Below are 72,089 nucleotides of genomic sequence, written 5' to 3' on the forward strand. Positions count from 1 at the left end.
CTCTAATTAGGTCAATTGTCGAGTCAAATTTGATTATAAAAAGTCAACAGAAAGCTAATTTTCAAATAAATGCATAATTAGCAATGTAGAAGCTATGCAACCTGTTTTGACATTAATATGACTTGGTAATCAATGTAAGAACATGTCTAAACATGTTCAACTCGACAATTTTCAGTTTAGGCTCGGTTCGGGACCGAAAGTCGCATAGTTTGACTTATGCTTTGACTTTCAGTTCTGACCCGTTTGTGCATGATTTAGGAATGCCTTAGAGCTTTGCTAGGACCAAGTTACCTATAAGTATAACCCTCTGTGATTATACAACTTGGTTCATTAATTATCCAATTTATATGCATGTTTCCGTTAATCGCCTAAATGTTGACTATTATGCACATATGACCTTAAAACATGAATTTTGAAAATGTAAAAGAGTAGAAACCTTTGGTACTGATTTATAAACTTGTACCTAGAATTTGACATCAGTTTGAGGTCTAGATTAAGAGTTACGCTCAATAGCGTAATTAGAAAGCTTTTTACTAATTAGAAGGCGTAATTAGCATATAGCCTATCTAAACCCAATTTTTGATGCCAAACCTTATACCTACTGATGTAAAATAATATTTTGGGATTTTTGGAGATTTTTATTTATTTTTTAGGCTGATCATAACCTAGAGTTTTAAAGCTTAATTCGGTAGTTGTCGGTTTTGCCCTTTTAAGCTATAAATTGAGTTTTACCAAACCTTTTGACACCAAACCTTTTTCTACTGATCTAATATGATGGATAGAGTATTTTAAGCCTTCTGGAATAGTAAAAATATCAGCTTTCCTATAAGAACCCGGAAATAGCTCAAAATCGCCATTTTAAGCGTTTTTAAGCGTTTTAAACGCATAGTATGTATTAAAACCATATTAGACATGTAAGACTTGATACCTACTGATATTTTAAGTAAACTTTTATGTTCCAACAGTAAGTAGAAATTTTGAAGTCAGATTTCCAGATTTGACCTTTAAACCTTAAGTGAAATTACCAAAATGCCCTTAAGATGCATAGTTTTGTTTTAAGTGATAAATTTCACATATAGGTTATACCCTATTGATATAACTTAGTAAATTAAGTATTTTTACTGATTTCATCAGACCCGAAACTCAGAATTATATTTAAACTCTTTTGTAACATTTTAAATGACCAAAATACCCTTGCGGGGCATAAATTGGTTTTAAATTTGTTATGGGCATAATAGAAGATATCTTACTAATGTCACAACATATTTAAGGCATGTTAACTTAGGAAACTTGTATATGACTCGTATGGTTACTCGTTACGCACTTTTCGCGTTCGGGTCGGCTTATGTGACTAGTTTGCATATATTAGCCGAAACGGGTTAAACCATATCGTTTTCATCTCAAAATCCAGAATGTGTTTAAGTTATCCATATTAAACAAGTATGCAAGCTTGTCGGGTCAAAACCACATTCTAAACCGGTCTTCGCTCTATCATGCGTTTGAACCGTGTCTTCCTTTTGAAAACTAACCGGTCTAAGTCTAAGCTTAATTAAAGACCCGTTAGGATTCTAATAGGTTATTAAAAACCTTCGTTCCAGATTAGGAGCCCAGTAAAAGATACGTGCACTTGCTGTATTTGATTTATACATTGCTCAGGTAAATACTCTTAACTTATTTTCCCTATACGGGCTTGGGATACGATACTATAAAAGTACCGCTTGGTCGGGTGTATGTAGTCATTTAAATCGTATTGTGATTGATGTATTTACATAACCTGTTTGATATGTATTATTTGGTGTATGGCCCTTGGGGGTTAAATGACCATGTCCCGGATATCCTTGGCATCATTCATAGAAATGGCCACGACCTAAGCACGGGATGTAGGCGTACACCTGACAGTTGCATTATGTAAAAACTGGTATCCCACTGTAAGGAATCAACCTTGTGGGCATTATACCTGTGGCGTGTCAGTTAACTTAAGTCCGGCCTTGCAACCGGCCCTAATGGACGACAAATGAGTAAAACTGTATACAAGATTATTTTGAATAATTGTCCCAAGTTATAAAATATAATTTGCCTAAGTGCACTCAAATCAATTTTCTAAACATTTTCAAAATGAGTCAATTAAGTTGTATTTACCAGTGCAAACTGACGTATTTTCCAAAAAGGCTAAGTGCAGGTACTATACGTAATAGGCTGGCTACTCCAGGCATCGTTACACAAGTCTCGCAAGCTTTAGATGTCAAAGTCTGTTGAACAAGTTTCCTTTTTATTTGATCCGCCTATGGATCTGTTTCGACTGTTTTGTGATACTTAAACACTACAATTTATTCAGTTGAAATGAATCTATATCTTTTGCTTCCGCTGTGCATTTATATGTCGTGTTGTTTGACTATGATGATATCAACTACGTCACGATACTCCCCACCGGGCCCACCGGTGACACGTGGAAATTAGGGGTGTGACACGTGACTTATAGATGATTGTATGTTAGATATAGTCCCAATCACTGAAAGTAATTTGACTAGGAACTCTATCGTATTCGTATCATCGTCCATCGAAATCGAAACATCGAAAATCGTCGCGAAATACTCAAAGTGGGTCGCGGATCGAACATGAGGCATCCTGATCGAACAGGCCAGACGATCGGCTAGCATCTTCCTAGCCGATCGAGCAGCCCATTCGATCGGAGCTCCTGGCCGATCGGCTGCCACATTCCTCTTTTGGAGCCTATAAATAGGGCTGTCATTGTCACACTTTCCATTTTCGGAAAGCTCTGACCGAACCAGCCTTCTTCTTCACTTTTCCTCAGATTTCTCTCAACTCTGGTAAGTTTTCACTCTAATTCTTGTACGATTTTGATCATTGCATGATTCTACACCTTTCTATCTTTCAAAACTTGATTTTTAACCATGAAATCACCAAGATCTAAGTGTTCTTGGGTGATGTCATCATGGTGTTCTTGAAGAACACCAAACTTTGGCCTCATTCAACCATGAATAGCTTAGATCTGACCGGTTTCCACATAAACAAACTAAGATTCTTCCAAATCTTAACATTTTTAGGAATAAATTCCAACTTTCCTCAACCTTTTACACCCGAAACCTTAAAACCGGTAGAAACGGAGCTTGAACCGGCTAACTAGTCATTCTAACAGCTAAGAGGTTCAAGATTCGGATTCTATGCACAAGGTTCACCGATTCCGGGTTAAACTCTAACCGACGTTCCGAACCATTCACCGGCCGGACTTGGGTGATTCCTGTTTGAGCCGAAGAAACGAGTCGGGACGGAGGATATCATAGTTCAACTCGTTATCAAACTACCTCGATATGGCAACAAGTAATTAAACAGCCAAGAGTTAGACGAAAGGCCGACCAGGTCAGACTTGCTGGCCGAACGGCTAGGCTGTTCGAACAGCCCAGCCGATCGGACATACCAGCCGATCGACCGGGCCAGCCGATCGGCTAGCACATGGTCTCACTTTTCAAACTTCCTGAGGTATGGTATTGACGAAGTGATGTTCGATCGAGTATGCTACTCGATTGGTAAACATTACTCTTCGGATCATGAGATACTATGCTTCAACACTTGATTGATTTTACAATTCGTTTGTAGTAGGGAATGCCAGCCCATCGAACAGTCCGTTCGATCGAGCGACATCCTGTTGAGAGCCACTTCAAAAGTTCTCAGCCGATCGGTTAAGCCGGCCGATCGAACGGACCGTTCGGTCGATCGACCTGAAAGGTAAGAACATTTTAGTGTTCTCATATACTACAACGAAAACTTCAAAAGTTCAAATCCTCAAACACAAACACACCAGAGGAAGAAACAATCCACTCGAATGGCCCAGCTGATCGAGCCTACCGGCCAATCGAACAGGACTGTCCAAACAGACCTACCAGCCGATCGAACAGCCCGTTCGATCGAACCTGCCGTTCGATCGACCAGTCTATTCGATCCATTCACACTTGTCTATCTTTCCACGTTACTCATTGTTGTGCTATCAAACTATTCAGGCTAACCCTACTCTCAGCGCTCCCTTCAATCCATAATCAATCACTGTGAGTATACTCGATCCCTTTTTGCTTTTAGCACTTTTGGGTGTTACATACGTTGTTTATATCAAAACACAAACGATCACACTACTCAAACTATTTGAACGCTAACCAATATGCATGTATTACGTGACTTAATGAATGCTTGTTGATTGTGTTTACACGTGGAATGCTGTCTACCTGCCTTAACGACGTAGTACTATAGTTTGGACTCAGCACCCGTTCACACGGGGGTTGTTAAGGACAATTACTTGCATGGATTACGGTGGTAATCATGTATTGCGAACCGTCTCGGACGGTCAACCCGCAGTCATTGGTATCGATAGGTCCATGTCGATAATTAACATGCTTCGTTTTCCTCTGTGTACGTGATGGTTATGCGTAAACTATTCGAACTCTATATGCTATTATCAAACTTGTATGCTCACCTTTACATTTCATGTATTAACTTTATTTTAACGTATGTGGCAGGTAATTAGGATGCTTATTTGCTAGGAAAGCGAGGCTAGAATAAGTTTCTAGAAGCTCCCAACAAATAGTTGTCTGCCAAGAACAAGCGTCTGAGGCATAGTTGTCTGTAGATCTTGTCCTCTGGCATTACAGCCAGAAAGTCAACAGAATAGGGGTCTAGAAGCAGATAAACAATTGCTGTAATAATATTTAAATCTGAGTTGTCGGAACGGAATTTCTTGTTTGGATGATTATCTATAATGACATATTTGTTTATTCGGGATACGGTATGGGACGTATCTTTAACTGGATTATATAAATAGTTGTTATGGAAACTTCTGAACAATCTGTTTCGCTCAGTGCCGCGCCCCGATGATTCCGCCATCGGTCGGGGTGTGACAAGTCAAACCACAGGAACCTCGTCTTTACTTGGTTCTCCTGATTGGACAGGAATCACCCAAATCTGGTTAGCAAACGGTTCGAGACAGTGTTTAACGTTTAACTCGAAATCGGTGAACCTCATGGATAGAATCCGGATCTTAGGCCACGTAACCACTGGAATGATTAGCAAGTTGGCACAAGCTCCGTTTCTACCGATTTTGAAGACACTGAGTGTAAAAGAGTTGAAAGAAGGTTAGAAATCCATCTTCCAATCTATTTCACCGTGAATATGTTTAGATCTACTAGAGATCTTTGTTAGTTTATGTGGAAAAATCGGTTAGATCCAAGTTATTCTTGGTGGATTGAGGCCAAAACATGAAGTTCTTCAAGAACACCATGATGACATCATCCTAGAACACTTGAATCTTGATGATTTCACGGTTAAAAGTTAAGATTTAAAAGATAGAAAGGTGTAGGAGTGCGTGTAGATCAAGAAAGTACAAGATTTAGGACGAGATCTTACCGGAATCGCGAGAAATCTGAGAAAAGGTGGAGAGCACGAGCTGGTCGGTCAGAGGGTTTCCAAAAGTGGAAAGGATGATAATGACAGGGGTATTTATAGAGTTCCAAAAGAGGAAAGTGCTGGCCGATCGGCCAGGCAGCTCGATCAGACAGCCTGTCCGATCGGACAGCAATCCGATCGGCTGGTAGCCTGATTCGATCAGTCGCCTGATTCGAGTGTTCGGTGCGACGATTTTTGATATTTCGATTTCGATGGCGATTGATGCGAATGCGATAGAGTTTCCAATTCAAATTACTTTTAATCCCAACTACTATATCAACATACAAGTATCCTTATTTCGTATCCGGTTTGCGATCGCGATTCGATTGCGATTGAGTTTCGATTGCGATTCGATTGATTACCACACATAACATAAATAACATGCACAAGTAACACATAAGGCACACACACACGTATAACAATCACCAAAATGCGTAGTTCGAGTTGCGAGCGTGATGTTGATTAGATTAGATCGATTAGCGTTTAATTAACTTTATCGCATTGTTACTTCCTACTATTCATAGTCGAAATGCGGTTCGTATTGAGAAATATACTTCGATTACTTCGATTGCAATTAATTACTCCACATAATACAACTAACGTAAAAACATAAAATAGACTAACTACAGTCAAAGAAGTCAAAAACAGGGATTGAGCAAGGAGAGACAGATTGCTATTAGCGATCTTTTCCTCCTTTGACTTCAATCTTGACTTTGACTTTGACTTTCGAAAACACGGGGTGTTACAACACATACCACTAAAATATGTAAAACCATGCTTAATTTGGATTTTCTTTTCATTCTACTATCCATTCTTTCGAGATTAGATAAACCACACAAATTTCTTGTCCTCTGTTTTTCGGTTTTACGTTGGAGAAACAAAAAAAAAACAAAATAAGCAATTTGATTAAGATTATACTTAATTTAGTAAACGTGCTATGCAAATAAACCAAAAGTTTATCGCTATTTAAAAGCTTTATTATATGGGGAAAGTGAATCTGGGGTTGTTACGCATCTAAGGTTAGATGCGAAACCCATCAAAACTACTTAGTTTTGTTAAAATTCCTCAAAATTTATTCACTTTTAAAACAAACCTGTCCCCTGTACGTTCAAATTGTGTTTGTTCTTCCTCTTAAACACATCGACAGTAACCTTTCACTCTAATTCTAATTTTGTATCATTCTTTATGTAATATCGCATAATCCATGTCAATTTTATATCTCGGTTATTTCTCGTAGCCTTAGTGAATTTTACATTTATGATCCCATCGCCAAATCCATTCTGTTTTACCTCAGTTCAAAGTTCAAACCAATTAATTTTGATATGTGGATCATAGAGATATTAGCTTGAATATGTTTAACTGATTGATGTTATTGAAATTGCCAAATTCAATTGATTGATCGATCATGGAGATTAATTAGCTTGATCTTATTGAAATTTACTTCGTTGAGGTTATGTGATGTGGTCAGGAAATACCTTAAACAAATACAATGGATTTTGAAACACATGTAAATTAAGATATTTAATATAAGATAGGAATGAACTCGATACCGGTACAGAAAGAGTTCGGACGGTTCGGTATTTGAAGTTAAAATAACGAACCGGTATCGAAACGAAAGTACCGATCCCGAAAAGCGCCAAAAATGGGTACTGAGTTTGTACCATAATTCGATTGATACTGTATGTTTCGGTATCGGTATTTTCTAGTTACCAGAATCGATTGGTCATCCCTAATTTAAGGTATAGATGCAAAGGGGTATTTGGTTATAATAGCGATTTAGATGTCTGTTGAGATAGAAAAAAAGAAATGGCATGGAGATATTGGAGCTCGCATGAAATGTTTGCAGTTTGTGGTTGTTTGAGTAGGGCATGGTTTTATTAAAGGTCAAGTAGATACTAAGATTTTTCGATTTTCTCCTAGTGAATTCAATGGGTCTATTTTTTTTTATATTTTTAAAGCAGAAATGTTACAGTAAGTTAACTAACAAAACAGATCAAACATGACAAACCGGAAAAGGGCGTTGGATAGCAGGGCAAGGTGGTAAGCAAGAACAGGATTGCAAAATTGATGTCGGATTAGGTGATATTGTCGAATGAAATATGCAGAATTGGGAAATGTTTTTTTGGAAGTAAAGTGAATAAATTTTGGGGAACTTTAACAAAACTACGTAGTTTTGATGGGTTTCGCATCTAACCTTAGAAGCGTAACAGCCCCATATTCACTTTCCCTTTATTATATATGCTCTTTTATAACGATTTATGAAATATTTTAAACAAATAATTATGCAAAGTACAATCTTAACCAAAATTGAGATTATAAATATTGTTTGATAATATTGTGTTATATAAAGAAAAAAAATTGTTTCAATAAATATATTGGTTCTCTTACTTGTTATTTTATTAAAGAAATATATATTACGAAACTTGATAAGTGATAATGTGAAAAATATTAATAGTATAAAACAACAACAAATGATTTGAATATTTGTTTTTGGAATTAGTATCATCAAATTTTATAACATTAATTGCAGATGAATACTAGAGGGTTATCATTCGAACTATAAGAACTAAAGTCATAAATTAAAAGATCTCTCATCCAGAATGTGATGTGATTATGTGATATAATTTTGAGAATTGCATATATATGTCTTCTTGGTGCGATATATTATTCTTATACTCTTACAAATGGCATTATATAAGGCAAATAAAATATCAAACTTATGTTTTACTATTATTCACACAAAAAAATTATATACTAGTTTATATCATGTAAAAGATAGATTTATTTATTTATTTATTTATGTATAATAATATGACGAAAAAATTGTTTTCGAAATAATCCATTACACAAGGAAGATAAACGCCTGTTAGATTTTTATCTAGTCACATTTAACTAGAACTTAAAATTAACTCAATTCATTACACTTGTGTTTCTTTATCAAAAGGTTGTGCTTATTTGAGAATGCTAATATGAACCCTCTCGTGAATGATGAAGTAAATATATGGTGATAGTACCAAGTATATTTTTGCATAAACTATACTTCAAACGAATCATGGAGTTCCTACACATACTATTTTGGGTATAATATATGGGTATGATTGATTAAACCATGAAAAGATAATATATAAGTAATATATAGTTTATAATTAATGAAAAAAGAAAAATAAATATCTTATTCGAGTTCTATATGGTGACATGTATAATGTTGTGTATGGAACTATACAACTAATGCAGAAAACACCATTCAAAACTAAAGATGTGCAAAAAAGACACTTCAACATAATATCTACAACATAACACCATGCGCAACTAATCAACCTGTAGAAAAGAAACAACTGGTATAAAAAACACCCTTCAACTTCAATAGTATACATCAAAACACCATGTAAATATAAAACACCCTGGAAGGATCACACATGGTGTCATTAAACAAACTCGTGTACTAAAAAAATCACCCATGCAAAAAACACCATACACTGTAACATCAAAGGGTCAAAAACACATATTCATCAGAAAGCTACTTAGATTGTAAAAAAAGCAAAAATATGAACACAATCAACAAAACAGATGATTGAAAACTGAAGCTTTGCTTTAACGAATATTAAGTACCATTAGCAGAAATTCACATAATAAACGAAAAAACACCATAAGATATTACCTTGTTCGTCGTTCTCTATGAAGAATTACGACCTGATGTTCTGGAAAAGCAGATGATGGGGAAGATAGACTTATTGTTCTTAATGATTTAAACTTTTCGTACAATCAATCCGTATAATCATATAAGATTCAAAATTCGAATTCCTAAAATAACTAACAAATTAGAATTATTAGTACAATTACCATTATATCCTTGATCTAATGAAATGGATCAGGAGAAAACGGCAAAAAGTGTGAGAACGGTGAGAACGCATCCTGACCGAACACGTGGCGTGGGGCTTGATCAGGGACCGAGGGGTTTTTTTGTCTTTTTAGTATTCTTCTCCTTTCACGGTTTTCCCGTTTGACATGCTTCTTTATTTTTTGCGTGCAAAATAATTTTGGCGTTTTGTAGATTTATTAATTATTTGGCGTTTATTGTTTTTTTCTCAAATTTCTTCTCTTTGAGTTAATTCTTTTTGTGTCACATGGTTAATATTTTGGCGTTATGGCTTTTTCCATGTTTTTTTTTTGGCGTTTTGTATCTTTTTATTAATAATTCATTACCATAGATTAATATTTCAAAAAATTACAATAACTCGAAAATCAAAATAATCTAATAGTCTTCCGTAGGTGGGATTACATCGGAGATGTACCCATCGCTTTGTTCTTCACTTTCTTCAGATTCTTCATCATCAAATTTCATTTTTGCGTATAACGCCATTAGCTCGTCTCTTCTTTGCTGCAGCCTATTCAAGAATATGACTGCATCCTTGGATTTTGGATCGTTTGAAGGTGTTAAATCACAGAGTTGTTCAATGATAGATAGCAACCCTGTCTTCAACATTTCTTCCATTGATTTTGAATATTGCACCTCGTTTTTATAAGTTACTTCAAGTGTTCCTTCTTTCTCATGCAATACCCAACTGTTAAGTTTTGGTATTTGTGTATCTTCAATATCATCATCATCATCTTCATTATCTTCTACTAGAAACTTTCTCTCTAGTCTTCTTATTACAGTTCCTATTCTTTCACAATCGTTGTCTCTTGGAACCCCAAGGGCCAGGATATCCTTTTGAATATTTTTATTCATTCCCATCATGGCTTTTATTGTTCTTACCTTAACCCTTCTCCTGTCAGCGAACTTTATGATGAATCTTTTTTCTTTCCTTTCAAACCTCCATGCAATAACCTTAGCCATTTTTTAAATTTTTTTGGCGTTTTGGAGAATATGTGGCGTTTTAGTTTTTTTGGCGTGTTTGAACTTGGGTTCTGGGTTCTGATGGTCTTCTTTTATATTGACTTTTTTTCCCGCGTATGTCAGGTAATTATGGCGTTTTGAAAAAGATAAATAAATATAATATAATAAATGTTAGTAATTATGTTTTCCATCGTTTCATTTTAATGTTTTTTGCAGTTTACCGTGTTTTGTTTTCAGACTCAATTGTTTTAATGGTGTAACACGTCAAATCTTTTGACGGCTATAATTATGGCGTTTTGTTTTCCAATGGCGGTTAGATAACTGTTGGACTTCTTTTGTTTTATATTCTTCTGCACATTTTTTCACTCTTTTTTTTTTATAATATTAGTTGTTCAAATTAATTTTATTATAGTTTGGTAGTTTATTGGGGGGCTTTTGTATGGCATTATGGCGTTTTACACGTATTTGCTAATTTTGGCGTTTTATTATATTTTTCGTTATAGCATTAATATTATTTTTTGTTTATTAACTGACATTACAAAACAAACAATAGACAAAGAAAATTAAAAAAAAAGTAAAAAAAAAAAACAAAGTAGAAGCAATTTATTATTTTAAATCTTCAGTGTCATCAGTATTTTTTCTTTTGAAACTACAAGAAATGTGGCAAATAAATGGCGTTTTGGGTTTGGCATTGTTTATTTTCTTTGTTCTTGTGTTGAATTGTCTTTGTTGATGTTTAAGTCATAGAGCGACCCTCTGTGGGTGGATGCTATCTGTCACTGGTATAGGTCTCTTCTTATCATCCAAACCTTCTTCAGCAACAAAGATGACAGTATGACATATAGGTGTCATCAGTCCCTCTTTTTTTAATTTTGTCCATCTCATGCAGCAAAATCTTTTCTTCACTGTAAAAAATCATTAAATGAAGCTTTATGTAGAACTTTACTGAGGATTAAAAAAAAGATGTTTGCTGTCGTTGTATTTTTTTGGCGTTTTACATTGAGTTATAAATTTTTTTAGCAACCACTGTGTGTTTTTTTGGTGTGATAAACGGAATGTGGTGAGGCGTTTCTATTTTATAGAATTTTTTTGGCGCGTAGGTTAGGCGAGATGTTATTTTTATAACACAAAATGTAAGTAACATTTATTCGGATGTAAAGTTTGGCGTTATATATAATGGCGTTTCATATTTTATGGCGTTTTTGTAGCCAGTGAGCTTAAATAAAAACACAGAAAAAAGTACCCAGTGATAAAATCGGCATTTGTATTTATTTGGCGTTTTATTTTCAATGGCGTTTTATGTGAGGAATAGTTTTTTTTTTTTTACTTTTTTTACCCTTAATGACGTGCGTCCACGTAATAAAATTGGTGTTATTTACTAAAATGCCACCGCGCCAATCTAGTCCATAGATTGTTTTGATCGGACGATCCATAAGCGTTCTCTCCGTTCTCACACTTTTGAGCGTTTTCTCTAAATCCTGACCCTATATATATATATATATATATATATATATATATATATATATATATATATAGGTATATATATATAGGTATATATATATATATATAGGTAGAGGATCCTGTAAAAAGTGCTCAAAGTGTGAGAAGTGTATTATAACACTATATATAATACTATATAACACCATATAAACACCGTATAACAATATGTAACACCATATAATACCATATAACACTATGTAACACTATATATCATTATATAACACTATAGGTTGTCTAATAGCATGTCTATGATAGATGTATAGTGTTATATTTGTTATATAATGTTATATAGTGTTACATAGTGTTATATGGTATTATATGGTGTTACATATTGTTATACGGTGTTTATATGGTGTTATATAGTATTATATATAGTGTTATAATACACTTCTCACACTTTAGGCCCTTTTTACACTATCCTTACCCTATATATATAGGGCTGAGTTCATTTCAGAACTCTAAATAATTACAGAACTTTCAAAACTCCTTATAAAAAATCATTATATATATATATATATATATATTTTGCATTTATGATCTTTTTATCATCTCTTATATGTATTTCTTTAATTACTTACATCTTAAAAGTAGTTTACATATGTAAAATAGCCAAATTATATATATGTGTCATAACTAATTACATATATGTAAAAAAAACTAGTTTACATATGTGTAATTATAAAATTACATATAAAAAATGATTAAAATACTCTTAACATGTATATAAGCATAAAGATACACATAATAAATGATAAAATTATCCTAAACATAAAAATATATAAATAAAAAGATTTTTTTATTAGGAGTTCTACGAGTTCTGTAAATATTTATGGTTCTGAAATGATCTTTACCCTATATATATATATATATATATATATATATATATATATATAGTGGAGATCCTACGAAAAGTGTGTTTTTCTTAGAAAGTCTAGAAAGCAATCTGGGCCATCCAATGGGTGTGTTTAATGGCTGAGATCATCTTGGTGGCATTTTGGTAATATGTGTTTCTTAAAATAGGATGATTTAATTAATCAGGGGTAGATATGTCATTTAACTTGATTTAAATACGGAAATAATTGTCATTCCATAACCACCCCACATTTCTTGCGATTTTTTTCTCTCTCTCTCTCTCTCTCCCTTTCTCTCTCTCTCTCTCTCTCTCTCTTCTTTCTATCCTTCATGAAGAAACACATCGTATTAATCTGCTTGCTAATCTGCTTGCTGTTAAAACACAGCGTCAAGAAATCCTCCAGCATTACCAGCATGGATGGTAAAACACAGCGTATGAATCTACTTGCTGTTAAAACACAATTGTATGAATCTGAATGCTAAAACACAACTATATGAATCTGCTTGCTGTTAAAACACAACTGTATGAATCTGCTTGCTGTTAAAACACAACTGTATGAATCTAAATGCTAAAACACAACTGTATGAATCTGTTTGATGTTAAAACACAATTGTATGAATCTGAATGCTAAAACACAATTGTATGAATCTGCTTGCTGTTAAAACACAAAGTCAAGAACATTCTCGTGGTTTCCAGACATAATTAAAAATCGATACAGACCAGATAATAGTAAACAGAAAAAGAAGTGTATTTGTCATATCCGTAATCAAGAATTGTGTTTGAAGCCATGACTATCTCTCACGTAAAAAATGATTTACGAATAAAGTTGATCAAGATTGTGAAAGGAACGAATGAGAATTTGATTGATATTTACATCTGGTAGTAATTCGCAAATCATGGAGAATCAGTTACCATAAAATCGTGCATAGTTAGTTAATGAGATATAAATTCCAAAACTAAAATAAAATGTCAAATTACACAATTGCCCTTTTAGTTAAAATCCTTCAATGCCACATGTCACATTCTGATTGCTTCCTAGACTTTCTAGGAAAATAAGGCTTTCTACCCAACTCCTAGTCTCTCTCTCTCTCTCTCTCTATATATATATATATATATATATTAGAGGTTTCAAAAATGAGAAGAAACTTTTTGTAAGAATGAAAAAGAAGAAATTTCAATCAATAAGAATCATTAATTTTACTTTATTTACTTTTTGTATTTAATATTAGTGTAACGGTATATTGGTAAACTTAGATACATCATTGGTAGTCTTCCTTTTTAATAGCTAACTACATTAAATTTGTAACTTATTTTCAAAAAAAAATATTTTTTTTTCAAAGAAGAAAAAAATTAATTTAAAGTGTCGGATAAATTACGAGATGTGTGGGATGAATTACGAGCTATGTAGGATAAATTTCAAAACGTGTAGGATAAATTTTGATGTGTGTAGACAAAAAAATTAGTGTGGAGAATGATAATATTTATGACTAATTAATTAGTCAAAGATAATAATAAATAAGATAAGAGAAAAAACTATTTAATATTTTACAATTGTACCCTTTATTCTTTTTCTTTTCAATTTAATTTTCTTCTCAAATTAAACAACCCATATCTATATATATAAACTAAGATAAATTGAGCCCAACTCACGAGTAAGCCATCTCGACTTGGTTACAAACCGAGCTAGTTTAGCTCGATTTTAAATTCGAACCACTTCGAGCGGACTTTTTCTTGATGAAAACACATGGAATTCCAAAACCATTGAAACCCATAATAACATCAATTAACTAAAAGAATTAATGAAGTTAGAAGTATTCACTGGAATTCCATGTTAGTCTTATTCATCTATGTAATTTCTAAACATGAGGTTGATTTGAAATTGTTTTACAAAAATCGTATTCTTCTTTTAATTTATTAAATATCTATAATCAATACAAACATTAAATAGATATTGGAAATAATTAATTTTGTATTAATGTTTTTTATTTAAATACTAGCATTTATGCACTTACTAATATTATAGTATTTAATTTTTATCAATAAAAGCGACATACATAACACATATTTATTATTCTATTAACGTAATTGAACACTAAACGACGACGTATATCATATCATATCTCGTGAGTAATCAGTTAAATGCGTATGTACGTCTATAAATACGAAGATAACTACCGATTAGTTGTATGCACGCCTCATTTACAAGCGATATCAGCATCAACAACACAAGAAAAAAAAACTATTTTCACGTAAGTTTGTGAATCATTGCTATACTAGTACCATATATGTTTTTTTTGTTGCAATAGAATTCTTAATGTTCTTCTAGTAAGTAGAAGCATTTTTGCTTGAAGAAATGATCTTTTTGGTTTTCAAAGAAATTCATTGAAATTTATGTCCTCATTCATCGTCCATGCATAAAGCTGAAAGTTGTTTTCGAAAATCACATTTTTTTAATGCAAAATAAGTAATATTTATATGTCTCTCTTCTTTTGCTTTCATACATTGATTATATGTTATTTAATTTATGAAATATTGAATTTTATATCTGATAGTTATCATTGCACTTGTTGTTTTAATGGTATAGACGTGTGTTTTTCACACCATATAAGGTTAGCATGTTAGAATAGTTAAAATCCATTTCGCATTTCATGAGAAAAACACAAAATAAATGCGATTTATTTATGTAAGTTTATATTGTTTTTGTCATTGTATAAATGCGATTTATTTATGTAAGTTTATATTGTTTATAAATGCGATTTATTTATGTAAGTTTATATTGTTTTTCCGGGTTGAGATCCTGTACAAACAGTGCTAATTATAAGAACCGTAAGAACAGATCTGAACCATTGTTAATTTAAATCAAGGGTTGATATTGATTATAAATAAAACTCTTATAATTAAAAATTACTACTAACAAATTAGGGGTAATTTTGTAAAATTGCTAGTCATTTGACCATTTTCTATTAAATACAAATTCCACCAAGGTTTTTTAAACTAAAATAACTTTTATATACTTCATTATTTTTTTTAAAAATATATACCATAAAATCAAGTATTTTTTTTATCTTTAATATGAGTACCATATTGCTATACCTTTTTGTATTTATAAAAGTGTTTTTTAAAAAAAGTTAACAAAAGGTGTTTTATATTTGTGCTAATAAGGTGCTGATTATGTGTTAATTACAAAATAATACAAACAAACACCAAAAGTAGATATAATCAGCACATCTGGTGTGCTGATAATGGAGAACGATTGAAGATGTTGTGCTAATGTCGTTTATGTTGATAATGGAGAACGATTCGAGGACGATGTGCTGATAATGAAGAACGATTAATGATGTTGTGCTAATTATATAGTGTTGTGCTGATTATATTTTTTGTAATTATTTTTAATTAGTTATAAATAAATATGGTCAAAAAGTCTAAATTACCCCTAAACTAATTTTTTATTGATGGACACTTGTCAATTATGTATTGGTTCTTATGGTTCTTACAAACTTAAGTGTTTGTATTTGATCCCATTCCTTGTTTTTCCCTCTCCTGAGATTTTTACGAGATTTTGCTTTTACTCTCTTTTGCTAAGCTCTAATTACACATTTATTTATTAAATTCTCAATCTTATAATTATTACAACAATTATATAACTATTGAGGTTATTATATATATTTTAATAATTATTATTACTACTATTAGTAATTGCTTAAAATACAATTTACCATAATGGCCAGCTTTTCAAAAAAAAAAAAATCTAAAATACATTTTTACTTTACACACACATTATTATTTTATATATATTTAAAGTTCTAAATTACTTATGTACGCAAAAAAATAAAAAGACAGATTCTCTTAATTAATAAATGTAATTAGCATGTATAATGCATACACATTATAATATAAGACGTAATATTTGTAAGTAACATTATATCGTTAACAACTATATATAATTTATGATTAATAACAAATAACTTACCTTTATTTTTATCTCATTATATTTTTTAATTAAACTTGTGGTTTAAAATTTTGTGTGTAGAGAAATGGGAAAACCTGCTGGCCATACTCTAAAAGATGTAACCATCAACCAGACCAATGGAAATCTTATGCGTCATTTAGATTTGAACAAGAATCTTGTTGAGGACAAATCACCAGAGGTTCTTGATAAGAAAGACTCAAAAAAGAAGGGCAAGCTCCCCAAGGTACGTGTTCTAACGAGCTTTTGTGTAGGGCAGACTCAACCTTTTCAAGGACATAAAACAGATTACTAAACGCTTGTTACGTGAAAAAAAGAATTTTTTTTTTTTTTTTTTTTTTGCTTTTGATCCCAACACATAGGAATACGAATACACATATTTTTTTGTATATGATATGATTTTGAAAAAGCACACAATCAGTTGAGTCTTAAACCTTTTTTTTTAATCAAAACTTAAAAATTAAACAAAGTTAAACTTAAAAAATGAGGGCCCTTAAATCTTAAACCTTTTTTTATTAAAACCTAAAAATTAAACAAAGTTAAACTTAAAAAATGGGGCCCTTAAATACAGGGCCTAAGCTTCAGCTTATTTTATTTTTATTTTTTAAGTTTAGCCGTCTTGATTTCTATGTAAATAAACCCGGCTCTTATACTCTTGTTCTTCTGTAGATTGAGACGGCGAACACGTTAAAAAGCAGTGGCCGTGCCAGATCTGCACGGCCACGTTTCAGGAGAAACTCTACGGCTCAAGAGCCGGCTTCGAGACAGTCTCCTCCGTGTAGTAGCAAGATAAAGATTGAAAATTGCAAACTCGAAGATTCGCCGTTGTTGCAACCTAAACAGGAACCAGCCCAGAGTTCTGCTCCTGAAACTAAAAGGGTTCGTGAGCCAGAGTTGATTGTGATGAGTTGTCTAAACTGTTACTTGCATGTGATGGTGTGTGATGATAACCCAAAGTGCCCCAAGTGTCGCAGGGGAGATGGTTTGCTTGACATGTACCGTTGATGAGACTTTTGTGAAGAAAGTCAGGATTAGTTTTCTCATTTTCATGTTTTTTTTTAAGTTGTTGTTTCCTTAGGGATGAGTTGTTGTTTTCTTGATTGAACTAGTTCTTTATTATGGTTTTGAATTGAATGAGATCTATTTTCACATTATGGATGAAATGTTGTTGAATGAAATTATTGTGTGAAAGTAGATTAGAAAGGAGTGAAAAATATAGAGGGGAAATGAAAGAGTATGATTACAACCAGGGTTGTATTCGAGGATTCAGGTGCCCTGTTTAAGTAGAAAAATGTACGATAGAATATGAATGGGCCAAACTAAATAGGTTATTGGATTTATTTGTTTGGGTTAGTTTTTTTTTTAAAGGCTAGTTGTTTTAATATATTATTGGGTTTAAATTTGTAGATTTTGTATTACAATAATTATTGATTTTAAATTAATACTAGTTTTTTTGATGTCGCGCGTTAACCGGACAAATGATAATGTAAAACAAACGTGATTTGAAAATAAAGCATGTTGTTTAGAAAGTCAAACGATTAAAATGATTTAGTTTATTATCGTACCGTTTTATGATACCAAATAAATACTTTATTTTGAGTACAACTTTGTTTTTAACAAAACTTTTAACGGAATGTTAGAGAAAATATTAAACACAACTACGTACTTAAGTTTTTAGAAAAAAAAATTATAAATGTAAATTATTAAAGAATTATCAAATTAATCGATAAATTAATATATGTTTAAAAAAAGGATAAAAGAATTATTAATAAATCTTCTAAAAAGAAAAAAAAAATATATTAAAAAATGGTAAAGAAAATATATGGTTTTAAAAAGGAAAAAAATTAAAAAATATGTTATCAAAAGTAAATATAATAATAAACTATTATAATATATTAAATAAAAATAATAATAAAAAACTATATATTTAAAAAAAGTTATAAACATAAATTACTAAAGAAGTATCAGATTAATCGATAAATTAATATATGTGCTGAGAAAAGAGAAAAAATAATTAATAAAAAATTGTAAAGGAAATATATGGTTTTAAAAAGGGAAAAAAAATAAAAATATGTCATTAAAAGTAAATATAATAAAAAACTGTTATAATATATTAAATAAAATAATAATAATAAAAACTATATATTATTATAAAAATAAAGTTACTATTCATCATTCTTCATCAACAATATATATAAATAATGTTTGGGCTCTAAAGGGACTGGGGGTGGTCCGTGATGGCCACCCCATCACTCGTTAAAAAATAACGTACACCGCCGCCGCCTAATGTATCACGCGTTGAATTTCTAACGCGTTCTTTGTGTCACGCGTTGAAAACAAGTTTGATGAAAGTTTGAATTAATAGCAAGTTTGTCGTTTATGCAATTGAATTAATATCAAGTTTGATGAAAAGTGCAATTTAGCCCCTCAACTTTTGTTAGCTATTTTTAAATAGCTTTCCTTTAATTGCAATTCAGGTCCCTCATCTTTATATAAATTTTAATTGCCTATCTCGACGAACCGTTTAAGTCGGTTGTAATTCAACAAAAGCGCGAGATTTGCGAAAGGTGGGGTTGGGAGATGCCACCCGTTTAAGTCGGTTGCAATATCCCCGGATTGGGTGCCGGATCCTCCTACACAAGTTCAAGTTCCACAAAATATTCAACAAGAATTGCGTAATGAAGAAACTCACTTTCGGTTGAGATACAATTTAATCGAACTATTAGGTTCTCTAGGTTTGGAGTTTCATGAGTCGGATGAGGAGTAAGTTTTTTTTTTTTTTTAAATTGTAGCCTAAAATATTTCTAGTATGTTAAATTGAACTAGTATGTTTTAATTTTAATGAAATTTATAATTTTAGTGTTTTATTGTAAATTTCTAATTTAAAATTAAAAAAAAAAATTGTGAGTGATGGAATTCTATCACTAGTGATGACCACCGCAACTACAATTCTATCACTAGTGAAAGAATAGTGGGTGATGACATAGCATGAGTTGATTGGATATTGGGAGTGATAGAATTCTATCACTCCCAAGAAAAATAGGTCTTGTACGATCACACTACTTGCACTCCCTAAAATCCGGCCCCAATTCCATCTTTGCTTCAAATATTGTTGACAAACTAGTAAATTACCCCGCGCTTTGCAGCGGGAATTCGTCGGGTAGCGGGAAATCGTCGGGTGGATGCTACGATGAAGGCGCGGGTATCGTATTTCGGTGCATTCAATGTAGCAGACGGAAAGGCAAACCTAAAAATTATAGTCATACCTAAAAGCGAATCGATATGCAAACCTAAAGAATATGGTCGTAGGTAAAGCGAATCTGACATGTTTTTAGTTCTTTTGTTTTTTTTTTTAATTGTAGCTAGACAATTATTCTTGACATCTGAGCTAATGGGTTGCATAAAGATGCATTAATCGAATAGTCAGATATATAAGTATCTTACAAACTCTAGTTATTTACAAAGTAAGGATAACAATGATAAGAGGGTGCATGTTGGATTATGAAAGGGAAAATAATTAAAATCCAAGCAGATACAGAACAGCAGACACAAAACCAATTGTATAATATCAAAATTTATAGCTAAAATGGAGTTGGTGAAATGGGGCATACATGTTAAAAGTTGCTCATAACCTCCTAAACTCGGCGTTCTCAAATATGATATTTTCAGCAATGAAGTCCTTTTCTTCAACAATAACACATCCAAACGATTCAGTTACAATCAATCGTGATGGCTGTAAATACATCAATCACATGGACACGTTATACTGATGCAAACTGGGGAATTATGACCAAACCAACAAATGATCTAAAACTATGGACAAATATCAGGTTAGAAGCAACATGATGTTATACACAAGAATACTAAGTCAAAAGCAATAGTATGACCGTCAAAACTATGAAGACCAACAATATCAAAATTCAAATAATCAATCAATAAATACAACAAATGACATGTACACTAATACAAATCAAACTGATAATTTAGAAATAATAAGTAACATTTACCAATTCAAACGCCAATCTCTGACTCATCCTGATTGAGAGTGTAACAAACACCGGTGTCGCTGCTGCTGAAGGCAAGAATCGCTGGCAAAGTGAAGAAATGATTAGCGTGTAGCGACACATTACACAACAGTATGGTGTACTCCAGTTTGTCACCGGCGTCCTTGTATGGTCGCCAGAGATGGTCGGAGAAGCCTTCCTGGACATCGTTAAATTGGTATGTGTATTATTTCCTTGTGAATTGTAGAATCAGGTTACCTTAAACGGAAAACTAAATTTACCTTTCGTTCACCAAGAGCAAACAAATTCTCTTCGACCTTCGAATTTACCATGACTTACATCAAGCAAGATGATTGTTCTTCAACTTCAAATAGCCTGAGATGATGAATGATTAACATTCAAGATAATTTGCAGTTCTACTTTCTTGTTTATTCAGTTCATCATAAGATCATTTAACCATTAGAAATCAATACATCAGTAAAAGGAATAAGTAATTAGTATCAATCCATTTGTGGTAACATCAAGCAAAATGAGAACTTTTGATCAACTACTTGCCAGACACAAATACTAAAAACATAACATGAATCTCACATCAATAGAGATGCAGTAGCTGACTTCTTCCTGTCACTCGTACAGATCTGATTGAAGATATTGCATTTTTCTTCTCACACAGCCAAGTTATGATTTTGCCCTCAACCCCATTGGTCCATGGAATATACGATTTTATCCCTGTAACAAAATTATGATTTCCCCCTCAGTTCAAAGTTACGTTTTCCCCATCGTTTTAATTTTTCTAGCAAAACTATAAAAGTTTTTTTTTAATTGGTTGACTCGATTTATTTTTTTTTTTTTCGTCTAAAGGAGCTGCCTAACACTCGCTCATTAGTCCTGAAAAATTACAGTTTTGCCATGAGCTCAAAATTACGGTCTTATCATCGTTTTAGTTTTTTTCTAGCAAAAATATAATAGTGTTTCTTTAATTGATTAAGAAGTATTCGGCCATCGCCCCGCAATGCGTGCGGGACACCAACTAATACTCAAAGAACCATTGCCAAAGAGATCATAGTTCTTGAACGGCAGAGGCGCAGTGAATGCTCGAAGCGCCATCTTCATCTGTTAAAGATGATTCTGTAACGCTAGACTGCTTGAGTAAGTTCAAGCTGCATATTAATGTAGAAACTCAAGCTAAGTTACTAAGTCGAAAATAAGGCTTGTGATGAGCTCATTTGTGCCAACGTGTTCATTGGGACATTTCGTCTTGTGATGAGCTCATTTGTGCCAACGTGTTCATTGGGACATTTCGTCGAACAGGTTAAGGGTTATATCCATTGATGAACATCTGCTGCATTATATTAGCTCATGGAGAATTATCATCTTGTTTTATTGAATAAAAATTGGTGGGTTTGTTGCAGCTGTGGATATAGTGAACATCTGCGCAAAAAAAAATTAGAAATTACTGATAAATATCTAAGAGCATTCACATCCAACCCCCTAAAATTATACATACATTCCACTAAAAAACAACTCCTATATCAATATATTTCCACTAAAAACAAATACTTTTTCTCTCTCATTTTCAATTAAATAATATTTTTATACCTTTATCATTACATTTTTCTCTCTCTTTCACTCACAACCACTTTCAATATATATTAAAAAATTATAGTGGGTGAACAGTGTCCCCCCAAATATACAGATGAACAGTAACATTTTCTCTCTCCTCCACTCACAACCACTTTTTATACTTTTTATATTTTAAAAACACCACACTGAGAATATGATGTCTTGGATGTGAATGCTCTAACCAAACCAATGTTACCCCCAAATCTGTGTCCACGGTGGTTTTCCCTAAAACCATCTCTGCAAACCATTCCCCTTTTTCGCGATGAATTTCTAGATTTTCCAGGTCAGGGCTGATGGCTTGATGCGTCTTTTGGTAGTTACGGGAACGGAGAGACGGTTCACAAATGATAGCAAATTGGTCCGTGTGACAAATTTCGTGTTGCATACTCCGATTGAAGGCGATTCCGAAGCCCTAGTGTTGAATTAGGTGGTTTTTCAGGTGGCAATCAATGGTGATTGTGGTGACGACGGAGGTTAGCCGATGTGCGGGACGAAGTTGATGCCGGAATTTGGCGAAGGTTGTGTTGCCGACCTCAATTTGGGGCGGAGCAGTGGTGATCGGTGGAATGGATCAGGGTCTAGACCACGTGGTTTACTCTTTTGTAAACGACGTTAAGAAACGGCGTTACTACTGTAGCTAAGGAGCTACATGAATTGTTATTATAGATAATTGACTATTTCATGGAGGGAATTTAAGCACATTCTTAAGCACAAGAAACAGGAACTTTCTCATGTGCAACTAGAGAGCCACCCACAATAAGAGGAGGAAAGTAGCTAACCCAAGAATATGTTCCTCACTTCATTTCTATCAAGAATTATGGTGTACCATTCATCAATGAAGCATGTTATGTGTAGTGAGATGATCTTGCATGGTGGGTAGAGTTTTACACAATTAGTCATGGATGCTGATTACAAAATTGATTCAATACCAGGGGTGGCTCGACTACATAAAAAAATAAGTTCTCGCTTAGGACCCCCACATATAAGGGGCCCAATTTTGTTGATTGTGTTAAAACCGGACATTAGTGTTTTATTATTTGAATATGGTTCTGCAAGTTTTGGTCTTGTTAACATATTAGAAAGTGTTGGGAAAAAATATATTTACCATTTATCTTTGTGATTATAACTTCTTTTTTTTTTTTTTTTTAGTTTTTTGCATTTCACAAATTGGATTTGAATATGTGATGTACGATTTAACTTCGTTTAACTTTCTTTTCACAAAAACACACTCTTAACACTATAAGGGTATTAGAAGGTGAAACTCATGTTTACCGATCTACACTCAAGAAAACATCATATATTAGAATGTACACAACCACTACACGATAAAAAGAAAAAGTTTAAAAGCGTAAGAGTTGACTAGAAAGGATGTGAAGCAAGCATTTGGTGTCCTCCAAGCTCATTGGCCAATGGCACAAGTTCTAACAAGATGTCGGAGTTTAGATTGCATAATATGATTGTAGAAGACGAAGGATATGCAATAAGTGCTTTGGTCAGAATGTCATATGACGTAACTCCATTATGGTGTAACGATGCCAACAAATGTCAACAACACATTCAAAGTAACGTAGCAATACAGAATAATGAAACATATCATGGCCGTCGAGTTGACTTAGTGAAGCATATTTGATGACTCAAACGCATTCAAAACTAAGGGGATGGAGGGTTTGAAAAGGAACTGTATACAGAAACTATGTGACAGTGAGGTGTATTCGCCAAGATCTTATTATTTTTTAATTCATTTCCCCTTAACCACAACTTCGGGCCCAGATTTTTATGTCGCCCAGGGCCTAGTTTTTTTTTAGAGTTCTCGGGGACGGCCCTGGGTGTATTAATACTATTATCGTAGATGCTCTTACGGTTATCATTTCTGCACTGCACATCAAACACACAGACAAAATTTTCCCATGTGTAAAGTGAATGAACATGTTTGCATTGACCTTTTCTTATCTATAACAAAAAATTTGATGAAACATTACATGCCTGCAATCCTTCCTGTGATTCTTGCAAGCATACTCTTTGAATCATGAGTTGCGTTCTCGACCATCCACATCGCCAAAACTTTCTTGATTGACAATCATTTTGGGTCTGCTTGCATGCTAAAGCACTAAGCACTCGAATAATGATCATACAAGTTATATTCCCTTACCAAAACTCTCCACACGAACAAAACCCATTTTTAAAATGATGAAACCGATTCGTATCCCTCACAACAATCTCCCTTCCGGTAATCTTGGAAGCCAGCTTCATAAACGCATGGCAATCGCCACAGATTCTGAGGTTCTTCATGATTCTTATAGGAGCAGAAGACGGTAAGCACATTAATCCAAAAACAAGCGCAAGTTTCTCACTGTGATGCCGTAAAAGTTCCTCTTTTTTATCATCTTCGACATTGTGCAAGTCATGTTGCGTCTCGCATCTATAACCATACTTTCTCATTTCTTCGATTATATCCTCCAGTTCCGAATAAATCTCACCGATTCTATCATGGTTTCTCTCTCCAACCATAAACGCGTGAACTTTATCTTTAATCTCGATCCAACTTTTGCCCCTTTCTTTCTTTACTTCCGTATCTTTAATCAGCTTTCGCGTTTGTATAACTTCGTCCCACTGTCGATTTGCTGCGTAAATGTTCGAAAGCAAGACGTGGTTTCCCGCATTATCGGGTTCGAGCTTGAACAGATGTTTAGCAGCGATCTCGGCTAATTCGACATTGTTATAAACTCTGCATGAACTCAAAAGTGATCCCCAAATGGAAGCCGTGGCTTCGAATGGCATTTTGTCGATCAACGTCTTCGCTTCGTTAATCAAACCCGTTCGACCGAGAATATCGACCATACAAGAATAATGGTACACGTTAGGTGACAAATTATGTTCTTTCACCATCATGTCAAAGTATTTCTTACCCTCTTTGACCAATCCCATATGACCACATGCGGACAATACGGAAACGTATGTAACCTCGTTGGGTTGTAATCCGATTTGCTGCATTTTCTCGAATAATATCATTGCCTCCATGGACCGTCCATGTCTCGAAAATCCGGAAATCATCGCGTTAAGTAACACAACGTTTTTATCTTGAGCGTGTGCGAACACCGAATAAGCTTCGTTAATGCTTCCACATTTGGAATACATGTCTACTAGTGAAGAACACACGAAGAAGTTTACGATAAAACCCGTCTTAAACAACACCGCGTGTGCCTGAACCCCTTCGATTTTAGCAGCTATAGCAGCACAAGCAGCAAGAACCGACGAAATAATAAACTGATTAAACTCAACTCCAGTTACTTGCACTTTCCTAAACATCAACAACGCCTCCTCAAAAAGCTCGTTTTTCACGTACCCCGCCACCATCGAACTCCACGTCACCGCACTCCTTTCCGGCATATACTCAAACACCCGAATCGCATCTTCAAGCAAACCACACTTAGCATACACATCAAGCAAAGCAGTACCCACAAAAATGTTCGTGAGCATCGACGCTTTAAGCGCAAAAGCATGCAACTGCCGACACTCAAACACTGCAAACTCGGCAGCACACGCGCACAAAACGCCTGAAACCGTGAACTCGCTGAACTCCGTCCCTTCTCTTTGCATCATGACAAAAAGATCAAGAGCCTCTTTTTCATTTCCATTCTGGGTATATGACCCAATCATGGTGTTCCAAGAAACTAAGCTTCTTTCAGGCATTTCATCGAACACTTTGCGTGCGTATTTTAAAAACCCGCATTTAGAGTACATGTTTATGAGTATATTTGAGGTTAATGTGTTGTTCCACAATCTGTATTGAATTATGTGGGTATGGCAAGCCATACCCTCCTTTGGAAGCCTTTGTTTGGCGCATTTTTGCAAGATTTGGTGTAAATTGGATAGAGGAGGTGGGTATAAAGAAGGTGTTTCATGTTGGTGTAGGGTTATGGGTGTAGCGACTGATGAGAGATTTCTTGTATACGTATGTAAGGTTTGAATGGGTCGAGTGAATCTACTGCTTACGGGTTTCATGTCATTGTTTTATTGGAATCAACATACGGGTTATCCAGTTTCAAACAATCCGAATTAGAGTTTTGTTTTCGTTTCAATTATTCCGACTCAGAAACTATATTGCTTTTGTAACATGTGTTAAACTGACGGCTAAAATAAATGAAATCATCAATTTACTTTTTTCATTAAAAACATGACATAAATAAATGACACCTCCCTCCTTAAACCAAACCTCCACAAACCCGTCCTACCTCCTTTCGACAGAAAAGCTTTCTATCACAAAAGACCATCCTCCTGGAAGGAGGTCGGTACCGACCGGTACCGGTACCGAATATACCTGGTTCGGTACCATACCGGACCGGTACTGAACTGGTACCGAACATATACCCAGTTCGGTAAATTCGGTACCGATACCGGGTACCATTTGCTCATCCCTAAGTCCTGGTGGCCCGTCTTTTCTTTTTATTCTCTTTTGCTTTTCTTATTTCAGAAAACATAACTTTTATCTGTAATATGTTTTCTTGACCGTTTTGCGACATTAAATGTTTATACCGTGCTAAGTCAAGCTAACCCAAGGCCGAAGCAAACCCCACACAAGCCGAGATTGGTGTACTCCACACAACCACAAGCAATATAATTTGTATATTTTTTATACATAAAATAAAAATGGGTTGTGAGCCACAAGCTTGTGCAGGTTTGGTATTGTAGGAAAACTTAGGGTTTTTAAAAGTTTTAAAATCTAATATGACATGTTGAGGTGGAAGTTTGTAGCTCGTAGCGTTAAGGCCATGTGTTTCAAAGCGGTAGCGATTGTAATGATTCCCAACACTCTAGCAATGATCCTTTGTGGATTGGGATTGAGTTTTCAACCAAAGACTTAACATTTTCTTTTTTTTCTTTATTGAAACAATATTTTTTTTCTTTAATGAAACAACCACACCCGATAATTATTCTGTTTATTTCACCCAATAATTATTCTGTTTGTTTCACCTAATTCCAGTGTCCATGTTAAGAGCCAAAACTGCTACCAAATACCAAATGACTACCAACGGGGTGGTGATGGTCTATTGACAAAGGGAAAAACTTTGAACATCATAAAAGAGGAAAGTCTTGGATTCAAGTTCCACAGATGAAAAGAAATTTACCGTTCATAAAATGTGCGAGTAAATGTGTGACAAAAATCGTGTAACTTAGTCATAAAATTAACCAAAAGATTACATTGCCAACATTGCCACTGCCAATGCAGCCCAAAATCAAAAGTGACCAAGTTCCCTTTTTAAACACGAAAATATATCACCCTTTTTAACAGTGTGAAGTTTATTGGTGGTATCAACGATGAACGAACCCAACTCCCCAATAAAGTTCAACACTTCATATGCTCGAGGGTGCGTGTGATATTCAAAAACTTATATATGACACACTATGAGCATTTAGAGCCGGGAATTAAGCCATGCCCCCTTTTAAAACCTTATTAAATTTTAGCATGTGGTGCCCCATGTAACACCCGCTTACCTGCTAAAACTGTTAAAAAACAAAACAAAACGAACAAAATAGAAAGAACGAGGCACGCAACCAACGTGGTGCTAAAACCATTTAGAAGAGAACAGCAAACAACATTACAGTCCATACATCCAGAAGTACTGTCACACTGTACAGAGACAAAGTCACAAGAAAACATTTTGAAAACCACATACATTTATTACTCCGAACTAGTTTCAAGTAACGGATTAGCAGCAGCAGCATGAATATCAAACTGTCAGCAGTATGCGAGCATCCCCCTGGTCCTTAAGGTTTCTGGAAGAAAAAGGGTCATTGATAAAATGAATTGATCCGGGACAAAAAAAAAAAACATATACAAACAAGTGTCCAAATTAAGTAAGCATAATCCCATTTATTTACTTTTTTTACATCATTAACATGTTCTCTCTGTTGAAGAGGAATTTCCTTATTCTCTTTCAAATAGGTACTTCACGAGTTCACGCGGGGTGAGCAAATTAACCACCATAACCGATAACCGAACCATAACCGACATAACCGAACCACTAATAACCGATAACCAATATAACCAATGGTTATGGTTATGAAACTTTGTATAACCGCTCAATCGGTTATGGTTATGGTTATGAAGCTTTGGTTAACCGAATATAACCGAAACCGAACCGAAGTTGTGATGTTAACTTTATATAATAGATTTATGTTTTACAAAACCATATAAAGGGTTTTTACTAAGATAAAAGTATGTTAGTAACAAAATGATCTTGATATAGATGTCATTTATTTTGATAAAGAACTAAGGTGTTTATGGCCATGATTATTTTTGTTTGAGAATTACCTTATTAAAAAGAACTCTAAATTGTTAGTTTAACTAAAAAGTTTAGTCTTCGTTATCTTATAAAATAGGCTCAAGCTAAGTTCAAATCGTGCACAGCCCTATTTATTTCAAACCTTGCTTGGTTACTTAACCGAAATGAACCAAAACCGAACCATAACCGACTTCATAACCGATTAACCATAACCGAAGTTTGGTTATGGTTATGGTTACCAAAACTCCATAACCGAACTAGCGGTTATGGTTATGGATAATAGTAAAAACCGACCCAAACCGACCCATGCACACCCAACCGATTGCGACACTTTGTTTTCCATTGTTTTATAATTAATTCCTATGTAAGGTATTTGAATGTGTCTTCAAAGTAACTACTGTCTTGAAGAATCAAAACTAAACCAGATAATCGAAGTTTATCGAAAACATCATAACTCTACCTCAAACACCTTACATGCTCAATGTTTTGTCCCTAAATAATTAAAATATCATAATCATACTTAATTTTTTCACCATACGCTGAACTGATTATTGCAACTTCAAGTCTAAAAGCTTATATTAAACACACATCCAGGCACCCCCTAGCATCCAAAGACTTGGAAGTTTATCCCCATATTCATTTTCCCAGAATAGTTATAAACTCATAATTATAATCAACTCTTTTAACACACTTTAAACTGATTATTGCATCTTCAAGCCTGAAGGCCCAGAATAATTTTTTTAAACCTTAACACACATCCAGACACCTCCCTTATCACCCATCTATCAATTCATCAAGCTACCTCTATTTAACAAATAGCATCTACAACATGAGATATTCTAACCCTATCATATCATGATTGACGAATATATAACAATCTGAACTAGAGATTTGAGTCATTATCTGACCTTTTCAGCATTCTCTTTCTCCGCTTTCGCTTTCTCCTTCTCCGCTTTCAGCTTTTGCTTCTCCAACCTCTCCTTCTCCATTTTCTTCAACACACATCAATAACAATTAATAACAGTATAATACCAAAAGTCCATCAATCATCATCAAACTCTACATAACTTCAATCGATAAGCAACAAATACACACATATGTATCCAAATCACAACCGAACACTGTAATCACTAATTTATAACCACACAATTCCTCTCATCCAGTAATACCCCACAAAGTCGATCAATCATCATCCAACTCTACATAACTTCACTCAATAAGCAACAAACACAAACATATGCATTCAAATCACAACCGAACTCTGTAATCACCAATTTATAACCACACAGTTTCTCTCTCTCCCTCTCTCTCTCTCTCTCTCATTATATAGCACTAAACTAAAAATAGTTATCATACACAAAGTCAATCAATCATCATCCAACTCTACATAACTTCGATCAATAAGCAACGAACACCTACACACGTATTCAAATCACAGGCGAACACTGTAATCACTAACTTATCACCACACAGTTTCACTCTCTCCATTATATAGCACTAATAACACACAAAGTTAATCAATCATCATCCAACTCTACATAACTTCAATCAATCATCAAACACAGACATGCATACTCAAATCACAATCGAACACTGTAATCACTAACTTATAACCGCACAGTTCCTCTCTACACAAAGTCAACCAATTATCATCCAGCTCTACATAACTTCAATCAATTAGCAACAAACACAAACATACGCATCCGCATCACAACATGAATCTGTAATCACTAACTTATAACCTCACATATGACAGATATAGAGATAGATTCATGTATTCATACACAAATAGTCAAATACCTTGATGTAAACATTCTCAGCAGCACGTTCTTCCTCGCTTAATACGCGACCTTGATCGCTGAAAAAGCGATAGGATGAACGAGAGCTTGAAGAATCCATTGCACGAAGAAGTAGAGAAGCTCGTGAAGTCATGGTGGATCTCATCGCCATTGTTGATTTTGAAAATTAGGGTTTTGGTAGTTGCTGAGTCAACACTGGTGAATGGTAAGCGTGGCAGTGACTTTATATAGATGGTGAAAGACTGGGCCCGGTGGGGCCAGTTTTGATCTCCTGGTCCTGCCACGTATGCCTATCTTTCCATTTTAAGTCTATCTTTCTATGCTTTTGTTTGAAAAACTATTTTATCTTTAGAAATTAGAAGTTTATCTTTAGATGTCTCAATCTGTGTTAAAGAGTATTTTCACAACACTTTTTTTTTTCAATTTACAAACTAATCTAATGATTAGTTTGTGTTTAGTGTCTCGACAAATAAGGTTAATCTTTTTTATTTTGTTTAAACTGTGATGTGATGATCCTGTAAAATACTAAATGCACCGTTAAACTCGTTACGAGGAGGGGAATAAGGAGGTTCTCCTCGTAACCACCATCCAGCGTGAGCAAGGTTGGAGAACTCGCTAGTCGGCTGGTGAGGTGGGGACTAGCGACTACTCGGGATTAATCGGATTGGAAATTTTATATGTAAATTTTATTATTTTTTATAAGGGTTATTGGATTTAATCACCTCTAACTTTTGGCTATTAGCCGCTGCCACCCCCAACTATCACTTTGACGTCCACCACCCCCAACTTAACACTTACTTTGTTCTATCACCACGTCATTAACTGATCCCTAATTTTTGAGCTTGTTACTATACTTTTGGAGGTGTCCAAAGATTCCTAAAACCTTCCTAGGATCCCTATGACACCCCCAAAAATATAAAAACAACATCAAAAGTTAGTGATCAGTTAACGACGTGGTGACATAACACACTAAATGTTAAGTTGGGGGTGACGAGCATCAAAATGATAGTTGAGGGTGGTAGCGGCCAATAGCCAATAGTTGGGGGTGATTAAATCCAATAACCCTTTTTATAAATATGTATATATATACTCACACATCCATATCAATATAATACTTAAAAAGGTAAAAGTAGTTTAAAAAATACAAACTAAACTTACATATAAGTCATAACATAACAAGTCTCAGTACTTCAAATTCAAACATTAACAAATAGCTCAAATGTAATCGTCATCCCCGTAGTGTTCAATGATTTCGACACCATCCGACTCGTATTCAATCTCCTCGTCTACTTCATCCTCTTTCTCCGACTCAAATTCTTCGTCATATTAGGGTAAGGGATAAGGAAAATGGGCTAAAGTTGTAATCTTGGGCCTGTTTTGTAAGGATTTCAAATGGGCCGACTAGGGCGGCTTGGACCGGCTTTGACTGAGTAGCGATTTTTTGACTGATTAGTGGAAAATTACTTAGTATGAGGCCGACTAGCGACTAGTCGGCGATTAATTGCCGAGTAATCGCGATTTTTGCAACACTGAGCGTGAGAATAAGTATATGCTTTGAGGATATAAGTCCTATAAGTAGCTTTGCTATTTGTGAGATTTACTGGGTATGGTTGTTGTTGTTGTTTAAGGATATAAGTGTGTGATTAAGAGTGAGAGAGCAAGGAAGTTGGGTCCTTAAACCTAGAGATGAAGGTCACTATTTATAGCCGGAGTGGTGTGGAAGGAGATGGGCTGATGGGCCTTGGGCCTGCAGTCAACACCAATGAATATCCGTTTTGTCTTCTCTGCCACGGCTGTTGGTGCTTTTGGGCGAGAGGGAAGCTGGCGCAAGCTGTATGGGTCCACGTGGCCTGACTGTTGTCCTTGTTGTCTCATCTGTCATCAACGGCTAAGTGGAGATCGTGGAGCAGATGTCGGCGCATGCTGATTGGTACCACGTATGCGTTCTTGTGTATCTTCTTGTCTCCTGTACGATTGTTAATCGTGGAGCACGATTGGATACAGCCTGTTGGATGCTCATTGGTCCACTGCTCTGTCACTTGCACCTTTAGTACTTGTCCTTGGATTACCTACGCTTTTGTCCTCTGCGCGGCCATCGGGGTATCCCGTGTAGCCTGTGCAAGGTCCTGGAAGTGAAGGTTTTCATCCAAGGAGCCATGTGTGAAATCAGGTCTTGTGTTTATCCTAACCCCGCACGCGACCTAGGTTACACCTGATTGGCTAGCGCGAGGTTGGAAACGATACCAAATTAGTCTGCTAAGGGTATGGTCCCGCGCGCGAGCTGATTGGTCGGCGCAATATTTGGGACCATACCCCTTCATATACAATTATAAATTTTTATGTTCTTATTAAAGTCAAAGAAAACAATATTCAATTTAGAACCGTTGGATGAGGATGAGATTAAATCTCAACCGTTTAAAACAGAAAAAACCTTCTAGAAGCAGATTATAAAGTGGTTTTAGGAGACTACATGTCATAAGAGTTCCATTGGAGCCCAAAATTGTCGTTCGCGTTTTTTTGAGCATAATGATTGATTATGTGGGTATCATATTTGATTAAACTTTGCCCGAATTTTGTATTTTACTTGCATCCAAAAAGAAATTCATACAGTTATCCACCTGTTTGGATGCTATATGATGTATTATGTTTGTTTTGGCAGTTGGCATCTTTGCACTACGTTTAATAAGTAGCTTGAATGTTAGAATAGTGCTTGACTATGAATTGAAATACGATCGATTGTGCTCATCATCATATTATAAATAATTATCCAAATTATAAGTACTACTCGCTTTAATCTATGCTATATTATAATGCATGAGGTAGGGATTCCCAAAAGTTAAGAATTTCTTTCCCCCTTATTTATAAATAAACCCCTAAAATGAGGATAAAGTGGTCTTTTAAATCATAATTATTTTTTAGTCCCTTAATCTATTACATTTAGATCCTTGATATTTAACATAATTATAGGTAATTAGTTAGACTTCCTCCCTCTTTAATCCAAAAATAAGAACTTTTCCCCCTCTTTATTTATAGATTGACCCCCTAAAATGAAGGTAATTTAGTCTTTTAAACATTATTTATTTTTTAGCCCCTAACCTTTTAACCCCTCAAATCTTCCAAACACGTGCGTATGTGAGAAAGCTAATTCAAAATTTGAAAACCCTAATGCTTCTTCAGCACTCTCTCCCTCTCTATAATTTTCGGCGAAGATGGAAGTGACGACTCACCCATCTTCTCCCCTTTTCTCTTTTTCTCCGGTAATACCAAACATTATTTTCTACTCTTTCTCGCTCGGCATTCCAGCAGCGGTAGTGAAACCGACGACAATATAAGCGATCACGATAGCGGCAGAGTTAGGTGGAAAAAGCGGCCACTACGGCAAAACTTCGGTGAGCACATATCTTCTTGCTTCCAGTCTTATTTGTGTTCGACACACAATTTTAAGAATCCTATTCATTGATTTTAATCGATTATTTAGCTTACCTTTATTTAGCACGTCATTAGTTCATTGATTTACATCAATTCGTTTCTAACAGTTATTATTTTTGTAATTTCAACATATCTGATAATTGAAGTTCTTTATTGCAATACTGGTGAATTTTGTATGGTCTACGCTTTATTTGTTTCATGATATATTTAATGAATGATGAATACGGAAGGAATTTTGACTTTTGGGAATTTAAATTTATATAGATTGTGCAATGGCTGGATTTAAGGAGAATTATTCAGATGTAATTTGCCCCCTACAAAAACCCATGGTAAGTAAGTTCAATGAAGGATACGAGTTAGATTAAGTTTGGTTATCTAAACTTATAACTTGATGTTGATTTACAGGTTATTGATCAATCATTCGGGTCAAGCTGCAAACAAGCAGGGAGTTGTTTTGGTGAAGGGATGTTTAGACTTTCGGTTCCCAGCATGAACCAGGTAAGCAACTCATTTTATGGGTTTAGAACTGCTGATCTTGATCTAATTTGCTGCATGTGTGCGTAATGGGTAAACCCTAACAAATGGAGACGATTTTGGGAGTGTTGTGAGTCAAGATGAAGTTGAAGTTGATTCTAACCCGTTAGGGGCTGCTCACGAAGGTGCTGATTGGAGTCACAATTTTCAGCAGTTACAAGGTGAGTTTTGAATGTATTTGACTCGGTTTTGATTAATTACAACCGGTTTAGTCTTAGGCAACGAATGTGGTGTGCCTTTGTTTCCTTGAAACAAGTTGTGAGGTTGTTTTGAACTAATTCGAGACTACTATAATATGAAGGTTGCAAGCTCTTGGTTTGGTGGAGGAATCGACCCCTAAGCGATGATGGTACGTGGTTTGGTTATGCTTAATAAAGGATCAGTATTATCTCCGTTTTCGATTTCCATTTTACATATCTTTTGGATCTGATGAGTCGATGTGGCTATGTTGATCCGTGTTTGTTAATAATTGCATTTTATTGTAGACCATTTTGAGTTGGATGTGTTTGAAACCAATAAATTTATGTCAAAGAGTTCAAGCAAGAGCTTGTTGCTTTAATTTGTCCCAGTCTTCTAGAGGTTCAGTTGTTATTGCTGCTGCTGTAGTGAGCTTGTTGGTTTGCTATTGGTATTGCTCTATATCCAGGTACATCTTTGAATTTTGTTTTTTTTATAGTTATTGCTTAGATGTATTCCTGCTACTTTAAATGGTTTGATTGGTCGCTGGTTTGTTTTATAGGTTCTTATTCCATCAACAGTAAATCAAATCAAATTGAAATCTATTATGCATTCTACATGAGAAATACCAATCTTGTTTAGTTTTTTACAACTCAGTTACTAAGAAGCATGAATCCTTTTATGTACAGTAATTTTTCAGATAACTTAATAAATGGATCGATGCCTGAAGGTTAGTCCAATCTTCTTTTTCTTCGAAAGCTGTGAAGACCTTTTTCACTTTCCGTTATTTGTAAAATAATTCTATTGGAAGTTAACAAGTAAATTTTTATATTGTGAAAATTGCAGGTTCTTGGAGAACAATTTTCTAAATGGTATTATCTTAGCTGATGTATGTCGGAACAATTTGTTTAATGCAACCTATAAACTTCTACTGTAAATACATTGATGGTAAAGGCTTATTGGGGACAAAGCGTTGTTTAGGTGACAATCGAGTTGCGGTTCCAATTCTCTCCCTTTCTCAAATGCAAATGGTTTTGCATCAAAAAGCCATAACATTGGTTCTCAATCTCATCGTCTGGTAAGGTTTTTTCTTATTGTTTTATGTTTTCATTTGGCAAACTGCAGGAGATAGAAATACTACATGTTCTTGTTATTTATTTTAGCAACCAACTTTAAAATGCGAGCAAAATAGAAGCTAACTTGCAATATATTATTCTTTCTGGAAACCAATCTCAAAAAATGATATAAGTTTTAGAAGTTATTTATATCATGTGGCATATACATGTATGCTAACATTGACATATAAGATGCCATGTAAGTAGTACTGAAAAGAGCAAAAGAAATGTCATGCTATTGGTTGAGTGTGTCATTTTTTGCTACAACCGGTCACGTATTTTACTTATAATAATTGGTAATAAATGTAAGTTGGTTCGATTTTGTGCTTAATTTTAAGTTGGTTGCAAAAGTTAAGAAAAAGTGTAAAGTTTATTTCTTCTTCTTCATCCAGTTTGCTTTGCTCTTTTATTAATGTTTTCGATTTTGATAATTTATTTATTTGGTCTGTAGAGCCCAAGATCATTTTCGGCCATAAATACAAGTGGATATATAAATGAAGTGTACTCAAACAAGTTATACGGGCAGTACAAAGGAGCATGCGGGTCACAAAACCAGCAGGGGTGGCACGTCTATGCTATTACCCACCACGTATGGATGATCTTTCATGATGGCTTCCTTATGCAGCGGCCCTACCCACTTAATGCTCTGATCGCTTAAGGGTGCGGGAGGTCATCTATCGAGATAGCGAATCATGTGCAGAAAGTGGTGGGTGATGTTTTATGTTTAGAATGCACCAATTTGACTAGGAATGTATCTATCTGTTACTTGGTCTACATGATGGAAAGGTGGAGTCTATACGTATGGCAAGAAGTCAATGTAGGTTGTTAATTTGGTGGCATGTCATGGTTGCTGATTAAGTTTTTGTGAATTACCTAGACAAAGAGTCAAAACTATTTGAAAATGATAACAAAAGTAGCTTTTGATGCCTTGTTGCATGTTTTTTCTACATTTTTTATTTATAAGTTATAATAATAAAAGAAAGATGCACCAAATTTTTTTCCATGTTCTGTTTACTATTCTAATTAGTACAAATATTTCTAAATGAACGTGTGTTCATTTACTATTCTTATATTCATTAGTACAAATATATTTGTAAGAAATAGTATCTTCTCTTTTTTTAAATTTTAATGGAGGTAAGAAATAAAACTATTATTATTATTATTATTATTATTATTATTATTATTATTATCTAAAACTACTAATTAAAAGTTATGTAAAGTAATTAAGAAAATTCTATAGTAAGATTTTTTTCTCATGCGAAGCATATCTCTTAGTTGCGAAATGTGTATTTTAGGCGAGTGATATACTTGTGTGTGTAATAATTATCTACCATGCATGTAATTGAGCAAAATATGTAAATAGTTATGAGCTTTTGTGTATAATTATGCACGGTTAAGCATATAGTTACTCGTTGTACATCAATCTCTTTTTGTACATATATTTTAAACACATAAGGATATGAGGGTCAAATTATAACGAATAAATACTCGACTTTATATTGCGTGTATATATATATATATATCAAATAATAAAGTGTATAATAGTTTATGTTTAAAAGCTTTAAGAAACTAGATAAAAAGCCAATAATTGTAACTATTTCTTTTTGCCCCTGTTAATCATATACGAGTAATTTCAAAGCATACTACAAGATGGTGATGTTGTAGCATAGTGTCAGTCTACGACATATACTATTTTAGTTTGATTTTCAACGTTAATGGAGTGTTTTACAACGCATCCATCATGTTGTCGGGTCGGGTCGGGTCGAGTCTGGTTGGGTTGGGTTGGGTTGATGGATATACTGTTAGGCTCATGGTATATATAGACCAACGATACTATCAATAAGAAACTAACAGATGTAGTATACAATATATCACCAAAGGGTTAATAAATTACGAAAAACGGGTGTCACAATGCAAAGTGTTACTCCCGCCGCATCGTGCGGGCACCCTACTAGTATCATAAATACATATCTAAAACAGTAAATTATTTTCATTAAGTTGTTACTCTAAAATAATTCCACATTATATTGCTATCCTTCCCCCCCCCCCCCGAATTTTTCGCTCGATAGTGTTATATATGTAGTTTTCGTATAAATTTTTTTGGGTATATACGTTTTCGACCCCCCGTCATTCGGGTCAAGATTCGCCACTAACTCCAAAATACACCTTAAAAAGGTTTATTTGTACTTGAGATACTGCTTACTTTAGGTTTCCATATAATGAAGCTAAAGTATCATCAACCATGTCACCGCTGATGCCCTAAAACATCTATCCTACAACAATAAAATAGATATGCTAAAGGTAAAGAGTTTTTTTCCATATAATTTATCTAATAGAATGAAGGCATAGGCCCATAGTAGACAAGGGTTAATACAAAAACAAAAATGTAAAAAAAAAAAAAAAAACCAGTATATGATTCAGGTATATGGTTTGGGTAAACGAGTATATAACTTGAGATAATCGGGTCGTTATCACCTAATCTCATACCAACCCATGAAATATTTTATTTCAAATTCCATACCCATCGGTTTACAAGTATATCAGTTCCGATTGTTTTGGGTATCCCATCAGGCCCGAGCTTTTTGTCATGCCTAAACATATACGGTACAGTATTCGGTTTTGAATTTAGTTAAATTTTGGCATCCATACTATGCAGTACAATATTGGTTCATTGTAATGCCAATATTGATCTCATCCCTAACTCTAAGAACATAGACATTTAAAGACCTTTGGTTAGATATTTAGAGTTTTGTTTGTTTGAATTGTTATTATTATGATTTTTTTAACGAAATAAATACTGAAATTTTCATTAAAATGCCAAAGTAACAAATTACAAAAAAGTAGCAGGTAAACGGGCAACAAGCTGCGCCGCAACCCCCTTTTGAATTGCAAAACCAATCCTGCTAAAGACGAAACGACCCTTAAAGGTTGAGAGATTACTATTCACAACCCGTTGAACCCTGTTTAAGAATTCCACAGCCTCAGGGGCTAGGGAACCAAATGTATCAAAGGCGAATGGGATAAACACATGTTGATTCTCTAAACAAGCCTTCTCATGTTTAGCGACCTTGCTTGATTCCGCCTTCAATGCAGCCTGGCCAGCAACAAACCCATTATCCCTGAGCCCAACAAGAGGGGACACTCCTGTAAGGTCCACACAAGCGTGTTTTCCCCTGGCCCACCCAAACACAAGAATATCGGTTGGTCGAAGAGTAGACCTCCCATCGAGCGGATTCGTCAGAAAGTTCACCGGAGCCTCCTTTTTTGCTGAAATCCCTGCCCGCTTTAAAATATCAAACAGAATATCCCTTACCAAATCATGCATGTATTTAAAACCAGGCAACTCCTTACAATGAACCGCATGCTCGCCAAAAGTATCTAAACAAACCTTGCGGCAAACGGGGCAGGGCTCATCAACCGGAAACAGAGGGATCATTAGCCGGTACTTAAGGATTGCCCGGTATTCCACTTCCGACATGTGTTGGCCTAGTCCTTCAATGGGGATGACTGTCAGGAAATCTTGAACATGAGGAGCCCGTAGACAATCGAACACGGCTTTCTGACGAGGGGATAGACTAAACTTCTCTCCCAAACTCTGGACAATTCTACTAAATAGGGCACTCGCCAAAGCATTCTGGGCTTTAGGGGGGGCGGTGTCCTTATTAGAGCCGCCAATATCAAAATCCGGAAGGGACATGTGCATGCAATCCAACGCACACACATAATCGGAATCTAACCCGGCAATACCACTGTCCCGAAGAATGTGGTCCTGCAAACTCCAAGATTGCGCCCTCGATGCCACGAAAGCATACGTAGATACATCCTCAGCCGAACATAAACCCAAACCCCCAAAACGGGTCGGAAGGGATGCAAGCCTCCATTGAAGATCCCCAAAAAACGGACCCCCGCATACCACAATATCCTCGATAGCTCTCCGAAGGCCTTTGTTAAAAACTGAAACAGCCTCCCCAACAAACGTGGGTTGGCACGTTCTGAGGCCGAACAACAACTTAGCAACACCCATGCAAGAACGCAGCAAGAGAAGCTCGCTTTGAGGGTCCCGCAGATGTGGAAGATAGCTCATCAGATCCACTGCACAAGATGCCCTTTTCACGGCCAACCTACTAATAAAACCCGCATCCCGACTAACAGCGCCCCCGAGGAGTTTGACACCCAACACCGGCCTTCCAATCCCACTAGGAAACAAACCCTTTTGCACCTTAACTCCATTGCACGATGGCCAAAAAACTTATGTTTTCTTGACATTAAGTTGAAGCCCCAAACAGGGCCCCTTAGTCCTGATGATTTCTAAAGCTTTAGCCACCTCTTTAGCATCTCCTATAATCGTACCATCATCCAAGTACCAAGCATGGAAGAGTAACTTGCATGTATCTCGTATCTGATGAATGAGGGGATGCAAAACTAAGGCAAAGAGAAGAGGCCCCAAGGGGTCTCCCTGCTGAACCCCAGTGGTGGACCAAATATGATCGTCTCCGACATATAATCTGGTCGGCTGTCCATATAGAAAATCCACCCATAAGGAAATGGATGGGCATCTGGTCCGAACTTCTGACAAAATGGCGGTTCTATCCACCAGGTTGAAAGCATTAGAGAAATCAATAGTAATCATGGCCAACGACCCATCTGAGTGGAACACGTTTAAGAACCTGTTCGCACTATGGAGCACAGCCTCAGCCCCGCTAGGAATACCCACCCCAAATTGAAAATCACCGAGATATTTAGCCATCTCCTTCCCGACCCCCCTCATAGCCGCCTTAGAAACTAACCTCCTCCAAATTGCACCCACAACAATAGGCCTTATCCCGTTGTCCGGTTTTAGTAAGGGCGTGAGGGGCGCGGATGTCACAGCCCCCGATCCCTAACTCCCGGGAACGGGCAACCGTGAGCCAGTTTAGGTGGTATCACATTTATTTATCCAATTTGGCAGCGGAAATTTTCATCAGGACCGTAGTTAGGAAATATTTTAATCAGAGTAAACCACCATGTTTTATAATATTAAACATATGGGTAAAACCCAAGTTTTCAATACACACGTTTCATAGGAATAAATCCTATTAATTTATTAAAAAGCATCTCTTTTATTCTTAGGTAACTTTATTGCCACTTTTCCAAGCCTTCAGTGTTGTCCAGCTGGCTTCTATTTGGCTTTCACATATTGTTACCTGAAACGCGTTTTAAAAACATTTTGTCAGTGGGAAATACTGGTGAGTGAATCCCAGTTTAATCAAGTTTAAATAAAAATTCACAGTGAACAGTATTGAGGGCGCATCCGCAATTACATTTGTTTCCAAGTTATATCAATTACCACCACACGGTAATGTCGTTCCGACTTATGGTCATGTTACTCCTTTACCAGGTGGTAACAAATTTTGTATACAAAACCCCAAATTTATCGACTGTAATTGTATTCTTACAAATACTCAATAACTGTTATTCGCATGGAAATTTAAGGTTTTGTAAAAACAGTTAACAAAAAGATTTACAAAAAGTGGATCAACTCACAAAAATGAGTACATAAAAAGAGGATTAACTCACATTGCTGTCTTAGGTGATTCTTTAGGGTTTCCTGGTGAATATCTATAATTTACACAAATGCACGTGTGTTAGTATAATAACCCATTTTGACATTAGTAATACCCTCCCCGAGACGGCATTCCAACGACTACGTCGGGCAGAACCACGACAGCCGTTACGGAACCCTAGATCAATCGGGCAGCGTATCTAATACGTCTCCAGGGGTTATAATACTTACATCGTAGCAGAACCTCGCTATTTTAGGGGGTATAATGCCCGGGTATAGTGTATACTACTCGGAAATTTAGTAAGAAAGAAAGAAATTGAGCGATCGTCGAATGAAGCCGATGCGTGCTATTTATAGGATCTGATATGGGGTTTCTCGCGGCCCGCGTGACATATGGGCTAAGCTTACGCGGCCCGCGTCAAGGCTGGGTCAACGCATAGCTTGGCCCAGTCATCGTATAGCTTCGACGGGTGTTGGGCCAGGTGGCGGCCCAGGGCGTTGCCAGATCTCCAGGTGCTCGCGGCCCGCATGAACTTGGGCTACCTTGCACGCGGCCCGCCTTAACTTATAGTTTTGGCGAAGTCTGGTTTCATACTCGCGCGGCCCGCATAAGCTTGAGGTGAGGCCCTACGCGGCCCGCCTCAGCTTAATAATTATTGTTTTTATTTATTTTATATAGTATAATCTATTTTGGGGCTCGGTTTTCACATACGGGGTGCATATAAAGTCAAGTTGATATATTTAAAGATATATTAGGGTGACATAATTATCATGCGAGGTGTCGGTTTTACCGAGGGTTGTTATATCCTCCCCACCTTGTTTTAGAGCTCGTCCTCGAGATCTACTGGAACAAGTGTGGATATTTCTTTTGCATTTCGGATTCAAGCTCCCATGTGTACTCGGGTCCTCTTTTGGAGTCCCATTTTACTTTGACTAGAACTAGTCTTTTGTGCTTGAGATTCTTAATTTTCCTATCTTCAATTTGCAGAGGCTTCTCCACAAACTTGAGTTGTTCATTAACTTCTATATCCTTAAGAGGTACTACGAGTGATTCATCAGCTAAACACTTTTTGAGATTAGATACATGAAACACATCATGTATTCCTGCCATTTCCTCTGGCAGTTGTAGCTGATAGGCTACCGGTCCTATTCTTTCAAGAATTTTGAAAGGTCCAATATACCTGGGACTAAGCTTTCCTCTCTTGATGAATCTTACCACTCCTTTCCAGGGAGAGACTTTCAATAATACTTTATCTCCCACTTGAAATTCTAATGGTTTGCGTCTGTTGTCGGCATAACTCTTTTGTCGATCACGTGCTGTTTTCAGTCGTTCCTTGACTTGAATGATTTTATCAGTTGTTTCCTGTACTATCTCGGGTCCAGATAATTGTTTTTCCCCAATTTCTGCCCAACAGACTGGGGTTCTGCACTTTCGTCCATAAAGTGCTTCGAATGGTGCAGCATTGATACTTGTGTGATAACTGTTATTATAAGAAAATTCTATTAAAGGTAAGTGTTCGTCCCAATTACCTCCGAAATCAATTACACAAGCTCTAAGCATGTCTTCCATTGTCTGAATCGTTCTTTCGCTTTGTCCGTCCGTTTGAGGATGATGAACTGTGCTTAGATTTATCCTGGTTCCCATTGCTTTTTGGAAACTTGACCAAAAATGAGAGGTAAAACGGCTATCCCTATCAGACACAATTGATAAAGGTATGCCATGTAAAGAAACGATTTCATTTACATACAATTTAGCTAATTGTTCCATGCTAAAGGTTTCCTTCATTGATAAGAAATGGGCTGATTTGGTTAGCCTATCTACAATCACCCAGATTGTATCATTACCTTTTCTTGTTTTGGGTAATTTGGTAACAAAATCCATTGTTATCAATTCCCATTTCCAGACTGGCATTTCTAATTGCTGTAACAAACCTGAGGGTTTCTGATGTTCAGCTTTAACTTGTGAGCAAGTTAAACATTTAGAAACATAAGCTGCTACATCCTTTTTCATTCCTATCCACCAGAAATTTTTCCTTAAATCCTGGTACATTTTATCATTTCCTGGATGCATCGTATATTTAGACTTATGAGCTTCTTCTAATATACGGTGACGTAAATTTCCTAATTTAGGTATCCACATTCTCTTTTTATGGAATCTCCAAATTCCATCTGTTCCTTATTCTAATTCCTTAATCATTCCTTTTAATTTAAGAGAACGTACCCTTTTTGGCTTTTCATGATACTTTCGACTTAAAGCATCAGCTACCACATTGGCTTTTCCTGCATGATACTGGATATCACAATCATAATCACTAAGCAACTCCATCCAGCGTCTCTGTCTCATATTCAACTCTTTTTGCCCGAAGACATATCTTAAACTCTTATGATCCGTGAATATGGTAAACTTACTACCATATAGATAATGTCTCCAAATCTTAAGGGCAAAAATTATGGCTCCTAATTCCAAATCATGGGTCGAATAATTTTTTTCATGACTCTTAAGCTGTCTAGATGCATAAGCTATAACCTTTTGACGTTGCATTAATACGCATCCATAACCTAACTTAGAAGCGTCACAAAAGACTACAAAGTCTTCAGTTCCTTCTGGTAACGCTAGTATCGGTGTATGGGTTAATCTTTGCTTAAGAATTCTAAAGGCTTCTTCTTGTTTTGGTCCCCATTTGAACTTAACAGATTTACAGGTTAACCTAGTTAAAGGAATGGCTATTCTAGAAAAATCTTGAATAAATCTTCTATAATAACCGGCTAATCCTAAGAAACTTCTAACCTCGGTTGGTGACTCTGGGGTTTTCCATTTGGTGATTGCCTCGATCTTTGTTGGATCTGCATGAATTCCTTCATGGTTAACTAAATGTCCGAGAAATTGTACTTGTTCTAACCAAAATTCGCACTTTGAAAACTTAGCATAAAGCTTCTCCTTTCTCAATAAACTTAAAAGTAAGTGCAAGTGCTTTGCATGCTCTTCTTTACTTTTAGAGTAAATTAGAATATCATCTATGAAGACAATTATGAATTTATCCAAATATGGCTTACATATTCGGTTCATCATGTCCATAAATGCGGCTGGGGCATTGGTTAAACCAAATGGCATGACATTAAATTCATAATGACCATACCTTGTTCTGAATGCGGTTTTAGGAATATCCTCTTCCTGTACCTTTAATTGATGATATCCTGATCTTAAATCGATTTTAGAGAAAAAATCGAGCTCCTTGAAGTTGATCAAACAAATCATCGATCCTCGGTAACGGGTATCGATTGTTAATCGTGACTTTGTTCAATTCACGATAGTCAATGCACATACGCATTGATCCGTCCTTCTTCTTGACAAATAAAATCGGCGCTCCCCATGGCGATGAGCTTGGCTGTATGAATCCTTTCTCCAACAATTCGTCTAGTTGTCTCTTCAGTTCTTGCATTTCAGCGGGTGCCAAACGGTAAGGTGCTTTGGCAATCGGTGCTGTCCCTGGTAATAGGTGAATTCTGAATTCAACATCCCTGTCTGGTGGTAGTCCTGGCAATTCTTCTGGAAAGATATCTGAAAATTGGGACACTACTGGAATGTCTTTTAACTCTTTTCCTTTAGTGTTAGTGATTATAGAAATCAAATACACTATAGATCCTTTCCTTATACAACTTGCAGTTTTCATCACAGAGATGAATTTAGTGGATCTAAATGGTTTATCTCCTTTAATTGAGATCTTTTCACCTCTTGGTGATTTTAATTGAATTGTCTTTTGATCACATAAAATACTGGCTTTATTGGCTATTAACCAATCCATTCCTAATACTACATCAAATCCAACCAGATTCATTGGGTAAAGGTTTGCCATAAATTTTTGATTAAAAATTTCTATTCTTGCCCCCTGCAAGATTTCAGAAATCCTAACAGTTTCTCCATTTGCAGTTTCTACTAGACATTCTTGTGGTAGTTTAGTTAATGATTGATTTAGGAGTTTGCAAAATGAAGTATTAATAAAACTTTGGTTGGCACCAGAGTCAAATAATACTTTAGCAAAAATATCATTAACTAAAAACGTACCAGCAATTACGTCTGGAATCATCCTGGCTTCCTCTGTAGTTAAAACGAATGCTCTAGCATTTTTAGTGTTCTTGTTGTTCGCAGCTGGGGCTAACTTTGGACAGTTTGGCTTGATATGACCTTTTTCTCCACAATTGAAGCACGTCCCATTAGTTGGTTTTCTTCTGCATGTCTCCTCCTTATGTCCTGGTGCTTTGCAGAAATTGCAGTAAGTAGAGCATCTTCCAGAATGCTTCTTTTTGCAGGCTTTGCAGTATGGTGCAGAGGTAGAACCTACATTCCTACGATTGGAATTCCCAGAACGGAATTCTTGAGTAAGCCTTTGGGTTAGGTTTCTTCTCTGGTCTTCTTCTCTAGTACGGATTAACTCATCTGTCAAGGTATTGGCTAGTTCTACAGCTTCTTCTATAGTTTGGGGTCTAGCTGCCTTGACTACATGTCTAATTTCTCCAATTAAGCCCCAGATATAACGGGAGATTAATACCGGTTCAGGTGATGCAAGGGTAGGTACTATCCTAGCATATTCAAAGAATGTGGTAGTGTAACCCTTACTGTCTACTCCGGTCATTCTCAGATTCAGAAACTTATTTGCTATTTGTTCCTTTTCATTGGGAGGGCAGAATTTTCTTTCTACCGTATTCTTAAATTCCTCCCATTCCATGTTATAAATCCTATCACTTCCTTTTGACTGGAGGATAGTGTTCCACCATTCTAAGGCTGCATTTTTAAACAGATTTGAAGCAAACATTATCTTATCTTCTTCAGCACATTTGCTTATTTTTAGAACAGCCTCAGTTTTCTCTATCCAGCGTAGGGCTGCAATGGGTCCTTCATTGCCCGAGAATTCTATTGGTTTACAGGACCAGAATTCTTTGTAAGAACAACCATATGGCATGGTTCTTCTTCTTTTGGGAATGGGCGCTTGAAGTACGGGTCCATTGTTCACGCTGTGTTCCGGTTCACTTGGTCGTTTACAGCTATGCTTACTTTTATTATTCGCTTCTTGAACTGTTTGAATAATAAATGGCATTGCATCTATAATTCCTTGTGCCACTATATGTTGAACGACACTATTATCCATTTGGTTTCCATTGTTATTGTTGTCCGGATTCTCATTAACCACGTTAATGTTACTCTGGTTATCGTTATTCAGATTATCTTGATTTCCTTCGTCGGCCATCTGAATTTTAAACATTTACCAAATATTAATATCACAATTAATATTTGAATATATCCAATCACATGACACGCACGTTTAACCAAAAACGCCGAGCATTGCGACTTTTACTCTATTTATATAGTATGCATCATTACACACTAGTACTGAAATTTAAATTACAATACTGACTGGAATGTAAAGCTAAAATACTAATAATAAGCATCCGTAGTTTTTTTTTTCCTAACACATACACACATATATTATTTTATTATTATTATTATTACTGTTTCTACCATCACCTTCACTGATATGGATTCATCCAAAAATCCATATTACGCTCATCGTATTTCCATACGAGGCGTTCTCCCACCTGTCGCATACGATCACTGCTTTCTAAAATTTCCTCCCCAAAAGTCCTAAGTTCCTGGACATTTTCTGCACTCATTGGGGTGCAGGTTCTAGGATTGGGTTTGGAAACTGAGGTATGGGTTCCTGATATGGAGGCATAGGGGCCTGGTACGGGTATGGATTCTCTAAAATTTCCCTAACATATGCATCACTAATGTTGTAGGGATCTTGAGGATCTAACCCTGGGTAAGCTCCTAAGTTGGGTATTGGCACATTTTCCTGTATTGGATTTTGTTGCACGTAGTCCCTAACATCGTCCCACCAGGGGTCGTAATTGTTTGGGTCTAGAGGATCAGGTGCAGGTACCCTAGGTATTTCCTCCGGGTTGAAATCAGGCATTTCTATCTGGTCTTCTACTTCCATGGGTTGATCAGGATTTTGTGGTTGGGGTGCTAGCATTTGTTCCAGGTTTGGGTCAGCAGCAGTGGTTGCTAAAATATGGATATTAGCGATACCCCTATTGAGCATATCCTGATTATAAGCATCAGTTTCTCTTTTTGCTGCGGCTAACACTCGCTGTTCCTGCAACTTTTTCATTCTTTTCCTACGCTCGTGCGCTCCCCTACTGAACCATCCCCTCTTTTTCTGAGGAAATGGCTCTTCAGACTGAGCCTTAAACACAAAGATCCCTTCTTCTGTGTCAGCAGAATACCCTGAGAGGGCAGGCTGAGAAGAGGAGGTGCCTTCGCTCCTAGGCGAACCAGATAGTTGACGATAAGCGTCAGAAGGTCCTTGGTCACTCATACTGTAAACTAACAAATAGTCAGATAACACAGAGCAAGAAATACAATTATACACGTATTTCCATAATTTATTTCCTAACACTTTTGAATTTTGATGTCAGCAGAACACTTCTGTGGCTGAATCAGTGGCATAGCTCTGATACCACCTTCTGTCACAGCCCCCGATCCCTAACTCCCGGGAACGGGCAGCCGTGAGCCAGTTTAGGTGGTATCACATTTATTTATCCAATTTGGCAGCGGAAATTTTCATCAGGACCGTAGCTAGGAAATATTTTAATCAGAGTAAACCACCATGTTTTATAATATTAAACATATGGGTAAAACCCAAGTTTTCAATACACACGTTTCATAGGAATAAATCCTATTTATTTATTAAAAAGCATCTCTTTTATTCTTAGGCAACTTTATTGCCACTTTTCCAAGCCTTCAGTGCTGTCCAGCTGGCTTCTATTTGGCTTTCACATATTGTTACCTGAAACGCGTTTTAAAAACATTTTGTCAGTGGGAAATACTGGTGAGTGAATCCCAGTTTAATCAAGTTTAAATAAAAATTCACAGTGAACAGTATTGAGGGCGCATCCGCAATTACATTTGTTTCCAAGTTATATCAATTACCACCACACGGTAATGTCGTTCCGACTTATGGTCATGTTACTCCTTTACCAGGTGGTAACAAATTTTGTATACAAAACCCCAAATTTACCGACTGTAATTGTATTCTTACAAATACTCAATAACTGTTATTCGCATGGAAATTTAAGGTTTTGTAAAAACAGTTAACAAAAAGATTTACAAAAAGTGGATCAACTCACAAAAATGAGTACATAAAAAGAGGATTAACTCACATTGCTGTCTTAGGTGATTCTTTAGGGTTTCCTGGTGAATATCTATAATTTACACAAATGCACGTGTGTTAGTATAATAACCCATTTTGACATTAGTAATACCCTCCCCGAGACGGCATTCCAACGACTACGTCGGGCAGAACCACGACAGCCGTTACGGAACCCTAGATCAATCGGGCAGCGTATCTAATACGTCTCCAGGGGTTATAATACTTACATCGTAGCAGAACCTCGCTATTTTAGGGGGTATAATGCCCGGGTATAGTGTATACTACTCGGAAATTTAGTAAGAAAGAAAGAAATTGAGCGATCGTCGAATGAAGCCGATGCGTGCTATTTATAGGATCTGATCTGGGGTTTCTCGCGGTCCGCGTGACATATGGGCTAAGCTTACGCGGCCCGCGTCAAGGCTGGGTCAACGCGTAGCTTGGCCCAGTCATCGTATAGCTTCGACGGGTGTTGGGCCAGGTGGCGGCCCAGGGCGTTGCCAGATCTCCAGGTGCTCGCGGCCCGCATGAACTTGGGCTACCTTGCACGCGGCCCGCCTTAACTTATAGTTTTGGCGAAGTCTGGTTTCATACTCGCGCGGCCCGCATAAGCTTGAGGTGAGGCCCTACGCGGCCCGCCTCAGCTTAATAATTATTGTTTTTATTTATTTTATATAGTATAATCTATTTTGGGGCTCGGTTTTCACATACGGGGTGCATATAAAGACAAGTTGATATATTTAAAGATATATTAGGGTGACATAATTATCATGCGAGGTGTCGGTTTTACCGAGGGTTGTTATAGCGGAAGCAACAAACTCCGCCAAGACCCTAGGGCACCTCCCACCCAAGCACAAGTTGACCACCTCAGAAATAGCCTTAAGCAGCCCGCAGGCAATCACTAACCCCTCTCCACAAAGAGCATCCAAAATGTGTTGTACCCTCAACCCATCCCTCCCACAAGAGGTCCCTTTGGGGAAGGATTTAATGCACCCAAGAACGTTATCAACATCCACAATAAGGGGTGGTTCCGATAGTAAGGACCCAGGCATAACCGGAGGAGGTAGGACAGGATGTTTAGCCACCAAAGCTTTCATAGTATTCTCACCAAGAGGTGCAACCCCCGAAGAACATAAAACTTTCACCGCCGCAGTGAAATGACCATCTGCAACTTTCCGTAAACATTGCTTAACGTTGGTGCCCACCCTAGAATTATTAGACCCATGGGGAGGCTCATTAGGGCGCGTAACCACGTCTGATGGTTCGGCAAAAAGTGATAGGATGAGTTCAGCAAAACCATCCCCATTGCCCCACGCAGCCAGGGCCCGCTGAATACTAAGACATTGTAAGGCCTTCCTGTTCCCCGACCTGCGCTCCTGACGATTAGAAGGCCTGAAAATCCGCAATGTGCAACGTGGCAACAACAAAAGTCTCACCCACGCCTCAACAGACTCTGGCGTAGCCGCCACCTTGCACAAAGATGCTGTTAAAGCCTGGGAAAAGGCCATTCGGCAACTATGAGGGATGCTCTTAACTGTTTTGATGGGAAGAGAGAAGACACGATCAAGTAGACTCACGTCCACCCCCATACCTCCAAAAGAAACAATCTTCTTTCCAACATGTGACGTGGGAATCCCCACCATAAACTCCTCTGCATTTCCCATAACCAACTTGAATCGTGCCACCCCATCTGCATGGTGGCACCCCCGACTGAGAGCATGTAAACACATACACTCCCCACATAACCATTGGCCAGAGACCTTAAGAGCCTCACCGACTGAAACAAACAAATCCCTATCCGCAGCTATGGCATCCCGCATGGCCCACTTCTTGTCATCTGAAGACAAATGAAGCCGCTTGATATGGGCCACCAACCTCGGGAACCCCTTAGCCCCTGCTTGTCCATCAGGGCAACAATGGAAGCTTTTAAAAGTGCACAACCAGACACCCCTTGAGGAACCAACAACCCCCTCCTCGGATGGAGCCCCACAAACAGTCAAAGCCCCAGACAAAACCCCCACTCCAGACCCGGGCATCAACAATTCAAAATACAAATGAAGTTTAAGGGAAATTCGTGCTGAGCAAGGAAATAAATAACGAAAAGTAATAGGTTTGCGGGGGCAACGACAAGTTGCCCCACCTCCCTTTAAGGTTCACCACACTCAATCCATTGCGGGCTTTCGAAACAGAAACAAAATGAGTCCTAATCTATTTTCGGTGTTCCGAATCCGACATCTACATCTTTATCACATCTAAAACCCCAACGGAAACTATTTGAAACAGCTGATTATTCAATCAGTTGTAGTAAACAACTGACATTCAGCCTTAAAACAAATAGTTTTTCTTCTTGACATTTCATCGAACAACTGGCGTGCAACTTACAATAACTAGTTTCTCAATGAATTTCAAACCAGTGAGAATCGTAGTGTTGAGTAGAAGAAACAAGTGAAGGTGGAGTAATGAGCAGGAGAGTGATTTTAAAGAATTACAAAAGGGATTTTATCGAATAATAAAGGCAAACAGTAAAGAACTAAAGATCTAAAGAAAGAATTGAAAACCTGTAGAGAGGTGGGTTTGAAATAGTGAAACAGAAAAAGATTGAATTAGTAATCGGTTAAACAGGAATATGTAATTAAACTGTGGCAATTACAATGACTGATTATACCATAAACAGAAGATACGAAGAGAAAAGAGTGAGGGTTTTGAACAAAGGAAAACTGAGTAATGTTATAGAAAAAAAGTCACCAGTTTTTGTCAAACCCAATCAGTGCCGATAATTGACGATGAATATCGCAAGGCGAATCTGAATCGATGAGAGGGATTGATCGCAAGACGAACATGAACCACTACTAGAAATTTGACATTTTCTAACAAGCTTTTTCGTTACAAATGCGTAGTAAACTCAAGTTTGCTACGCATTTGCAACAAAACCTTGATGTTGGAAAAAGCCCCGTCGGAAACTATTTACTACGCATTTACTACGCAATTTTCAACGCATTTCCAACAAAAATATGGCGTCAGAAATTTGTGACGCATTTCCTACGCCTTTTAGTTTAAAACTTTAAAGTTTTGCAACGCATTTGTGACGGAATACTGAAAAAATTAAAAAAAACAAAAAAAAATCCGTTTTTTTTTATTTGCTAAAATATTACAAGAAAATGCATCAAAAGAATTACAAAAACTATTTTAAATCCAATATACTTCGAATATGTTTAAACCACGTCAAAAATCATCAATCTTCTTCTGAATGCACACCATTGTGGCATGTTTACATAATTTAACTTTCTTGGTGAATGTTCTTGAAGGAGAGTTGTCGATCCAGTCAGCGTCCGCAAGAATTCTTGTACGTACCCTGTGAAATTTTACCCGAGACATGGGTTAGGAATGGTTTTTGTTGGTTTTTGTACACTAAATGGACAAAAAAGGTTTGCAAGTCACTCGTCCCGTAATAAAAATGGACCCATTTTGACAGGTTACCCAACCCACCCCATCTTGCGAGTTAAAGGTATCAAAAGAGATGAAAGTAAACCTTGCAGGACATCTTGCTGAACACTTTGATATATCGAGTTTGCATTAGCGCGAAGTGCCTTTTCGAACGGCAACTATGTAAACCTGCACAACCAACACCTTTTCATATCAACACACGAATTAAGATAACGTGTCATAAACCTAGCTAAAAGTTCTTGAAGTGAAATACACAAGAGTTTGCATAACCTTTAACCCAAATGTAGGAACGTATGTGAATCCTCATTTGCCAGAACCCGAATAGAACTACCCGTGAAGAATTTTGCTAACCCGACTACTTGCTTCCTGCACAGAATGATCTTTTTTATTTAGGTAACTGGAAATGCGGAAAAAACGAGTAAATAACAGTTCCTATTTTTTATCCCCATATGATAAGTAAACATCATCAGTTTCAATTTTGAAGGTTGCCAAACATAATTCGTCCTACGTCTGTGATGGCTGCTAGGTCGCTGGAACCGGCTCATGCTTCATTTGCACAGCCTTAGCTTTATGACATCAGATTATTGATTAAACTTACCTTGAGCACAAATAAACTTCTTGTCATTTGAGAAGTCCCTCGCTTCCTTAAGGTTTATAACCTGCAGTAAGTGACCTCCCGTTAGTAATTTGACGTATAAAAGCAATGCAAATATAATAAAATCACTAAAGCAGTGTTGAAATTATCCTTAATATGATTCATCAACATAATCAACGCCGATCCTGAAAGATGATTGTTTGATAGATCCCTGTATTAAAAACTATTTTAATGTGATTGCAATATTGCACGGCTAACAAATGAGTAGAGGTGGCAATCTCGACCCGTTTACTTATAATTGGGTTGACTCGGGTTATTTTTACCTCCAATGGGTCAACAGGGGAGGTTAAGAAAACAAAACAGGTCAAAAGTTGGTCACAGTGTTTTTCATGCATAAAACCTCCTATAACATTCTATTAATTGTTTATAAAAAAAATAGTAAAATGCCATTTTCGTCTATGAGGTTTGGCCAGGTTTGCGACTTTCGTCCAAAAGTTTGTTTTTTCACATCTGGATCCAAAAGGTTTGAAATCCTGCCATTTTCATCCGGCTCGTTAACTCCATCCATTTTTCTCTGTTAAGTCAAGGGTATTTCCGTCTTTTTTGTTAACTTAAAAGGCAATTCAGTCTTTTTCACTTTATGTACAAGCATTTAGCATAATGTACAAGTATTAACTTAAAGGGAAATTCAGTCTTTTTCACTTTATGTATGAAAATGCCCCCGACTTAACGGAGAAAAGTGGATGGAGTTAACGAACCGGATGGAAATGGCAAGATTTCAAACCTTTTGGATCCAGATGCAAAAAAACAAACCTTTGAATGAAAGTTGCAAAACTAGCCAAACCTCAAGGACGAAAATGGCATTTTACTCTAAAAAAGGACCAAAAGTGTTTCGGGTGAACCCAACTCAGTTCAACCATACCAAAAGAACGCCTCATTACCCAACCCGTCTGACCACCCAGCCTGGCAACATGATATCAAGAGAATAAATAATACTCACAGCACTTGCAACGATGTGATGTTGGTCAACTGCATAGGGATTGGACCAGTCAAACTATTATTGTTAAGCCGCCTATAAACATAACGAAAACACTAATCATTCTATAATATAACACAGCACTTACTTTTTGTTATCAGACATATAGTTTTACAGATAAATATTGGATAATAATTGTTACCATTAATAACAAAACTCAAATGATTAGAAAAGCAAACATACAGGAATCTCAACTTTGATAGCTTCCCCAATGTAATCGGGATGGGTCCAGAGAAACCGTTGAGATAAAGATCTAAACTCAGGAAATTCGTCAAATTTCCAAGATCGTTAGGAATCGGGCCACTTATGTTATTGCTGTATAACTCCCTGCAGGTATGCATAAATATCAAATAATTAGATAATCATATAATTATAACCTAATCAGATTATTAGTTTATTAGTTGATTAAAATGACTTACAAGTACTGCAGATTCCTTAGCAGCCCGATTTGTGGAACCAATGTACCAGATAGAGCTGCATCAAATTACATAAGCCTAATACTCACTCATCGTTCTTCAAAGTCTCAATTCAACAGCCAGGTCAATAACAAGCCTTCGATTCGGCAATAATAAGTACTTAATTATTCAAACATGATAACATAATCATAAACACATGCTTTAAACAATACTAGCGTATTCACAAATTCTAAATTATAACAACAATCAAGAACAATAGGTAACTCAATCAACAAAACCTAACTAGACTACGTACATATTGACAACCTATTCCTTGTTCTTCAAATTCTCAATTCAACAATCAGATCATAAACAAGTCTTTAATTGAGCAAAGAAATTTCATTCAGAAATTGTTCAATGCACACAGTAACATAACAGTGCTAGTAGAGCTCACGAAGCCTCAGTGGAATAATAATCAACAACAGGTACTCAATCAACAAAACCTAATCATCCGTACGTACAGATCGACTAATTCTTACGTATGGGAGTTTGAACACACAAATTGCTTGAGGATCCGAATCCATTCTAGATCCAAAATTAACCGTTTTCCAATCGTTTAAGCTCTGTTTTAGTGTACGAATTGATACTGAACGTAAGGTACCTGTAGCCGGAGGAATTCGCCGAAACGAAATTGACCGGTGGAGTTATAGATGCGGATTTCGACTGATGATATATTCGAATAACGTCTCTGCGGCTGATGATTTCGATGACGAATTGTTTGAAGTCATCAAGCTGTTGAGTTTTGACGGACGGTACCGGAACGGTTATGCAAAGACAATTAGAGCGGTAGATTTCTCAGGCAGACGGAGCTCCGGTGAGTATATTAGAGCTGCGTGTGACAGTGATTCGCGTCGGAGATGTGAATCTCGCCGGTGATTCTCGTCGGAGATGCGTGACGATCCACCGGATTTGTATCTTTCCGACCACATGATCGGAATATTGATGAACTGATGGATGAATTTGAGGATTTAGAACAAACTGATGAAATTTGGGGATTTAGGGTTTTCAATTTCAATCTGGCAAACCTATTGTGATTGAAGATATGGCGTATTGGGGTTTAATAGTTTAAAAGGTAATGGCAGAAGTGTAATTATGGTTGCAACTGGTGGTTACTTTGGGCACTTATGAGATCGTGGCAATTTTTTACTTTAGGGCTTTTAAGAATACTAGTTCCCTGACAAATGCATGTTCATCTCTAACGCACTGGGTTATTGATATTTGTGTCACGATTCTGTTACAATTCTGTTTAGAAAATTATGATTTTACTTTCTGTCAGAATCGCGTCACAAATGTGTCAGAATTTGTAATACAATATTTTGCGTAGGAAATTTTCGTAGCAAAATGACCACTTTTCTAGTAGTGAACAAGAAATTTCGTTCGATTAGTTAAATGAACAAACATGAACAGAGGTCTCGTTCGTTCGATTGTGTTTGTTAATCTGTTTGAACAAGATATTTTACTTTTTGGCTTATGAAGTCGCCATTTATTTGATTATGATTTGAAAGGTTGTTGTATACAAACCCAACATAAAGGTATGAAGATGAATCACATAAATCCTATGCTATTGGTGCGAGTTGTAAGGAGTCTTGATCTTGAGTCAAGCTGAGGTGTCATTTGTAAGTTAAGTCATTTCCCTTGATGACATGAATCGAATAAATCAAACTTACATATAAAACTTGTAAACGTTAAACTATCGGCCAACATACATACGTGTAGTAGTGGCTAGTGGGGACTCTGGGCCCAATATATATCTTTGATTAATTGAATGTGGAATAAAATTGTTTGAGAAACATGAAGAAGTATTTAAAGCCGCCAAGTTTCATTTATTAATTTGAGGATTTGTCAATTTTGGTTATGATTCGAAGGGAAAGGATAAAATAGGAAATGTAGTTTGGATAGGAACGGTAGAAAGCAATAATAGAAGAACATGTGACAAATAATAAAAATCACAAGGAAGACCATTTTAGTCCAAACAATCTCAAATACATCCAGATCTAAAAACCCATTTCATTTCTCTTCAACTCAACCCTACACCACCACCCCCACCACTCCACCACACTGTCACCCACCGCCACCGCCACCGCCACTACCATAACCACCACGGCAACCGTTGCCGCCTTAACCACCACCACCAACAACAACACCGATCTCACAACCATCCCTTATCCACACTCTTGCCCGAACTCGACTCTCACAATCCGGCTAGCAACCACCACCTCCGGCGACGGTCCTCTCTTCAAGTGGCTCTACTAGCATATTATTATATATAAACCCAAAGTTTATAAATAATAAACTTCAAATCCATTTAATTTTATAAAAAAATGTAAATAAAACAGAAAATATAAAAAATATAAATATAAATAAAACTTTACATTATTTTTGTCAAATATAATTAATTAAAAAATAGACCCTCTAGATATTAAAGGACATTTTAGTAAGAATTAACAAAAAAGTTAACAAGATTTTGTTGATGTCAGAAAATGTGTGTAGCTGACGCTATCTTGTGAGTCTTGAATTGATTGTAAACTTCGTGTTGGATAATCAATAGAAGACCAGATTGATTGTATTGTGTTCGTGTTCTTCATCCAGTGTTCTTGTTCCTGTTGTGTTCGGTTTATCAAGGGGATTTCGCACCCTTGGTAGATTATCAGTTTTGTGACGATCCATACGAGATAGGGGACCTACAGATTTGGCATTAGTACTCAAATTGTGACAAGATTTGCGCTTAGTACTCAACATTGTAACAAATTATAACATTAATATCTGATTTTGCAACAAAAAACTATTAGTACCCGACATTGAAATTTGGCAGAAACCACAAGAACCAACGGTGTAATTTTTTCATCTTTAAATGAGTATGAGTAAAAAGGACGCTTTTATCAACAAATAAGTATTACATAGTTCGTATCGACGTGAACAGGTGCACAACATCAAATTAAAATGAATTTTAAATACGCATATGTAGTAAAAATGACGTTAAAACACTAGACATAACAATCAGAAGTCTATGTTCCCAACATATGCTACAAGTGTTGGCGGCGTTGTGGCGATTGTTGCGCTTAGCAGCGGCTCCTGCAGCGGCATACACAGGTATGACTGCTCCGCCGCCTCCTTGTCGGGAGAGGCTAGAGTCACCACCATATCCATTGTTGTTTTCTCGAGTTGAGCGCCCAGCACCACCATCGCCACTACCACCTCGTGCACTGGTGTGGGCAAATTTGCTTTGGTTTACAACTCCATCGTCTTCCCTACCTACAAAACCACTACATAATATATTATATATATAGTTATAGTGGGTGAGGTTCTAGAGTGAACACTAGTGTATTTGTGATCTGCGTGAACAAATCCTGACCATTCATTTACATCCTCAAATCGTAAAATACACTATAGTGTATTTTCATCTTCAAATCCTGACAATCCTGACCATTGATTTACACTTGTGTATTAATAATCAAGGGTTAGGATTAGTTCACACAGTTCACTATCAAGAGGGTTGTTCACAAATGAACCTCACCCTATAGTTATATACCAAATGGCTTTTAGCATAGCGGTATCAAGATGTGTAGTAAAAGTGTTCAGTTCTATGTGGTTGAGGGTTCCGGTTCCAAGCGGACACCGTAGGGGTGCGAGTTAATCGTTCTTAACCAATAAAAAAAAAAGAATATGTTATATAACTTAATTAAACAACTTATATGAAATAAGTTGTTAGGTCATAATTTATTTATAAAAAATGGTACAAATTAAATTTTCATTCCAAGGGACAAAACTGACGACAACAAACGTTGGGTTAAGAATCTAATTTTCTGTTATATAATGTTATATCTATATTCATTTGTTTTGGGCATATTTTTGACAACACGAATGAAGTGTGAGAGGATGGATGAGAGTGAAAGAAAAAAGAGAGGAGAAAAAATGGTGGGTTCGGCATCCGTCCCCATCCACCTTATATGTAAGGTGTCTTGAAAAGACGTTTCTTCTTATAAGATTATAAGATTAAGAGGATTCAAGTCTCACGATAGACAAATGTGTAAATTTATGAGTAATATTAGATGGTGTATAACGTTATTGGTAAAGGAAAGTTATTAAAGTAAAAACTAGGGATATAAAGTTATTATTAGTATAAAATAAACAGGTAAAAAAACCTACAACATGAATTGATAGGTTTGACTTTTAAAAATCAGATTGTAAAGTTTGATGGAGAACAAGCAAACCATAGCATCTCCAAGATTCAAAAAGATTAGTGGAAACAGACATCAAATACAAATTTGAAGTTAAAATCCAGTTGTACTAATGAAGGGAGCACTGAGTATTTGCTTAATTATGAGCTTAATACTTTCAAAGTAAGAAAGAAACATAGAGGGAGGGAGGGAGAGAGAAGACCTGAGTAGTTGTTGGCAACATGAGCAAATGATAGAGGAGAAATGAAATTCAAAAGAACCAAAAGAAACAAAATCAGCTTCATAGCACCCATGTTTTTTTCCTTTATTATCTTAAAATGGCTTCACCTTCTTATCCACTACAAGCCCCTTCCTTCCTTCCTTTCCCCTTCCCGTTCCATATGTGTATGTGTGTATATTATATATAGAGTGTGTGTGGGTCACACGGCTATGTTAAAGGTGTTGCAAAACCCAAGAAGCAATAAGGAGATGCCACGTGTCTCAATACTAAAGTTGATTGTATTTATATTTTTTCTGAGCTAACTCGTACACAATCTAATCATACCTTTAAATGTACACATTTGTTCACTATGAGATTTGAATTCTCAAACCATTTGTTAGTTCATTTTTGTTTGTTCGTTTATCTTCATTTTAATTTTGATAAATACATAATTAGTTATATTTATACAAATATAAATATTAAAGAGGCTTTCGAGCTACTTACATAAATACAAATAACCAGTAATTGGGATTTACAATGGAACGTATGTTCATTTGGGTTTATTTATGTTCGTTTATTATTTTTTTTATGTTAGTTTGTGTTCGTTTACGTTTGTGAACTATTCGTTTAGGTTATAAATGAACAAATTCATGTTCGTATTCGGTTAAAGTTAAATGAATGAACACGAACATACCCCATTCATGTTTGTTTGATTCGCTTACATGCCTAGATATGATAGCTCACACTACATAATGATATTTAAGGGATATACTTTAACATGTAAAGAATTGAAGCTTACCAAAACATACTAAAAAGTACCATGTTGCCAAATGCCAACCATGATAAAGTGAAGAAAAGTACAGAAAGATGCCCACAAACTTATGCATGGCCCCCCTTTGTTAACCACCATTGTCACACCAGTCCTTGTTTTGGACCAAGAATGAGTGGTAATGAATATGATAATTTAATATATATTTGGACTTTTGTTATGTCTGATAGGTCATGTTTGCTTATTAATTCAAGCATTGAGAAAATATATTATTATTCAAATATTTGCTATATAGCTTGAACAATTTAAAAGAAACATTTAAATACGTTATTTGAGCATCAAACACATGTGTAACTTGTTGATCACCAAAAGCTTTCCGATATAGACATCACTTTCAATCTTTTCCAAAGTATTCTCAGCCGGCTCGCAAAAGCAAGGACTTAGCCGTCTCAACCGCTCCAAAAAGAGTGTAAGCTTAGGTGTCTCAGCCTCAGCCGCCTTGAAAAGAGTGTATGCTAAGCCGTGTCTACCATTCAGCTGCCTCGCAAAAAAAAATGAATGTATAACTGAGAGAATGGTAATCTTCGTTGATTGTATTGCAACAATAATATTCCTATATAATACAATGGCTCTCCACTATTTTGGGAAGAGATATGGACTATAATTACAAAACATAATTATCTAACTATATACAATATATCGATACCGCAGTCGAAGCGAGAGGTGGCCGAATGCTGAGACTGGATCTAAAATCATCAAATAGCACTCGAGGAAGGCCTTTGGTGAAGATGCCTGCTATCTGGTAGCGTGAGGGGATATGAAGCACACGAACGGTACCACGTTGCACCAAATCACGAACAAAATGAATATCCAATTCAATGTGTTTGGTGCGCTGATGCTGAACCGGATTACCCGAGAGATAAACTGCACTGATATTATCACAATAAACAAGGCTAGCTGTTGGCAAGGGCTGGTGTAATTCCAACAGAAGATTTCTAAGCCAACATAGTTCAGCCACTACATTAGCAACGCCCCTGTATTCTGCTTCAGCGCTGGAACGAGAGACGACTGCCTGGCGTTTGGAGGACCAAGATAAGAGATTGGGGCCGAGATACACGCAATAACCAGACGTCGAACGACGGGTGTCAGGGCATCCTGCCCAGTCAGCGTCCGTGTAGCCCCGTAAGGAGAACTCAGTGAATGTCCCAAGGGTTAGACCATAAGAGGAGGTGCCCTGAAGATACCTGATGATCCGTTTCAATGCATTCCAATGATCAATGCATGTAGAATGCATGTGCATACAAACCTGCTGAACTGCATAAGTAATATCTGGTCCGGTGAAAGTAAGATATTGTAGTGCACCAGCGAGACTACGATACAGCGTAGGGTCATCAAAAATGGGGCTAGAAGTTGCACTTAATTTGGAGTTGGTGTCAACAGGTGTTGCAACCGGCTTACAGGAATGCATACCGGCCCGTTCAATAATATCCATGGCATATGACTGTTGGGATAAAAACATGTGGTTCTTCTGCCTAGTGACATTGATACCCAAAAAATGACTTAGAGGACCGAGATCTTTCATATCAAACTCAACGGCTAATTGTTTCATAAGAAGAACCTGTAATGCATCACGTGAGGTAGTAAGAATGATGTCATCGACATAGATAAGCAGATAGGCAATGTCTTGGCCATGATGATAAATAAACAGGGAGTTGTCACTTTTGCTCTGCTGAAAACCAATGGTTAAAACGAAGTCAGTGAATCGTTGGTACCAGGCACGAGGTGCCTGTTTTAACCCATATAAGGATTTCTTCAAAAGGCACACATGATCCGGATAGTGACGATGACGAAACCCCATAGGCTGATACATGTATACAGTTTCAGTCAAATTACCATGTAAAAAAGCATTTGTAACGTCCAGCTGATGAATAGACCAAGACTTTGATAAAGCAAGGGTCAAAACAGTCCTGGTGGTAGCTGGCTTTACAACTGGACTAAATGTCTCACCACAGTCAATACCTACCTGTTGTGTGCTGCCATCACAAACTAAACGAGCTTTATATCGCTCCAAAGTGCCGTCAGACCTGAATTTGTGGCGAAATAACCACATGCTACGTATAACATGCGTGTCACGTGTTCGAGGGACTAATTCCCACGTCTTATTTTTAATAAGAGCATTGAATTCAGTAGTCATGGCATTATACCATTCCGTTGTGCACAAGGCATCTTTAGGTGTTTTTGGTATGGGAGTGATAAGTGCGGTGTGAAGGTTAAACAGTTGTTTAGGTTTAGATATCCCGTCCATGGATCGTGTGCGAATTGTCCGAGTCGTTTGCGGAATGGAGGGAGGAGGGGGAGGCGGGTTAGAAGGAGGGGACGTATGGTGATGAGTGGAAGTGGAAGACGTACGAGGACGCCTGGAATAAGTTCAAATAGTAGGGGGTGGGCTGGAAGTATCGCCTATTGGTGTTGGACCAGAGGTAGAAGGAGCTAAGTTTAGGTAGGTGTGTGTCGGTTGTTGAAGGGGAGTAGGAAGAGGGTTGTTAGTTGGGCCGGGAGAGGGAGATGCGGGTGTAGTGAGTTGTGGGCCAAGAGGATGGGTGGAGGTAGTGTGTATAGGTGGATTTGTAGGCTGAGAAGTAGATTGAGATTGGACATATGGCCAAATGAGAGGGTTAAGAGAAGCAGTAAGAAAATCATAAGATTGAAGTGAGGGTTGGGGATGATTAGCAAAGGGGAAGGTATGTTCGTCAAAGATGACATGACGATTAATTATGATTTTGTTTGTGGCTAAGTCAAGGCATTTGTAGCCTCGGTGGTTTGGGGGATAGCCTAGGAAAACACATGGCATGGATCGATGTTCGAGTTTGTGAATCGTAGTGTGAGGGATTAGAGGATAGCACAGACAACCAAACACACGAAGGTGGTCGTAGGAAGGGCGAGTGAGGTAGAGTCGTTGGGTTGGGGATTGATATTGAAGAAGTTTGCTAGGTAGGATATTTAAGAGGTAAGTGGCAACGTCAAGAGCGTGATGCCAATAGGTGTTGGGTAAGGAAGAGTGAGCAAGTAAAGTCCGAATTATATTATTTATGGATCGGATCTTTCGTTCGGCTTTACCATTTTGTGAGGAGGTGTGTGGGCAGGAAAACCGAAAATGCATACCATTTTGATTGCAAAATTGTTTAAATTGAGAATTAGCATACTCTTTTCCGTTATCACATTGGAATTGTTTGATGTGTTTTTGAAATTGAGTGTTAATGAGTGTGGAAAAGATCTTGAAGGTTGAGAAAACTTGTGATTTATTACTGATCGGGTAAGTCCACAAGAAATTTGTGAAATCATCAAGAAACAATATATAATAACGGTGACCTCCACTGCTCAAAATTGGGGAGGTCCATAAATCACTGTGAACGATATCAAAAGGTAAAGACGTGTTATTAAGAGAATCCACAAACGGAAGTCTAATATGTTTACCAAACACGCATGATTGACAAATTTTAGGTTTCAAAACACCACAATTAATAAAATGAGAATGTTTAAGAGAATGCAATAAATTAGAGCCCGGATGACCAAGCCGTTGGTGCCAAATGTCTTGAGTGATAGCTGCAAAGGTGGTAGGAGATGTGAACTTTGATACTTGTGTAGGATCCAACGTGTAGAGATTGATGCAGGCCCAAGTGTAGAGGAGCGGGCTATTTTGTATTTGGAGGCCCAAGACCGCGTAACAAAAGGGGCCTCACTAAAATGGCTCTAACTTGGGCTACGGGGGTCCGTTTGGGACGTGCGACCAGGCGATTCGAACGTGAGAACAAGCTCTATCTTGCTGCAAACGGCCTATGGCGGTTTGGGTCATCGCCCGGGCCAAAAAACGCTTATTTCCATGAGTTATTTTATGTTTTATGTTTTTTAGTGGGTTTTTTGGACTTTTGTTTTGTTCTAGTTTTTGGCCCAAGTGTGTTTTAGGCCCATTTTCGAATTTCAGTCTCTATTTATATGTTGCTAAAGATAATGAAAAGTTCAGGCTTGAATTTTGAGAAAACTGATTTTTCACTTCAAATTCCGTGCCCTTTGGGTTGAATTTTGGGGTTGGGGAAGAACTACACGGGTATTCGTAGAATCAACGTGTTTGATCTTCATTTATCGTACCACGCACTACATCAGAGATCCCCGGAACTATTGCATCGTAGGATAGGGGTCCGGGTCTTGAGATCCTTCACAAGAAAACCAAACGGGTCAAATTCAATAGACACTTGATTGTCCGTTGTGAAACGACGGACAGAAAGAAGGTTTTTGATTAAAGAAGGGGCATAAAGGACGTTGTTTAATTTAAAGGGTGGGAAGGGAGGTGGTAAGGTTTGATTGTCGTGTCCACGGACGGGTATAGTTTTACCATTACCGACTACTATGTGACGAAACATGCCATTATTAAAAAAAGACGAGAAATTAATTGAATTACGAGTCATGTGATCAGACGCACCTGTGTCCATTGTCCAGTTTTGATCAGGCTGATTCAGGGATAAGTTGTAAAGTGCCTGATTAATGTCTGTCATGGTCTGACCGTCATATGATGAAGCCTGACTTGCAGCATAATTTTGGGCTGGTCTTGGGCCTAATATGCCTTGGGCTGGGTTGGTGGATTTCACGGCCGTCGGGTAAGGGCATGGGGGTATTGTCCAAGGGGCCCACTGATGTGAATAGTAATTAGGTGGTGGACTGGCCCAGTACGGAAAGGGTGAGGAGAATGGCTGACCAGTAGATTGAGAGACATATTGTGATGCTGAGTTTGAGTAGCCACGTCCCCTGTTCGAGTTTCCACGGCCACGGCCACGGCCACGTCCCCTGGTGCGATTTGAAGAAGATGTACGAGGAGAGGTACCGCGGTCCGCGGTTGCAGCTAGTGCAGTTCCAGTGATCTGTGCAGCTTGCTTGGCTTGATTCAGTTTTCGAGTTTCAGCCATACACAGACGAGATCGGGTGTCATAGAAGTCGGGTAATGGTTTCGTTTGTTGTATGATGAGAGCAACACTTTCGTATTGTTCTGTGAGACCCGTGAGAATTTGTAGTACCAACTGCTCATCTGTAACAGATGCTCCAACATTAATAAGTTGATCATAGATGACTTTCATAGCCTGGCAGTATGCGGACATGGATGTGAACTGATCAAGGCGGGTAGTAGCGAACCGATTGTTGAGATCAATTGTCCGTGTGGCCTTGTTGTCTTGAAAAAGATTAGATAGCGCGGTCCAGGCATCGTAGGCTGTGGTGTTTGGCTTCAATATGGTGCGTAGCAGATCTGTGGATATAGTACCGTATATCCATTGCAGGACGATGGCGTCAAGGCGCTCCCAAGATTCGGTTGGGGCGGACTTTTCTTTATCCGTACCAGAGGATGTAGCAGGAGCGGCCCTTGGTTGAAGGTGATCATATACTTGAAAAGCCTTACAGTGGTTCTTGAAAAGTTCCGACCACGATGTATAGTGGCCAGATTCAATGTCCAGGGTGATTGGGATAAGTGTTCGGATATTAGAAACAGTGACAGCGGGGTGAAGAGGAGTAGCCATAGGGAAGATGAAGGGGAAAAAATATATATATCAGAGGTGAGAAGATAGAAGGCGACAGAAGTATCAGAGGGTGGGAGGGAGGATCGTTATGCTTCTGATACCATGAGAGAATGGTAATCTTCGTTGATTGTATTGCAACAATAATATTCCTATATAATACAATGGCTCTCCACTATTTTGGGAAGAGATATGGACTATAATTACAAAACATAATTATCTAACTATGGGAAGGAGTTGGCTACAAAGCCTATTTTTCCTACAAAGTGTAGGAAGTGATCTTGGCCATTGGATGGGTTTGTTTAACGGTTGAGATCATCTTGATGGCATTTTGGCAATATATGTGAGTTTAAAATAGGCTGACTTAATTGATTGAGGGTAAAAGTGTCATTTAATTAGTTTTAAATATAGAAATAACAATCAATCATGTAACCTCCCCTTATTACTCGTGAATTTCCCTTTCTCTACACTCTCTCATCTGATACACCAGATCTAACCAAATCAGATGCAAATTATGGAGTTTTGTTTTAGGGGTTTTTATGTAGGAACAAGAAAGTAGAAACAATACAACCACAAAAACACGACTGGGAGCCAAACATGAGGATCAAAACGGAAAATCGAAGAGTTAGGTATGGTTTTTTTGCCGTATTTCAACTATAGGGTTTACGTAATTGTTGTTTTTTTAGCGAATATAGTTGATTTCGGATGTATGGCGTGTCTTATGAGTTGTATTTTATTACAAAAGTGATGTTTTTTTTTATCATCTTATGGATCTAGGGTTTGATGTGTTGTAGCTTGCTTTTGGTTAAATCATGCGTTTGAAGTATTCATTGGGTTGTATTGAAGACGAAGACACTGGGTTGTGCTGAAAACGAAGACATTGATTGGTGTGGTTGTTATTATTATTTTTTTTCTTCAGGATGTTGTGTTCAAAGTAGTGTGTTTTATAGTTGTAAGGGCAAATTAAGTATGTGTTGTAATATAATGGATCTAAATTGCTAGTTTGAAATGGATACAAATATGTTTGATACTAGATGTACTATGAATGTGTTCAAAGGTAACCAATTATGATGTGTTTTATATCTGGTGTGTTATATACACTATAACACATAGTGAAGAACCCAATACTTATAAAACACAATTTCAAGAAAAAAAAACATGTCATTCGTGAATCATAAACTGGTATAACACATCATGATAAAACCAATAACTGGTAAAACACAACATCATGAATTACAAAGACATGTCCTTCATAAAACATTGTTTTATCTATTATAACACATTGGTAATAAACTATGACTAATAAAACACAACGTGAAGAAAATTATTCATAAACGATCAACAAAAAACTCAACGTGAAGAAATTGTTCTTCGTAATTTAAAGTAAATGTCGATTTTAAATTGATATGAGATATTTTGTTTCCTTAAAAATCTCATTTTTGTTTATGATATAAATCTTCCATAAATAAGATAATTAATCAATTACCTTTATGCCCTTTAGTAAAAAAACACTATATGCCACATGTCACAATGAGATCACTTCCTACACTTTGTAGGAAAAACACACTTTGTAGAGGAACTCCACCCATCTAACTATATACAATATATCGATAACTATTAATAACGTCTAGCAAACTCACTAAAAGTATAGGCTAAATTCTAGCCGTATTAACCGGCAGAGCTAATGTGACAACTTCTGATTGGTGAAAAAGAGATTGACTACTTTAAAAATGAGTCAAATATGATGAGTATATTGAGAAAACTTTGTCCACAATATCTATTTTTGTAATTTTCCCTATTAATTTGTTTTTTTTTTTAAATTAAGTTCCCACATCTTGTTTGTATTTAACCTAAAAAGTAGATTATATATTTTATAATATATTTAAAAATTCATAAATTATAAGGTGAAGTCTTTTTATGTGTGTATGTTTATGTACTCAATGATTGAACGAACAATATGTGGACGTGTATTTTAAACTCATGGTCACTAGATGCTAAGAAAGGATAACGTTATATATCATTCTTAACTATACTTTAAAACATCACGAAAGGTTTGATTGTATATATTATTATGTATTTCGTTCTTTAAACATTTTAAAAGAATGTTTGAAAATTAAACTTTAGTATTATAGTTCAAAAGTTGTAACCACTTGACTTGGCTATATCGATTACGTATATTGTGCAATGTGCACTCTTTTCTTTATAAACAAATAGCTTCTGCCCTTTAGTGGGTGGAATTGGAGTGATGTGGGATAAAAGCAAATTATGTATGTATAAAAAAATATAAAAGAAGAGAAGTTGACTACTAACATGACTTTTATGTGGTGTTCGTTTTTTAGAAAAAAATTGTGTGAGGTTTTCTGTCTGCGTTGCGTAGACTACGTGCAGATATTATCATTTGCAGATTGTTTGTTTTTCCAAAAACGTTTTATTTAAAAACGTCTGTGCGAGCTCTTTTTGGCTCAGACTTTGCCCAACAATTTCTAAGATCTTCTAAGGTCTGCAGAGGGTTAAACACAAACACCCACCACCACCACCACCACCGTCCACCACTCACCACTACCGTCTACCACCATCATCGTCCACCACCACCACCCACCATCCATGTCCACGTCCACCACCAACCGCCACCGTTCGTACACCACCAACCGCCACCGTTCGTACACCACCACCAGTTTATTTTAGAAGTCTACATAAATTAAAAAACAAACGTCCTTCTTGCAAGACTGCAGAGGTTTGGTCCACCTTTTCTTCTAAATATGTCTCCAGATTTAGTTCGCATACTGCAGATATTTTACCTTTTAAAAAATAAACAACACCTTAGATGGTTTCATAACTTGAGCTTCTTTTTTAGTTTCATAGGGAGGCGTTGCTAACTTGAGGTTATTTTTTTGTGAGTTTAGTGCTTTGTTGACTTGTGTTTATTTATTTGTTTATTTTTTGTGTTTTTGAGTTTTGTTTTTTACCGAATAAAACCGATAAAGTTACGGAAAACCGCTTTTAACTTTTGATTTTTTTTAACGAATGGAACAAGCGCAGATACCCTTTTGGATATATTTTTAAAACTTTTTTTTATTGTTTGCTATAATGAGTGCACCGAAACCGACCGGGTTCCTGTCGTTTTCTTTTACGTTTACCTTTGTTATTTGCCTTATTGTTTTATCTTTTCTTATTATTTTGATGTATAGAGCATAGCTACGACGCAAACAACATTAACACATTTAGATATCATTTTGTTTGATTTTATGAAGTTATTCATGGGTTATCATAGTGTACGGTACGTAGTGAATTTCAATCGCAACGCTCGGATTACTACGACCCTAGTATATATAATATATACATATGTAAACATCAAAAATTTAGTTTTTTTAATTATTTTAACAATTTATTTTTATCATAAGACAATCACGTTATTTAGTATAAGGGTGAAGAGGGCGCATAGCGGGTTGGGCTTTAGGGTTGTTACCCTAGACGGGTACACCGCCACCACCCATACAAGTAGGCTTGGTTTGTTGGATACAAGGTAGATCAAGTCGCGTTGTTTGCTTTGACCGTTTAACGGTCATTAGACCGTTACAGTTTAAAAAAATATATTTTTAAATAATCAACTATAAATACAAATCATTTCACCCGTCCATCACAAACCATTTTCACCCTTCACCACACTTTCATTTTACAAAACAAATTTCATACATACTACGGAATCTCTTTCAATGGCGGAATGTACCGAACAACAAGAACTCACATTGGCGAGGCTTGGTTGAGTCTTGCCGAGAACAAGGCGCGCGGCTCGTGTGCATGCGGTTTCAAATCTTTGCACTATTTTATGAAAAATGGTTAACAAAACACCAAGGTGTATGAGATCATTTGAGGTGGCGGATAATCCGGATTCAAGGTGTCAAGTTTGAGACACTATTAAACAAGGCGATGAACAACGAACATGTGCAAAATGAAGAGGAAGCGATTCAGGTGCCCCTTCGTGAGTACAAACGGACATACGAGCCCAAAGAATTTGATTCTTACGTTGAGGTTTGGAAAATCGTGAAAACTCATCCCCAACAGAGAGAATTCGTTTAATTTTAATATTATGTATTTTATTAATTTTAAGTTTTGTTGTTTCTAAGTTATCAATATTTATTTGTTTAAGTGAAAGTTTAGTTATTTATAACTGTTTAAATAAGTTTTTATCAAAACTAAAAAAATTCTAGGGTAGTTGAAAGGAGTGGTGATAGTGTTATTGTGGGTTGATGATAGTTTAGGGTAAAAATGATATGGAAGTGCAGGATTGGAGGGGGCTAGGGTACATGAAAGGGACACCCCCTTCACCCTGTGACCGGACGGTGTGGAGGGCATGGAGGTGGTGTGTAGGCCTCAAGCACGCCGGCATATTGCCCTGTGCCATGGCGTGGAGGTGGAGGCGTGGAGTTTTCCATTGGCGTGAGGGAAGATAGTGGGTGACGTGGAGGCATGCGATTGGTGGGTGATATTTGGATTTGTTTTGATTGGTTAATTGTAATTTATTTGTTGATTTTATTTTTATTAAAAGGCCCCCTTTCAAGCTCTTCCCATCCCGTGCCTTTTTTTACAACACCCCTTGTTAACGTAACTGTCACATAACACTTTATGCCTTTTCTTCATGTCTCTTCACGCGTTTCTGAATGATTTTACAATTTACAGAGTTGATACTTTTGTCAACCTTTTCCTTTCTTAGTTTCTTCTTATTTTTTGAAGTTGGTTACTCCAATATGATAACTAAAAACAATAAACAAAACCTCAATTTATTTTACAAAGCTAACAATTAGAAAGTTGATACATGAACACTTATAGTTAGGCTATTGGAAAGCTCAATTTTTTTATACCCTTCACCCTTACTTTATTGTTTGCCTCCTTTATGTAGTAGGTTGATTTTAGTTATTATACACAATGTTTTAAATACCGGTATGAACCGGCCGGTTATACCGGTTAAACTGGATATCAGATACGAGTCCGGTACGATAAAGGCCAGTAAAACCCGAATACGGTATGTCTTATGTACCGGCGTAAAATCCGGTTCTACCGGTTCAAACCGTTGAACCGGTTTGCATTATCTTAAGATTTGATTTCTTATTTTTAATAAAATATGATATTAGGTAATATTGATCTTCCATATTTCCGGTAGTTAACCTAGTGCCTTCTATCCCAATATTTCATCGTTGTTGAAAATGTTACTCACCTCGTACAATGTAATATTGTTTATAACTAATAAAAATATTCTTAAAATGCTTTATAGTTTACAATAAAAATAGTTGTTTTTAGATAAAACTATGAATGGTTACATAAATCCTAGTGGAGATTCGATTGTCTTTTAAGATGAATTTGTATTTTATGGAATTTATAGGGTTAACTAGTAACCCGGTTCAATCGCCTGATACAACTCGCTTCAACCGGTTAAACCATTTTAGAGCCAAACCCGGTATGAGTTAAAAACCGGTTTTTAATACATTGATTATACACACCTTTATAATTAGATTATTTATTAGGTTATCTAAATCTTGAATTGATCGAGCAACATAAATGAACATAAAAAGACACAAAACTAGAAATTTATTTATATGTTTTTTTTTTTAATTTTAGTTAAAGTTTAACGAGAAAATGAAGAAATATATATGTTAGCCTCACAAATGGTGGCTAATGAGCCGAGTTCAATTCGAGCCAGAGCTAGTTGGGCTTGAGCTCAAGAGTATATGGGTAGCTGAGTAGCTCGTGTTGCCTCGAAATCCTTATCGAACTGAAATATCAAGCTTCAACTCGTGTCATTTTACTTTCAAACACGTACTAGCTTGTAGCTCGCCTAGAGATGTTTAAATAGCTCGAAGCTCGCTCGAAAATAGGTAAAAAAGGCTTTTTCAAAGTTGTTCGTTTTGTAAAACGAACCGACTCTTCTCGGTAGGGATGAGCTCGGTACCGAAAATATTCGATACGGTACAGTACCAGTATTGAAGGTAAAAATGTAAAATTTGGTAGAATGCCGGTACCGAAACAAAAGTACCGGTGCTGCATACACCAAAAAGTGTGTAATTATTCGGTGCCCAACACAATTTCATCTTAAACTACGAGGTTTTATTCTTCGATGTTTGTTTTGTTACCGGAGAAGGAGCAGCCGTCCAGTTCTGATTTTTTTTTTCCTCTATTTCGAATGCGCTTAAAGCGCGCCTCGTCAGGCGAATCAAGGCGTTCGCTTCGCTCTTACGAAGCGACGATTTAGGGTTTTTAACCGTTGGACAATGTTTCACATTTTTCTATATATTTTAACCTAAACCGCCGTCACTACCATATGCGAGATTCATCTTCTTCTTCTTCCCCCCTGTTTCAGATTGGTAGCAACTAGCAACAGATTCTAGATCAGTTCTTGCTCCCCCCCCCCCCCCCCCCAACAAATATTTATGTGAGTTTTCTGGTTGCATATTCAAGTTCAGTTCTTTTTGGTCATGTTTGGTTCTGTGTTTGCTCTCATGTTATGCATTTTTATGGCTTTATGTTTGATGTTTCACAGTTTCTTGCTCTCATGTATCACCACTTACATATGTGTGTGTGGTGGGGGGGGGGGGGGGGGGTAGGGCTGCAAATGGACTGAACGAACACGAACAAGACCTTGTTCGTGTTCGTTTGTTAAGAAATATATGTGTTCATAAACAGTTCACGAACACTTATCGAACGAGATTTTATGTTCGTGTTCGTTTGTTAAGGAAATGAACTTGTTCGTGTTCGGTTGTGTTTGTTTGTTAATTTTAGGCAACGAACAAAAACGAACGTTGACAACACAAATGAGCACCAACTAATGTTCATCAACACAAATGGAAACAAACGAACACAAACAATCGTTCATGAGCAAAATGTATAATACACTAACACTTATTAGATATTTAATTTGTCGGAATTTTGAAGTATTTAAATATATATAAAAACTAAAACACTAATGAACTACCGAACACAAACGGACACATTACCGAACGTTCACGAACACAAACGAACGAACACGACCTTTGTTCATGTTTCTTCATTTAACTAAACGGACAAAATTTATTGTTCGTGTTCGTTTGTTTAATAAACGAACGAACACAAACGAACTTCTCGCCGAACAATTCACGAACTGTTCGCCGAACGCTTGGTTCGTTTGCAGCCCTAGGGGGGAGGGGGGGGGGTACATTTTGATATTATATTCGAACAGTGGCGGATCTGGGATTCATTCTTAGCTTTAACGTTTTATAAACAAGCGGTAACGAAATCGAAAAAATGTCAATTTTTTCCAAAATTTACACTAATTTTACACTACCGCCGGAGCGCCAAGCGGTAGCAGGCGTTGCCCCTTGTCGAAACATAGGTCCGCTTCTGTATTAGATTGATTTTATGTTCATTGCTTGTTTTTGTAAGTTTATGTTCACTGCTGTGTTTGTTTCCCACAGAAATGGCTTCCGAAGGTGATTCGTCATCCACGACATCAATAGAAAGTGATGATCCCGGATGGTTGTATAATAATTTGGAGGAAGATGATGGTATCA

General features: G+C 36.6%; 4 protein-coding genes and 3 long non-coding RNA genes across 14 annotated transcripts in view; 2 read left to right on the forward strand and 5 right to left on the reverse strand.

Annotated features, from left to right (window-relative positions):
• Positions 1–20,020: 20,020 nt before the first annotated feature.
• Positions 20,021–22,074, reverse strand: LOC118484883. The gene is made up of 4 exons (XR_004874833.1): positions 21,201–22,074; positions 20,891–20,984; positions 20,613–20,808; positions 20,021–20,338 (listed from the first exon to the last, which is right to left on the reverse strand). It is a non-coding gene; the product is annotated as an uncharacterized LOC118484883 (long non-coding RNA).
• A 2,066-nt stretch (positions 22,075–24,140) lies between these two features.
• LOC110894796 (pentatricopeptide repeat-containing protein At5g04780, mitochondrial) lies at positions 24,141–26,377 on the reverse strand. Its single transcript, XM_022142023.2, has one exon. It carries the CDS (start codon positions 26,232–26,234, stop codon positions 24,378–24,380), a length of 1,857 nt encoding a protein of 618 aa, XP_021997715.1. The 5' UTR covers positions 26,235–26,377; the 3' UTR covers positions 24,141–24,377.
• Positions 26,378–27,764: 1,387 nt separating this feature from the next.
• LOC110894795 (uncharacterized protein At2g27730, mitochondrial) lies at positions 27,765–30,622 on the reverse strand. Its single transcript, XM_022142022.2, has 3 exons — positions 30,317–30,622; positions 29,425–29,508; positions 27,765–28,007 (listed from the first exon to the last, which is right to left on the reverse strand). The coding sequence occupies exons 1-3, from the start codon at positions 30,464–30,466 to the stop codon at positions 27,999–28,001; spliced, it is 243 nt and encodes an 80-aa protein (XP_021997714.1). The 5' UTR covers positions 30,467–30,622; the 3' UTR covers positions 27,765–27,998.
• Positions 30,623–33,446: 2,824 nt separating this feature from the next.
• Positions 33,447–36,503, forward strand: LOC110894794. 7 transcript variants are annotated; one of them, XR_002566690.2, is made up of 8 exons: positions 33,447–33,704; positions 34,009–34,073; positions 34,150–34,439; positions 34,580–34,627; positions 34,764–34,924; positions 35,145–35,185; positions 35,302–35,533; positions 36,022–36,503. It is a non-coding gene; the product is annotated as an uncharacterized LOC110894794 (long non-coding RNA). The 7 variants fall into 7 exon arrangements; XR_002566688.2 differs by having other exon boundaries at positions 34,764–35,185; positions 36,022–36,497; XR_002566689.2 differs by having other exon boundaries at positions 35,018–35,533; positions 36,022–36,497.
• Positions 36,504–52,533: 16,030 nt separating this feature from the next.
• LOC110896650 lies at positions 52,534–53,646 on the reverse strand. Its single transcript, XR_002568054.2, has 3 exons — positions 53,576–53,646; positions 53,357–53,428; positions 52,534–52,567 (listed from the first exon to the last, which is right to left on the reverse strand). It is a non-coding gene; the product is annotated as an uncharacterized LOC110896650 (long non-coding RNA).
• A 3,034-nt stretch (positions 53,647–56,680) lies between these two features.
• LOC110894793 lies at positions 56,681–58,404 on the reverse strand. The gene is made up of 2 exons (XM_022142021.2): positions 58,228–58,404; positions 56,681–57,099 (listed from the first exon to the last, which is right to left on the reverse strand). The coding sequence occupies exons 1-2, from the start codon at positions 58,316–58,318 to the stop codon at positions 56,795–56,797; spliced, it is 396 nt and encodes a 131-aa protein (XP_021997713.1). The 5' UTR covers positions 58,319–58,404; the 3' UTR covers positions 56,681–56,794.
• A 12,207-nt stretch (positions 58,405–70,611) lies between these two features.
• LOC110894792 overlaps positions 70,612–72,089 on the forward strand; it is a 4,583-nt gene continuing 3,105 nt past the window's right edge. Inside the window, exons 1-2 of one of the 2 annotated variants that reach the window (XM_035980954.1) lie at positions 70,612–70,975; positions 71,994–72,089. The exon at positions 71,994–72,089 is cut by the window's right edge and continues 768 nt beyond it. In XM_035980954.1, coding sequence (XP_035836847.1) covers positions 71,996–72,089 — 94 coding nt within the window. In that variant the 5' untranslated portion in view covers positions 70,612–70,975; positions 71,994–71,995. Of the gene's footprint in view, positions 70,976–71,727 lie in introns of those variants that run through there. The other variant, XM_022142019.2, reaches the window with a different exon arrangement.

Source organism: Helianthus annuus, chromosome 12, assembly GCF_002127325.2.
Source record: "Helianthus annuus cultivar XRQ/B chromosome 12, HanXRQr2.0-SUNRISE, whole genome shotgun sequence".
Lineage (NCBI taxonomy): Eukaryota > Viridiplantae > Streptophyta > Magnoliopsida > Asterales > Asteraceae > Helianthus > Helianthus annuus.

Excerpts from the sequence above, each read along its gene's own strand:
- LOC110894796 (XM_022142023.2), bottom strand. The coding sequence starts at position 26,234 with ATGAAACCCGTAAGCAGTAGATTCACTCGACCCATTCAAACCTTACAT.
- LOC110894795 (XM_022142022.2), bottom strand. The coding sequence starts at position 30,466 with ATGGCGATGAGATCCACCATGACTTCACGAGCTTCTCTACTTCTTCGT. Across the intron at positions 29,509-30,316 it reads CTGAGAATGTTTACATCAAG|AAAATGGAGAAGGAGAGGTT; the intron begins GTATTTGACTAT and ends TGTGTGTTGAAG.
- LOC110894793 (XM_022142021.2), bottom strand. The coding sequence starts at position 58,318 with ATGGGTGCTATGAAGCTGATTTTGTTTCTTTTGGTTCTTTTGAATTTC. Across the intron at positions 57,100-58,227 it reads TGTTGCCAACAACTACTCAG|GTAGGGAAGACGATGGAGTT; the intron begins GTCTTCTCTCTC and ends GTGGTTTTGTAG.